The sequence below is a fragment of the Pinus tabuliformis genome, chromosome 1_2, assembly GCF_031772625.1.
Source record: "Pinus tabuliformis cultivar Carrire ecotype Pingquan chromosome 1_2, CPIR1, whole genome shotgun sequence".
Classification (NCBI taxonomy): domain Eukaryota; kingdom Viridiplantae; phylum Streptophyta; class Pinopsida; order Pinales; family Pinaceae; genus Pinus; species Pinus tabuliformis.
The window spans coordinates 112,415,409-112,487,497 of record NC_142298.1 but is presented as its reverse complement, the minus strand read 5'-3'; the positions used below and the strand labels follow the sequence as shown (position 1 = coordinate 112,487,497).

The 72,089-nt window shown below is 36.8% G+C and overlaps 1 pseudogene; it reads left to right on the top strand.

Annotated features, from left to right (window-relative positions):
- The first annotated feature begins 38,346 nt into the window (after positions 1-38,346).
- On the top strand, positions 38,347-39,997 carry LOC149204754 (protein RTF1 homolog pseudogene; annotated as a pseudogene).
- Positions 39,998-72,089: the final 32,092 nt, after the last annotated feature.

Below are 72,089 nucleotides of genomic sequence, written 5' to 3'. Positions count from 1 at the left end.
TTGTGGCTGCTACATATATATATATATATATATATATATATATATATATATATATATATATATATATATATATATATATATATATATATATATATATATATATATATATATATATATATATATATATATATATATATATATATATATATATATCTTCCTCCAAACCCCCATGGAGAAAGGTTGTCTTTACATCTAACTGCTCAAGATACAAATCTTTAGCTGCTACTAGAATTAAAATAGTTCTGATTGAAATCATTTTAACAACACGAGAAAATATCTCATCAAAGTTTATACCCTTTTTCTGTGCAGACCCCTTCACCACAAGTCTAGCTTTATACCTTTTTCTACCTCCATCTTCTTCCTTCAACCTGCAAACCCATTTATTATGCAATGTTGTTTTACCCGTAGGCAACCCTACTAAGTCCCAAATATGGTTATCTGCTAAGGAGTCCATTTCTTCTTTCATCGCTTGCTCCCACTTCTTACTGGTTTCTACCTGCACTACTTATTCATAACATTTTGGTTCACCAGAATTAGTCAGCAATACATAATATAATGAAAGAGAGTATAGTTGAGGGGGTCTACTTATCCTGGTAGATATTCTAACACTACTTTTAGGTTTTTGAGATGCTCGTTGCTATTGTGGTTGTTGTTGTTGTTCTAACTGTTGATCATTATTATTTATAGGCACCTTCACTTTTTCTGTGATGTCATCAAGAACTGTGTATTCTCTGTTTTCTTTTTACTGTTTCTTTTCCTGCATGTGATCCTTATACAAAACCTTTTCATTGAATATGACATCTCTTCTCCTAATGATTTTGTGTTTTTCATAATCATAAAAGTGATAACAAAAATAATTAACACCATATCTAATAAAGGTACATTTCTTTGATTTTGCCTCAAGCTTTGTTCTATTTTCTTTATTAATGTGGACAAAGGCTTCACAACCAAAAGTCTTTAAAAATGAGTAGTTTACCTTTTTACTTGTCCATGCCTTCTCTTGAATACCACCATGCAAGGAACTTGAAGGACCTCTCTTTATTAGATAAATAGCGGTATCTACAACATCTACCCAAAATTGTAAAGGCAATCCTGCATGCAATCTCATGCACCTTGCATGCTCCATGATTGTCCTATTTGTTAGTGCCTAGATTTACCTCAGGCTGAGGAAGGTATGATCCAAGGCCAACATCAAACCATGCTTAACTTGGTAGCTAGTCCTACCAGGTCGGGAGAGGGCTCTCTCCGGGTCAATCTCAGCAAATTATGATTGATGAGGGCTTGAGATGATTGATAGAAATACTAATCTTAGGCTAGGTATATGTGTGAAAAAGTTTGATTGAATAAAATGATGTTTTTGTTGGTTTAGATGGAAAGGTAGATTTTGGGTGCGGGGTTTGAGGCTTAGTCTTGCAGAGATCTCAATGGCGCAAGGTAGGAAATTGTTCTCGCACTTAAATTTGAATGATATGGAAGGATTAAACAGGTGAGGAGTTGAAGAGGGCAACCGAAACCATGGATCCTCTCCAAACAGCTGAAAACATCAAGAAACTAAAGCAAACCTCAAGTAGAGCACTGCAATTTCAATGGATTCTACTTACACTCATGTTTGTTTACTTAAGAAGAAACAAGATAGAGAATGACATACTTAACACATAATCAAATTCACAATTAAAAATAAAAGCATTGTACCAAAACAAAATGCCACAGGGATCCCAAAGAGTGCTGCAAATCCTGGTCTCAATTCCTTAGCCAAAATGTTGATATGAGTGTACAATGAAGCTCAAGGCTTTCTCAAAAGTCCAACCATGCTAATGACTAAAAGACAACATAATATAGACAACCATAGCTCATGCTAGCCTCTAGGGGTCGAGCTCACATGTTTAGGAGCTATTTCAACTAATTCTAAATTGAGAACTAGAAATCAGGCAACAGAACAACATGCCTTTAGAAAAAGGGAACTGATTCATTCAGTTTCAAACAACTTTTAAATTAATGAATCTAGCTCCATAAGTGAAAATCTGACATATTTACATCATGATCCATCCATGTAAATTTAATTACATCACAAATTTGACACTAAGCATGTGAAAAAGTCAAACTGGCAAAAGCTGGGCGAAAAACAAAGCATTCTTGGTCAAACAGGGCCAAATTTCCTCTATGCGCCGCCCCTGATTCTCTGAGCGTAGCGCCTGGTTGGAGCCACTTTTAAAGGCCTTCCTGGTGTCCAAATTCGCTCCAACTGTGCTTTTTGGAAAGGTCTTCCTGTCTGCTTTCCAATCCAACTGGAATTTTCCAATTTGGCCTCCATTTGCCCTTCCAAAATGCAGTTCTCCCAACACTCCTTCCTGTGTGTCAAAATAGGGGCAGTGAGGTCATTTTTTGAGTGTTTTTGACCTTTTTGAGGGCTCAAAACCTATCCAAATTTCTTGGCCATTAGTAGGAAAACATATTTTTCCATGCCAAATCCAAAAATGTTGAGTTTTTGTGATTTAGAGGCTCCTAGCAAAAGCGAGCGCCACGTGGCGCGGCGCATAGAGTAGAAAACCTTGTGTTAAAAATTTCTATGCGTATCACATTTTTGTAGACCATTTTTTAGGGCCTTCTCGATGTCCAAATTGGATTCACAACTTGAATTTTTCAATTTGGAGTTCATTTGCCCTGTCAAAAGTGAAATCTCCCAAGACTGGTCAAAATGTGCAAAATGAGGCTCCCTAAAGGAAGAGTGTTGTTGCAGTCAACTTTTGAAGGTCTTCCTCAACCCAAAATTGAGCATATGATAGGTCATTGGAAATATATTTGTGTCTACTTATCATTTGACTCATCAAGCAATTCATTTGGCCAACCAAGCTAGGCTAAATCTTAATTTTCCCAAGGTCACTTCACAGGTGCATCAATTCTCCTAAGGCAGCTATATTTTTGACATTTCTCTAAAACCATGACACCTGTGTAAAAAGTGAAGGAGGTTTTTCTTCCTTGGCCTATTGTGGATAAAAAAACCTCTCATTTTTTCCAAATTCATCTTTTAATTCTTAGAAACATCATTTGAGTAAAACCTACCTCGATGTGTGGAACAGGGGATTTGTCGAAATGAAGGGAAATGAAGGAGATAAGGGGCTTCTAAATTCTTGAGGAAATTTTGGAAAGTAGGGAGGGATGTTAGGAAATAGGGGAAAGTTGAATTTCAAAAATTGAGTGAAGGGAAGGGGTCCAAAAGGGCAAAACACAGGCCTAGCCTAGAAAATTTCTAAATTGTAGGAAGAAACTAGGGTTTGTGGGAAAATGAGGAGTTTAAGGGATATCAGTGATTGGAAGTGTTTAATAAGGTACATTAAGGATGGGGGAAGGTCTATGAACATCAGGATACAAGTTTTTCTAATGATTTCGCCATCCAAGAGAAATTGGCTTCAAAACCCTAGGAGAAGGAAATGAACCTTACCTAGGCACAACTAAAGCTGAACAAGGTGTAAAATGACCCATTGGAACCTTACATGATGACAAAAAACCTCTGAATGATGGTACACTCAACTGAATGGTGATATGAAGCTCTTGGGACAACAATTACGGTTTGGGAATTTTTAACTAGGGTTTGGGATAGTTAGGACTAGAGATTTGGGATTAATAATTTAAGGATATGGGGGTTGATGAAAATGTAATGAGAAGGAGAAAATGAATGAGGGAATGAAAGAGTGAGGGAGTGAGAGATAGCTGGGAGTGGAATTGGCAGCAAAATGACAAATGCAAACCCTAGGCAATCGTTTCTTGAGAAATGGCAAGGAAGTAGGGTTTGATTTTTCTTTTACATAACCACCATAAATTTTAAGAAAAACCCCTTTACTAGCAAGGAAAAGATCTTGACTTACTTGCACACTAGAAGATTTGAGCAATTTTGGCAATTTGTGGGAGTTTATGATGAAATCGGGCTTGGCAGCTCTATGCACAGCACCACAAACCCAATGCACCGTGCGTCCTATATGCGCCACACCAGTATAAATTTAACACTATGGAGGGTGGCCCAATGCACCGCGCCACTTGTATGCACTGTGCCTCTCATCCAATGTGCTGCACTTCCAAAACTGGAACTCTTTGCTACAATTTTGCCTCCTTTCTCCAACACAACCTTCACTTTGCTCAATGTTTCTTCTTTGAGTGCCAATGAGCTTTTTAATTGTAAAGATGATTTATATACAAGAGCTTTTGATTTTTCCTTCATAAAACCCACTTTCATGATGTTTCCAGTGTGACTTACTTTTTCAACTCTGTTTTTGGGCAGTTTACTTTATTTGTGCCTTTGATGAACTGAATGACTTGATTTTTTGTTTGCCTTGCAAGGGATGGAGCTGGTTAAGCTTTGCAATGTGACTTAGGGTTGCCACTGAAGTAATTTACATACAATAGAACTGAAATTACATGAATTTATACAACAAAAGCCTAAAATACTTTGTTTTACATTTTTGAGTGAAGTTTATTGGTACTGGAACTTTATTCAACCACCTCATGTGCCTGCTGACTATTATTGGACATTTTGGAGACATTTTTTATGAAACCCTAGACTTAATGAAACTGAAACCCTAGAAATGACCCTTGCAAATTTAAAGGCAAAAAGTGCCTGCAAATGGTCTTGATGAATGGAAATGGGCCAATAGGTAAAGTACATGAGGGAAAATATACAACAAGCCACTACCGTTAGATGATCCATGCTCCTGATGGAATGCAGTTGACTGAGCGAAACACCTAATATGTAATGGAACAAGAGGATTTGATCTCTGATGGAGGGATGAAGATACCGACACTAACATTGGCTCCAATGGGGATGGTAGCTCCTTGGAGGTGCCAAGAACTACAGATCTCTGGGAAAGTAGGCAGTGCCTTCATCCATTGGGCTATGGAGTCAATAAATTCAATACACCCAAAAACCAATTACTATGAAACTTTGACTCAAGACTCATAGTTGAACTGACTAATCCAAAACTGAAACAAGACTCTCAAAAGCTGAAACTAGACACTTAGTTGAAGCTATCTTTAAACTGACTGAAACAAAAAATGACTCAAGACTAACTTAACTGAAACAAGTACTTACAAACATTTTAAATGTTAGTAGACCATCGATATTTGAGAACATCAATTCATGATGACAACCACCTGCCTACTGATGAAATATGTACAATCATGTGTAGTGAGCCTTCCAATGTAACCAATCCAGTAGATGGCTACATACTGAAATTCTGCTCTCACTTTTCCCGAGCAGGTAGAACGATGTAAATGTAGGCAACTCACAATAACCACTGAAACCAAGGGTTATGCTAACGAACCAGGCAACATTTATCTTCTCTAATGCTTGAAAAGGAATGTAGAAGGGATCTTGAAAATCCTGAAGCACTAGCTTGTCTTGAGATCCAGTAGCAAAAATACAAGTACTCCCTTCATTCTGATATGAAAGAACAATTAATTTTCGAGTGATAGGAAAGCATAAAGAGGGATAAGCTTCTGCCATCTGAGTGTTAGCTGTAAATTCCTCGAGCATAAAAAATTCTGGCATATTGTCTCTCTTAAGCTCATATCCCTCAACTTCAGGGTCTAGGTCATTCTTAAATAGTAAACAATCTTCAAGATTATCAAACATGACAGTCTTATCATTTTCATGAAGGAAAACATTATCTTTTCGCTGATCAATAAAGCTAATTTCAAGACTATCATTATTTTCAAAAGTGGAAGAAGTTTCACCAACACTTTCTTGACCATCTGCACACTGCAGACCTACATTAGTTTGGGTTGTAACCTAACCTTTTAGGAGTTGATCTATCTCTTCTTCAGACAGAGGAGATACTACTTTTTGTTTTCTTTTTCTCAAGTGATTATTTTCTTCGTGAAATAAAATTTGAAAACATGAAAAACCTAAATGACAATCCTCATTTCCTTGATCTTCTGAAATTTGAAAACATTGTTGATCATCTTCATATGACATGGAAATCAAATTATCATTTACCACTGAGTTATTCAAAGAGGCTTTTTCACTTACTTGAACAAAGATCTCATCTTGTTTTTCATAAAATGACTGGATTACCTCCTCATGAAGGCTTGGTTCTAATGAATTGAGAACACTTGGATCAATAACTTTTTCTTCTTCATTCTAGATGATCTCAACAACATATCTCTCCTTCATGGGATTTAGAACAAGGAACTCTTGATCATCACAATCTGAATCTAGACCTAAACTAGATGACTTGACTTTATCACATTCTGAAAATGAAACTTCACTTTCCTGCATGTTGTCTTCTTCTATGGACAGATCTCAAATAAAACCTTCTCTTTCATCATCTTCCATCGTACTAAGATCTTGATCCTACTGCAAATTTTCCTAATCATCTTGATAAGTATCACTCTCTTTATGCTGCTGAAATGGATTTTCATATAGAGCTTCCATGATCTCATCGTCCATGAAGTTATCATCTTCATAAACTTTCTCAAGACTTTCAATAAAACTATAAGCATGTTTGCAACAGTTCTGAACTAAATTTAATGATGGATAAGATTCTTTATACCTTTCAAAGAACATGGCATGAAAATCCTTTAAACAGTAAATACAAGCAGGCGACAAACTTTCATACCAAGATTGGGCTTCACCTTCCAGAGTGGCCATGAATATCTTCATCAAGCAGTCTTCAAGAAAATCAACCTTCAACTTGCGAATATGTATGTGAAATATAACCAGATGTAAAGCAGCATCCTTCCTATCATCATCTTTAAACGTAGCCAAATTCCTTTGCCAATCTGCCTTAGGAATTTTATTTGGAAAACCTGGAATGTGATCTTAGCTCATGGGAGCATACCTTCGATCCAGCGAGGCCATTTTGATAAAAATGAATTCACCAAGAAATTCTTTAGGTTACTAACTTTTGAAGGATAAAGTCGCCATAAAAATTCTGAACCTTGGGATTCTTTGACACTAGAGTCGCCAGGTGAATGATTTCAGCCTTCATATGTGTCTAACTACTATCCACCATCAACAATCAGATCTAACTTGACACATGTACTGGGGCAACTTTCAAGTTAGATATTCCGTTTATAAGACTAGACCGGAGTTTGACTGAAGTAGCTTTTATATATTTGCGCTAATGCAAAGCAAAAGCATTTCGAAGGCTACCTGGCTAATCTTCAGACTCTGTCTGTAGTTTATAAAATGAAGAACACTAACAAATAAACAATTTCTTCCCCAGTATGGTCGCCACTATGTTAGTGCCTAGATTTACCTCAAGCTGCGGAAGGTAGGATCTAGGGCCAACATCAAACCATGCTTAACCTGGTAGCTAGCCCTACCAGGTCGGGAGAGGGCTCTCTCCAGGTCAATCTCAGTAAATTATGATCGATGAGTGCTTGATATGACTGATAGAAATACTAATCTTAGGCTAGGTATATGTGTGAAAATGTTTGATTGAATAAAATGATGTTTTTGTTGGCACAGATGGAAAGGTAGATTTTGGGTGTGGGGTTTGAGGCTCAGTTTTGCAGAGACCTCAATGGGGCAAGGTAGGAAATTGTTCTGGCACTTGCATTTGAATGGTATGGAAGGATTAGATAGGTGAGGAGTTGAAGAGGGCAAGAGAAACCATGGATCCTCTCCAAACAGCTGAAAACATCAAGAAACTAAAGCAAACCTCAAGTAGAGCACTGCAATTTCAATGGATTCTACTTACACTCTTGTTTGTTTAGTTAAGAAGAAACAAGATAGAGAATGGCATACTTAACACATAATAAAATTCACAATTACAAATAAAATCACTATACCAAAACAAAATGCAACAGGGATCCCAAAGAGTGCTGCAAATCCGGGTCTCAATTCCTTAGCCAAAATGCTGATATGAATGTACAATGAAGCTCAAGGCTTTCTCAAAAGTCCAACCATGCTAATGACTAAAAAACAACATAATATAGACAACCATAGCTCATTCTAGCCTCTACGGTTCAAGCCCACATGTTTAGGAGCTGTTTCAACTAATTCTAAACTGAGAACTAGAAATCAGGCAACAGAACAACATGCCTCTAGAAACAAGGGATCTGATTCATTCAGTTTCAAACAACTTTTAAACTGATGAATCTAGCTCTCTAAATGAAAATATGACATATTTACATCATGATACATCCATGTACATTTAATTACATCACAAATTTGACACCAAGCATGTGAAAAATTCAAACTAGAAAAAGCTGGGCAAAAAAAAGAGCATTCCTGGTCAAACTGGGCCAAATTTCCTCTTTGCGCCGCACCTGATTCTCTATTCATAGCACCTATTTGGAGCCACTTTTTAAGGCCTTCCTGGTGTTTAAATTCACTCCAAGCATGCTTGTTGGAAATATCTACCTATCTACTTTCCAACCCAAGTGGGATTTTCAAATTTGGCCTCCATTTTCCATTCCAAAATTTAGTTCTCCCAACACTGTTTCCTGTGTGTCAAAATAGGGGCAGTTAGGTCTTTTTTTGAGTGTTTTTGACCTTTTCGAGGGCTCAAAACCTGTCCAAATTTCTTGACCATTGGTAGGAAAACATATTTTTCCATGAAAAAGCTAAAAATTCTTAGTTTTTATGATTTAGAGGCTCCTACCAAAAGCGAGTGCCACGTGGCACAGCGCATAGAGCAGAAATCCCTGTGTTAAAAATTTCTATGAGTAGTGCCTTTTTTTAGACCAGTTTTGAGGGCCTTCCCGGTATCCCAATTGGGTACACAATAGCTCGTTGGAAATATTATTTAGTCTACTTTCCAACCCAACTTGAATTTTTCAATTTGGAGTTCATTTTCCCTGTCAAAGGTCAAATATCCCAAGATAGGTCAAAATGTGCAAAATGAGGTTGCCCAAAGGTAGAGTGTTGTTGCAATAAACTTTTAAAGGCCCTCCTCAACCCCAAATTGAGCTCATGATAACTCATTGCAAATCTCTTTGTGTCTAATTATAATTTGACTCATCAAGCAAGTCATTTGGCCAACCAAGCTAGGATAAATCTTGATTTTCCCAAAGTCACTTCACAGGTGCATCAATTATCCCGAGGCAACTTTATTTTTGACATTTATCTAAAACCATGGCACCTGTGTAAAAAGTGAAGACGGTTTTTCTTCCTTGGCCTATTTTGGACAAAACCTCTCTCCATTTTTCCAAATTCATCTTTCCTTGCTCAGAAACAACATTTGAGTAAAACCTACCCCGATGTGTGGAACAGGGGATTTGTCGAAATGAAGGGAAATGAAGGAGATAAGGGGCTTCTAAATTATTGAGGAAATTTTGGGAAGTAGGGAGGGATGTTAGGAAATAGGGGAATGTTGAATTTCAAAAATTGAGTGAAGGGAAGGGGTCCAAAAGGGAAAAACATAGGCCTAGCCTAGAAAATTGCCAAATTGTAGCAAGAAATTAGGGTTTGTGGGAAAATGAGGAATTTAAGGGATATCTATGGTGGGAAGTGTTTAATACGGTACATTAAGGATAGGGGAAGGTGTATGAACATCAGGATACAAGTTTTGTTGATGATTTGGCCATCCAAGAGAAATTAGCTTCAAAACTCTAGGAGAGGGAAATGAACCTTACCTAGGCACAATTGAAGCATGAACAAGGTGTAAAATGACTCATTGGAACCTGACATGATGAAGAAAACCCTTTGAATGATGGTACACTCAGCTAAATAGTGATATGAAGCTCTTGCGACAACAATTAGGGTTTGGGAATTTTTAACTAGGGTTTGGGATAATTAGGACTAGAGATTTGGGATTAATAATTTAAGGATATGGGGGTTGATGAAAATGTAATGAGAAGGAGAAAATGAATGAGGGAATGAAAGAGTGAGGGAGTGAGAGATAGCTAGGAGTCGAATTGGCAGCAAAATGACAAATGCAAACCCTATGCAATCGTTTCTTAAGAAATGGCAAGGAAGTAGGGTTTGATTTTTCTTTTACATAACTACCATAAATTTTAAGAAAAACCCCTTTACTAGCAAGGAAAGGATCTTGAATTACTTGCACACTAGAATATTTGAGCAATTTTGGCAATTTGAGGGAGTTTATGATGAAATCGGGCTTGGTGGCTCTATGTGCTATGCCACAAACCCAACGCACCACGCCGCCTGTATGCACCGCACCAGTATAAATTTAACATTGTGGAGGGAAGCCCAATGCGCCACGCCAATTGTATGCACCGTGCCTCTCACCCAATGTGTCGCGCCTCCAAAACTGGAACTCTTTGCTGCAATTTTGCTTCCTTTCTCCAACACGGCCTTCACTTTGCTCAATCTTTCTTCTTTGAGTGCCAATGAGCTTTTGAATTGTAAAGATGATTTATATACAAGAGCTTTTGATTTTTCCTTCATAAAACCCACTTTCATGATGTTTGCAATTTGACTTACTTTTTCAACTCTATTTTTGGGCAGTTTACTTTATTTGTGTCTTTGATGAACGAAATGACTTGATGTTTTGTTTGCCTTGCAAGGGATGGAGTTGCTGAACCTTGGCAAGGTGACCAGGGTTGCCACTAAAGTAATTTACATACAAGAGAACTGAAATTACATGAATTTATACAACAAAAGCCTAAAATACTCTGTTTTTCCTCAAAACAGAATTTTGAGGAAAAATACATTTCTGGGTGAAGTTTATTGGTATTGGAACTTTATTCAACCACCTCATGTGTCTGCTGACTATTATTGGACATTTTGGAGACCTTTCTGATGAAACCCTAGACGTAATGAAACTGAAACCATAGAAATGACCCTTGCAAATTTAAAGACAAAAAGTGCCTGCAAATGATCTTGATGAATGGAAATGGGCTAGAAGGTAAAGTACATGAGGGTAAATATACAACAAGCCACTACCGTCAGATGATCCATGCTCCTAATGGAATGCAACTGACTGAGCGAGACACCTAATATGAAATGCAACAAGAGGATTTGATCTCTGACGGAGGGATGAAGATACCGACACTAACACTATTCATCCTTTCTCACACACCATTCTCTTGTGGTGTTCCTAGAACTGTCTTCTCTTTGCGAATTCCATTCTCTGAATAGTACCTATCAAACACTTCTCTCTGCGAATTCCATTCTCCGAACAGTACCTATCAAACTCAAAAATTGTGCTATCTCATTTTCAACCAAAGCTTTCCATTTCTTGAAAGTATCAAATACATCAGATTTATTTCGAATACAATAAATCTAGGTTTTTCTGGTTGCATCATTAATAAAAGTAACAAAATAACGACAGCCACCGAGAGATGATACCTAAGCAAGTCCCCATACATTTGTATGCACAAGCTCTAATTTTTTGCTCTTCTTTTCTTTCCCAACTCCAAGGAATCTAACTCTCTTTTGTTTTCGATAAACACAATTCTCATAGAATTCTAAATCAACATGCTTCAAACCTGGCAACAAATTTCTTGAGTGAATAATTTGCATCCCCTTCTCACTCATGTGCCTGAACCTATGATGCCATAATGTCGTATCTTCTCCTATAGAGGTTATAGCATTAACAAAATTAGAAATACCATTTCATAAATACAATGTACCATCCTTTTATGCTTTTGCTATTACTAGGGTTCCTTTAGTGACCTTCCAGGTTTTATCTGTGAAAGTAGTTACACAACCTTCACCTCCCAACTGCCTAGTTGAAATCATATTTTTCTTTAGATCTAGAACATGCCTTACCTCCTTCAATGTTCATTGATTTCCATTCTGCTATTTTATGAAAATTGTACCCAATCCAATGATTTACAAGGTTTATCATCACCCAATCTAACCTGTCCAAAATCTCCTTGAACATAATCATTAAAATGTTTCCTATCAGGTGTGGCATGGAATATGTTATGAAACCAGCTCACAAAAAGATAGAAAAGAGAGATCCACGACTTAGAATTCAGCCTCTTCGAGGGGGCAACCTCCTTTACATTACATAAATGAACAATTCTTGGATGATACAAATGACAAAACCTCCTTTCTATATATAGGAGTCTAAGGAGTCACAATATAATCCAGCCGACCTAACAATAATAATATAAAGCCACAAAAATAACAATAGAGGGATTCTATGGGGCACAGAAATAACAATATTGGGGTAATAGGGGCACAACAATATAAATAAGGGGTATAACTACAATAGTAATGGGGTAATCACTAGTATTATAGGGACCCAACATGCCCCTCTCCTTCAAAAAAGTGTTGTCCTCAACGCTTGAGTAGTTCTGGATACTTCTGCATAAAATTCTCATCCTCCCATGTGGAATCTTCAGCGGATAAGTTCTTCCACTTGATAAGATACTCTGAAATTGATCGATTTCGTAGCTGTCGAGTTCTTGTTTCTGTGACTGCTTCTGGTTCCAATATAATTTTTCCTTCCTCGTCAAGTTCTGGCAATATTGTTTGAATTGGGAGCTTGTCACCTATAACCTTCTTTAAACATGAAACATGGAAAACTGGGTGCAATCGAGAAGCTGCAGGAAGCTCCAATTTGTATGCCATAGTACCAATCTTTTGCAACACCTTGTACGGACCATAATACTTTGGTGATAATTTATTATCCTTCTTAGCTTGCTTTAGGGACATTTGCTTATATGGTTGTAGCCGTAGGAATACCCAATCACCTACATCAAAACTTCTTTCACTGCGATGTTGATCTGCCTGTTGTTTCATTCTATTTTGTGCCAACACGAGGTTATCCTTTAAGAGTTGGAGGACTTGTTGTTGATGTTCGATGTGATGTTCCACTGCCTGAACCTTAGAATTTTCTCTTAAATATGATGTGATGGATGGTGGTTGATACCCATAAAGTGCCATAAATGGGGTCATTTTTGTTGCTGTATGGAAGGAAGTGTTATACCACCATTCAGCCAGAGGCAACCATTTGACCCATTGTGTCTGTTTATCAGATACAAAGCAACGAAGATATCCTTCCAAACATTTGTTTACTATCTCAGTTTGCCCATCAGATTGAGGATGATAAGATGAGCTATGAGCTAACTGAGTACCAAGACAAGAAAATAATTCTGTCCAAAAATTTCCAGTGAAAATGGGATCTCTGTCACTTACAATAATCTTTGGGTTTCCATGTAGCTTTTGAACTGTTTCCATAAATGCAGTAGAAACTGTACTGGCTTTAAATGGATGTGATAATGCACAAAAGTGTGCATACTTGGTAAGTCTGTCAACTACCACCATGATGACACTCTTTCCCTCAGACTTGGGTAAACCTGTGATAAAATCCATTGAAACCTCCTCCCAACGTTGGCTTGGAATGGATAAAGGTTGTAATAGACCCGGTGTCTTAATTGTTTCAACTTTATTTTGCTGGCAAACCAAACATTCTGCCACAAACTTTTGAATATCTGATTTAAGGCCATCCCAAAAAAATTCCTTCTTAACCCTGTGGTAAGTTTTTAAAAATCCTGAGTGCCCTCCTAAGGGAGAAGTGTGCAATTCCATAAGAATCTTTTGTTTTAGCTGGGAATTCTTACAGAGGTATAAGCGATCTTTGTACCATAACGAATCATTTTTCCAGCTAAATGTATCAGAAGTACTGGAATCTTGTTGTAGCTTTCGAATAAGTGCCCACACTTCTTCGTCATTCTTCCATTCCTCCCTTGCTTCGTTTATCCAATCTGGTTGGATAATAGAAATGGCACACAACAATGCTTCCACATCCTCATCCTTTCTTGAGAGTGCATCTGCCACCACATTTTGCTTCCCTTTTTTGTAGATGATTTCAAAGTCATAACCCAACATCTTTGTGACCCACTTTTGTTGCTCTTCAGAGGATAATCTTTGTTCTAAAAAGTATTTAAGGCTATCATGATCCGTTTTTACCTTGAAGTGTCTTCCCATTAGGTAGGGTCGCCATTTCTTAAGTGCATGGAGTATTGCCAACATTTCCTTCTCATAAATAGCTTTGCTTAAAAACTTTCCCTTGATTGGACGACTTTCAAAAGCAATGGGTCTTTCATCTTGCATTAGAACAGCACCAATTCCATTTCCTGAAGCATCACATTCCACAATAAAGGTTTTTGTGAAGTTCGGTGTAGCTAAGACCGGTGCTTGGCACATTGCCTCTTTAAGATGTTCAAAGGCCTTTGTTGCTTCCGGAGTCCATGAAAATGAATCTTTCTTCAATAATGTTGTTAGAGGTGCTGCTATTCTCCCATAATTCTTAACAAACTTGCGATAATACCCTGTCAACCCAAGAAATCCTCGCAGATGCTTTATGGATGTGGGGATTTTCCATTCCTTAATGGCTTTAATTTTGCTAGGGTCTACCTTAACTCCTTCATGAGATACAATATGACCCAAATATTCCACCTCCTGGACTCCAAAGAAACATTTGGATCTTTTTGCATATAATTGTTTCTCCTCCAATAGTTGTAGCACCCTGTCAACATGTTCAACATGATCCTTCCAAGACTTGCTGTAGATTAGTATATCATCAAAAAATACTAACACAAATTTTCTAAGGAATGGTTTGAAAATTGAATTCATCAAACCTTGAAATGTTGAAGGTGCATTGGTAAGGCCAAAAGGCATGACCAAAAATTCATAATGACCCTCATGAGTTCTAAATGCCGTTTTTGGAATGTCTTCAATCTTCATTCTGATTTGATGATATCCCGAACGAAGATCCAACTTGGTGAAGTAAATTGATCCATGCAATTCATCCAGTAATTCATCAATAACAGGAATGGGGAACTTATCTTTAATAGTGAGCTTGTTGAGCTCCCTATAATCTGGACACATGCGCCATGATCCATCCTTCTTGTGCACCAATACTACTGGAGCTGAGAAAGAACTTTGACTCGGTTGAATTATACCAGCCTCTAGCATTTCTGCAACCATACGTTCAATTTCACTTTTTTGGACATAGGGATATCTGTACGGCCTGATGTTTGGAGGAACACTTCCTGGAATCAGATGAATAGCATGATCATGATCACGCATAGGTGGGAGACCCTTGGGAGTCTCAAATACCTTGGAATGATTGTCCAAGACTTTTTGGAGATCTGGAGAAATAGATGATTCCAATGTGGAAACATCTAGCGAACATAATTGTGCAATTACACCTCTTTGCTCCTTTTTTAGAAGCTTTGTCATACCATTAGAGCTGATTATCTTTCCTGGTTTCCCTGCAATACCCCTTAATTCAACTTCCTTTCCTTCCGAAGAAAATTTGATGAAAAGTTCTTGAAAATTAAAAGCTATTGTACCCAAGGATTGTAGCCATTGGACTCCTAGTACAACATCAGCACCTCCCATTGGAATGGAAAGCATTGGGCTAGTCAATACATATTCTCCCATGGATAGCTTGATATTATGGCACTTTCCAGAGCAATTTATTGTTCCTCCATTTGCAATCATCACTTGACACTCTGGTGCTGGATATAGGAAGCAATTCAATTCTTTTGCTACCCTACAATGAATAAAATTGTGGGTGCTTCCTGAATCAATCAACACTATTACCTTTTTTTTCTTGATTTGTCCTTCTATCTTGATGGTTTGAGGAGTGGTAATTCCCGCCAATGCATTACAAGATATGGTCGGATTTATTTGTTCTTCATCTAGGCTTTGTTCCTGGAATATATCCTCTTCTTTTGACCTTTCTTGCTCCTTTTCTTCTTCCTCTTCACAATCTATGTAGAATAATTTCTTCTCAGCACACTTATGACCTTTTGTGTATTTGCTATCACAATTGTAACAAAGCCCTTTTGCTCTTTTTTCTTCCAATTGTTGTGGTGTCAACCTTGTAGGTTGTGGAAGACTATGGGCAACAACACTTCCGTCTTTATAGTTGTGAATGGTATGCTTCCTAGTTGCCATAATTTTGCTTTCCATTTTTCTTGCTAACCTGAATGCCTTCTCTAATGAATCAGGTTCCCAAAGGCGCACATCATGTTGGATATTATCCTTTAAAGACCCTATGAACACATCAATCCTATGCTCCTCTGGAATATCTTTTACCCTTATGTTCAATTTTTGGAACTCCTCAATGTGCTCCATTATTGAACCCTTTTGTTTGAGACTTATCAATTGGCTAAAAAAAGTGTTGCTTTTTGTATCCTCATAATGTGCTATCAATTCTTCCGTAAAAATTGCCCAAGTGATAAATTGTTTACGAGAACAAAGCCATTGATACCATACAAACTGATTTGGTTCCAAATATAAAGTTGCCATACGTACCTTTTGTGTGTTTTGCACATTATTGAGATCGAAGAATTGCTCCATCTGTAATATCCATGTGGCGGGATCCTTGCCATCAAACTTCCTCATATCGATTTTTGGAACATGGTGAGTCTTCGATCCAACATTAGAGTCTATGGAATCATGATTAACATTTCTTTTGTTCTCATCATGAGTTTCCTTTACTACCTTTTCACCATTAGTGACCCTTTCTTGTAGCAACTTCTTGAATTCATCCATCTTATCATCCATGCCATCAATTTTAGCGTCCATGCCATTCACCTTAGCTTCCATGCCATCCATCTTAACTTCCATGCCATCCATCTTAGCTTCCATGCCCTTTATCTTAGATTCCACGCCATTTACCTTAGATTCCACGCCATTTATCTTAGATTCCACGCCACTTATCTTAGCTTCTGTTAGCTTTTGTGAGCGTGACATTTGTTGCACTTGTTCTTGTAATTTTGATATATCATGTAGCATTTCTTCCTCTTCTTCATGAGTCATGCTAGAGCTTTCAGGTTCCTTACTAGGTGTTTGCATTTTCTTTCTTCGGGGCATCAGTTACTGATAATAATGCTTTACTATGCCCTTTGAATTCCGTTAAACCAAGCTTACACAAAAAATTAAAAAAAAAAACTACACACCTTTTTTCACTTTATAGAAGCCTGATATTGAATCTGATGTATCTCTGTAATTTCGGATCATCCAGTTCTGAAATTGCTATCTGTAGTAGCCTTCTGTGTCCTCTTTCCAATGCCACAAGTCTGAGCCAAATTGGATTCTCCAAGGAAGAGTTATGTGAAATCTCCCACAGTGACTTGCTTTTAGACTGGTTCAGTAGAGCGAACTTGTACGATGTACCACGAGTCACTGTTTCAACCTTTGAATCTGAAACTCACCCACAAGAAACTACATTCCGTTCTCTTTCTGTACCTTTTTACGAAATTTCAATCCGATCCTCAGAGAGAGAGTTATGACGATTTTCCCCAGGTCACCTGTTTTGAATGTAATTCAGGAGTCTGCAAAAAGGCCAAATTCCTCAGATCATATCTCCGAAAATATCGTGCTAAAAGCTCTGCAATTTGAACCCCAAGTTCAGCGCCAATTCTTCTCAAATGGGTTTTTTTTCCGACTTCTGAAACGTTACAGAAAAAACGTTATAGCGAAAATTCCACGATGACCTATTTGGAGCAGCGAAACCCTAGAATCCAAAGCTCTGATACCAAATGTTATGAAACCAGCTCACAAAAAGATAGAAAAGAGAGATCCACGACTTAGAATTCAGCCTCTTCGAGGGGGCACCCTCCTTTACATTACATAAATGAACAATTCTTGGATGATACAAATGACAAAACCTCCTTTCTATATATAGGAGTCTAAGGAGTCACCATGTAATCCAGCCGACCTAACAATAATAATATAAAGCCACAAAAATAACAATAGAGGGATTCTATGGGGCACAGAAATAACAATATGGGGGTAATAGGGGCACAACAATATAAATAAGGGGTATAACTACAATAGTAATGGGGTAATCACTAGTATTATAGGGACCCAACAGAATAAGGCCCCTTAATCTACCACCCAGGCATCAATAATATTTTCTAATGCAAGAATCAAATCATCTTGCAACACATCACCTATCAGATTCGCTTCATGACTATTTTTTTTGTTGTGCATCTCCTTCTTTTCCCTTCCGAGACTTGCAATCTTTCTTTAGGTGTAATTTCTTCCTGCATTTCTAGCACACTATCCCTGATCTGGACTTGGATCTACCTTTCCTTGACTTACTGTGATATCCTGGGCTCTTCCCTCTTTCCATTTTTCTTCCCCTAATTTCTGCAGTCAAGGCATTACTTGATGTCTCACTGGAGCTTTTTCATCGCATTTCCTGGCTAAGGATTGCACCGAAAACTTAATCAAACTTTAAAGTACTAGATCCGGAGACAAAGTTACTAATGGCCATAACTAAAGCATTCCAACTTTCTGGCAATGAGCACAGAAATAATAGAGCCCTAACTTCATCATCAAAAGTTACCCCTACAGAACTTAACTGACTAGTAACTGTATTAAATTCATTTAAATGATCAACAACAAATCCACCTTCTAATATTTTCATATTAAATAAACGCTTCATAAGAAATACCTTATTTGAGGCCGAGGGTTTTTCATATAGTTTGGCCAATGCTGACATTAAACCCTCTTTTTTCATTTCCTTTGAAATATTAAATGCTACCAATGCTGCTACGCATAACTGTATTGTTCCAAGTGCCTTTCTGTCGAGAATATCCCATTATGTGTCTGTCATACTGGTTGGCTTCTTTTCCTTCCCGCTCAATGGTTGGTAAAGATATTTCTAGTAAAAATAATATTCCATTTCCATCTTCCATAACTAGTAGTTTTGGTCGTTAAATTTTTTGACCCTAAACCTACCATCTTCCACCATTTCTCCCACTCGAACCAAGAACCCTTCTCTCCTACGATTTTATCGGCAAAATAGATCTTTGAATCTGATACCAGTTGTTAGAAAATTATATATTACACAGCAATGGAACACATAAAATATATTGCATAAATATCAACACATAAAACACATAAAACAAGAGAGAGAGACATATATACATGGTTCACCCAATTTGCGCTACTTCCATGGAGAAACAGCCATTCCTTCCTTTTATATTATCTAGCAAATTGAAGAGATACAACCTACAACAGATCCAGTGTAATTCCCTCTTCTCTCTCGCTCAATCTCCTCTCTCTTTCTAGCTTAGAATACTAATATATATAGACACAATACAATTCCCTCATATATAGTGACGGGTTGCCTTCTAGGGAAAAAACCCTAAATTAAACATAACTTCTACCATCAGATCTCCACCTAATGAGTGGCCCAGATTCACTATGAAATTACACCATTTTAGAAAGAAATTTTACATCTATTTGTAACTTTGGGGGCGCTACCCCTGATCCCCCATCGCGGGGGGGGGGCCTCCTAAAGATCGTTGCTGCCCACCCTGGACCCCCCTAGCAGCGCAAATATTATGATAGGTGTTGCCACAACATTACAAATTGGGGTCCAAAGTTCTGATAGCTTTGGATAAAGAAGATAATGAGGCTCCACACCCAACAAATAGAGCGATGCCATTGCAAGTCGAGTATAATACAACATGCAACCATTTTGGTTTTTAGTCTCATAAGAGCTAGGACAATCAAATTAGGGTTTAAGAGCTACTTCTTTCAGGTGAATCTCAAGGCATTTTCCAATCAGTGCCTTAGGGAGGATATGAGTTGCATATATGAATGAGTACATGACATGATGGTCATGTTTCGGGCACTTCAAGGTATGCCATAGGGAATTGCAAGAGGTGTGACAAAATACTGTGTAATAGATCCCCCCTAAAGCATGAAGCCAGAATGGGGAGTGATGGCTTAGATGATTTATGAGATTTTGGAATCTAGGTAAATCCTCTTAAATAGAGACAATCCCTCTAGCCTAATGAGTGGGACTAGCAGCCTATGTGAAAATTTACTAGACACTTCCCTAAGTTACAATTGAAATGAGAGATGAAGAAGATGGCCTACCTTGTTATGATGTTATCTTGATATCCTTTGTTGAAGACATTGAATCACTTGCATCACGGGCTCATTCCTACTACTCATAGTTCTTATACACCTGCACAAGTGATCAAGACACATCAAGGAATGGAAATAAAATAGCATATTCAAAAGAAACCTACTTAATTGATAAAGGAATGTTAAGAGAGATGATACATGAGCATACACATCAATGGAAAATGAACCAACAATTGTGTATTAATATAATAAAGAAGGAAGCATATAACCAAGACTTGATGTTGATAGGCTCTCCTTGAATGAATATCCAAGTCCAAGCTAAGCTCTCCAGGCACTCCTTCTCCAAGCCAAATGAGTAGCATATAAGCACAATCTTATCATATGGGTGCAAATAGACATAGACCAAACATTTGGGAATGGGAGAGGATGAATATATAGGCTAGGAAAGGGAGTTAGGATCTGTTCAAATATAGGAGTAGGCACTCATCTCAAGGAGGTAGCTCATAGGGAGAAGACCAAGAGGCTAAGTCAGGAGAACTTGACCTCATGTATGCCGAACAACCTCCAGCTCGTCGCTCTGAAAGATTCTAGATCATGAAGCTTCTCATCCTCTTTTGAAAAATTCCTTTTTGGGATCATCGCAGGTATACAAGTAAACAAAGTGATGCCATCATGGGTTTAGTATAATGCAACAGGTAGCCATCATGGTTTTTAGTCTCATAAGAGCGGTGATTCTTAAATTAGGGTTTAAGAGTTATTTCCTTCAGGGGAAGCTCAAGGCATTTTCCAATCAATGTCTTAGGGAGGATATGAGTTGCATAACTAAATGAGTACACTACATGTTGATCATGTTTCGGGTGCTTCGGGTAATGTCAGATGGAAGTGCAAGAGGTGTGAGAAAATAGTGTGTAATAGATGCCCCCTAAAGCATGAAGGCATAATAGGGAGTGATGGTTGAGATGCTTTACGAGATCTTGCAAGGACGAGAAAAAACACTATGAGGATAATTGCAAATCAAGGAAGCATATACATATACATATATGATATCAAAACATGAATCCACGGTATGGACATTTCCATCCAGATGATAAGGAGTATATGAAAGGATCCATGCAATGGGCGCAGCCATCGAAATGAGAAGGATCATCCCCAAATATAAGATCCAAGGTATGTGATTGTTGTCAGTTCCACCAGGATTTGGTCGTCAACATGTGTTTTTCATTCGTGTCGTGGGATATGGGTTGTGTTTTCCATTGTAGGGGTTTGATATGGTCTATCATCAGGGTTGTCGTTGCAAGTGTCACTTGTGTCGATGATGTGTATTTTGGTTTTATGTCATTTTATGACAATATGTTGGACATGGGTTTTTTAAAAACAAAATGTAAACCCTAATCTAATACACATAATCCTAACCTACCAAATTCATTAAAAACCTATCAAACATATCACCAAAGTCCTAAACCTTAATGCATTGAAAAATGTATTAAAAAAAACTAAGATCTAAACTATTAAAACCGATCGCATATTGCTATGTGATTAAAGTCATAAACCTAAGTCATAAAACCTAACATGTTTAACTCTCAACCTTCTTTTAACATTGTAAAATAATGCAAATAACATAAACAGGACCTAACCGTCACCCTAACCACATCGAAACCGTGAAGGGGACAAGGCGAATGTGAACATGTTGTATTCTAAACAGTCGGGTTAGCATTAGGTTGCCAGCACCCAACTACGTGAGGTCCTAACCACAAAGTTTGCATGTGAACAGAGACAGGGTAAGTGGAGTTAGCAGTCAGGAGTTTAGCCACAATGGGAATCGTCACTGGAAATTGTAACATGTGAATGTTTCATTGATAAGCTGTCAGGGTTAAAGCTCTGCGGGTTTGGGGGCAATTATGGTTAGGCGGGTGGCAACGCTATGTTAGCGTCAGTATAACCGCCACTGCCAACCGTCATGGTGAACAATCAATGGAGCTGCTGGACCCCAAAATGTAGGTTATGGCCAGTCACATGAAATGGTTACATACCTCCGCTCGGTTAGCTGACCACAAATAGTTATGTGCTTATCCAATGTATTTATGGGTTTTTTGAATCAAGTTTTAGTTACAATTAATCTGATGACCATGTAACCTAGCCTAGGCGTCAACTTACAAAAAGACCGAGCTCTAAAACTCATGTAGAAGATAACCTATTCACCTCAAACCTAGACAAAAGAGGTTTTGATGTACCTACAGGCCTATAAGAGGTGGTTTTTCTTCATTGATTATGATGGGAGTGGTTTTGGTTTTTGTATGCAGATTCTAGAGGTCATAGGCAGATTTGTTTTCAGTGTAATAGGAGCATACAGAGTCGAAATTAGGAACTGTGATAGGTGTTGGAAATATGGTTCAGAAAGCTTCCTTTTGACGGTGATAAAAAGTGTCTGTGTGCACATTCAGTCTAATTAAATCTCTATGTAATCAACCTCTACTGTTTCAATCCGAATAAAGTAGTCGCCCATCTTGAAAGTGGACACAGAGACGTAGTCCATCGGGGACAGACTCCATAATCAACTTTTTTTCTAGTATCGCTGTGTTTTTACCATTTTCCCTTCTGTTATGCATCTTTCTTATGTTTAATCAGCTGCCATAAAGTCTTCTTCTCAAGTAGTTTTCCTCGATTTCTGCACTTCAAGCTAACATTCAAATCATTAATGGTTAATCACTTCTACATCAGTTTCAATCTATGATCATTTTAGACCATATAATTTGGTATCAGAGTAGGTTGCATTTGTAGAATTTTCCATTGAATGTTAACCAGGTGAAAGTTGCAACGAGGAGAAGGAATCCTTGAGTAGATTGATCCAGAGATTTGAAAGTGATGAGTCGTTCATAAATCGACCATGACAAGATTTGATACAGGTGAAAACATTGAGACTAAGATGAGTGATGAACAGTTTCAGCAAGCATTCTTGACTATGTAGCAGATGTTGGGAGAAATTTACGAAGACAAGAAGGCGAGAGATGCAACTTCTTCTTCAAAGAAATCAGAGAAGGACAAAGGTAAAGGAAAGGTTGATAAACAACCTCACCTCCATCATCTCCATCATCATCATCTTCTTCTTCTTCCAATGCAGAATCTGAAAAAGAAAAGAAACTGAAGAAAACATCTCTTTTGAAACTTGATGTAGAATTTGAGTTACTTGTTTATGATGGTGAAATGAATCCTGAAAAGCTAGATAACTGGATTAAGCAGTTAGAAGTGTATTGTTGTATTCAGAAAATTTCTAATGATAAAAGTAAAATTTAGCTAGCTACACTTAGAATGTGGGGAACAACTTTAAGCTGGTGGGAAAGTAAAACTCAGATAGATGTAAAGTGTAAAGGAAAATTCATCTCTTCATGGTCTAAGATTTTAAAAGCTCTTAGGAAACAATTCTATCCTTTAGGATACATGCAATAAGTTGTTATTGATTGGTAGCATTTGAGGCAAGGTAAAGGGCAGAGTGTTCAAGATTTTACTCAGGAGTTCAGAAAGAAAGCATTGGCACTTGGTATTTCATTGGATACATGTGAAACTTTGTTAAAGTACATCGGCATTTTACATTCATATTTGCAGCATACATCATTGATGTTTGATCCTAATGATTTGATGAAGTGCATGTTCAGGCCATACATATTGAATCAAGTGGCAGACCATTCAAGTTTCATCGCAATCATCCAAGGAGTTGGAAATCAAAGATTCCTGTGGTAGTAAGGGGAAGAACATTTCGAAGAGAAAGAAATCAAAAATCGTTCAGAAGGAAAGACCTACTTGTTCTCATTGCCAGAGAATTGGTCATCATGAATCTAAGTCTTGGAAACTTCATCCAGAACTTAAGCCCAAAAAGTTCCTTAAGGGGAAGGATGAAAACAAGGTAATTGCAGCAGTCCAACAAGATCAAGGTTCAGATTCAGGTCTGGTTCAAGTTAGAAAACTATTGCATCTTCATCAAACATAAATCCTTCAAATGAGGATAAAAGAGTTTAATTGTTTAACACAAGCATAACTTCTAAGCATACAAAAATGGATACAATGTTTGACAGTGGATCAGAGGCGAATTTAATCTCTAAATATTTAGTTAAGAGTTTGGGTTTGGAAACAAGGAATTATCCAAGACCTTACCCATTAGGATGCCTAAATAAATCAACTAAGATAAAAGTCACGAAATAGTGTCGATTAAGATTTTCTATTACAGCTAATTACATTGATGAAGTGGAATTAGATGTGGTTCCAATAGACATATGTGGAGTTGTATTAGGAAGTCCTTATCTTTATGATCGTGATGTAGTATTTTATAGGAGAGAACATAAATATCACCTTAAGAAATATGGGGTTGAATTTATTATCAGGGCACATCAAAACAAAAATCATTTTAATTTTAATGCTAATCAGATGAAGTGATTAATAAGTTCAAATAAGATATTTGTAATCATGTGTGTAAAGGAATAACATAAGAATTGAATTGATGTTTGTTCAAGTTATGAGTTCCAGTTTAAATAGAGTTTGTTTAAAGAGATAGAAACTATTCCAGTTCTATGTAAAACCAAACATCTTACTCATAAGCAGGGAATACAACATGAATTACAGTTTGTACCTAAAGCTCCTCTTCCTAATGTAAGAATGAATCAATTCAGTCCAAGTTCGAAAATTAACAGTTACAGGGATACAAGCCAGTATTGAGGAAAATTAGTGTTCAATTTCTCTTGTATTGTGTCACCCATGGAAAATTTTAGGGGCTAATGTTCGCCCAGTGGGCTAATTTTCCATGATTTTTCCAAAAAAAAGATTCGCCAATTTCCAATTTTATAAAAGACGATTCGCCCAAATTTTAGAATATAAAATTATTTTACCTTAAAAATCGCCAACATTATAGAGAGACTATATATAAAATAATTATAAATTTGATTAATTTTACAAATATATCAATAAACATTTATAATTTGCATATTAGGGATTAGTGAGATTCGCCTATGTTTTAAACTTCAAGAAAATTTTCCATCCTTAAAATTTTCCTTGGTGTCACCATTTCATGTTTCAAATAGTTTGGAAACCTCTTTTCACGTGGAGAGGAAATCTGTTTGCTTTCATGTCAAAGGCTTTTCTAAAGCAGTGTCAAAGTGTCTAAGGGAAACTTATGCATCAGGGGAATGTTCTAATCAATGGAAACATCATTTAATAAATGAATAAAAAGTAATTCAAAAAAATCAACAACTAATTCAATATTTTCAAAGACAAACTAAGTTGCAACAAACTTCACCTTACAGTTTGATGGGTTCATTGTAGCAAATTCACTTAGTAATCAGGAAGTAGGAAAGTATGCAAGTCAAGTAGCTGGTTTGATGTCAAGAATGTCTTTGATTGTCTGTCATTCTGCAAAATAGATTGTTAATACATGTTGATGGTATTGAACAATATCCTGTAGAGACTGTTTTCAAAGATGATTATGAATCACTAACTCGTGGTTGTTCATGGAAAGAAATCAATTGTCATGTTCATGACAGGTTGTTTTCCCATCGTCGTAAGTTTTTTATACTACAGATGGATAAAATGGGTCACCGACTCAAAATATGCCATGGTCAGAATCATCAAGGTCATCACTTGCAGGTGGTTGATCGAATGTATTGGTACATCATCAAGTGAAGGTGGAAAGAGAGCGAGTTCTACCCTCATCGACTATTTGTTTAGTCAAACTTTTGTGGTCCAAAAGCTTTCAAGTGGAGAGGATTGATCCAGGAGGATCTCATCGGATCAGCTGCAAAGGTGTTTAGTATCGTCAGATCAGTGTTTAGTGTCATCACCAACATTCAGTTCAGTTTTGAAAGTTTCAACAGTGTTGTTTATGGATCAAGTTGTTTAGGTAATTTTTATGGTTTTTCATGGTGTTTAGTTGACATGGGTTTATACCTAGTTGTCGACATGAGTTTGTCATCAGTTCTGCCAGGATTTGGTCATCGACATGTGTTTGTCATTTGCCTCGTAGGATTAGGGTTGTGTCATCCGTTGTAGGCGTTCGATATGGTTTGTCATCAGGGTTGTCGACGCAAATGTCACTTGTGTCGACGATGTGTATTTGGGTTTTATGTCACATTTTGACAATATGTTTTACATGGGTTTTATAAAAACAAAATGTAAACCCTAATCTAATACACATAATCCTAACCTACCAAATGCATTAAAAACCTATCAAACCTATCACCTAAGTCGTAAACCTTAATGCATTGAAAAATGTATTAAAAAAAACTAAGATCTAAACTATTAAAACCTATCACATATTGCTATGTGATTAAAGCCCTAAACCTAAGTCATAAAACCTAACATGTTTAACTCTCGGCCTTGTTTTAACATTGAAAAATAATGCAAATAACATAAATAGGCCCTAACCGTCACCGTAACCGCAGCGAAACTGTGAAGGGGACAGGGCACATGTGAACATGTTGTATTGTAAACTATCGGGTTAGAATTAAGCTACCAACACCCAACTGCGTGGGGTCCTAACCACAAAGTTTGCAAGTGAACAGAGATAGCGTTAGTGGAGTCAGCAGTCAGGAGTTTAGCCGTAGCGGGAACCATCACCGGAAACTGTAACATGTGAATTCTGCATTGATAAGCAGTCAGAGTTAAAGCTCCATAGGTTTGGTGGGTAGTTACAGTTAGGTGGGTGGCAGTGCTATGTAAGCGTCAGGATAACCACCACCACCAACCGTCACAGTGAACGGTCAGTGGAACTGCCGGAGCCCAAACTGCATGTTATGGCCAGTCACATGAAACGGTTACATACCTCAGCCCAGTTAGCTGACCACAAATGGTTATGTGCTTATCCAATGTATTTTTGGGTTTTTTGAGTTAAGTTTTGGTTACAATTAATCTGATGGCCATGTAGCCTAGCCTATGTGTCAATTTACAACAAGACCGAGCTCTAAAACTCATCTAGAAGATAACCTATTCACCTCGAACCTAGCCAAAAGAGGTTTCGATGTACCTACAGGCCTATAAGAGGTGGTTTTTCTTCATTGATCAGGAGGGGAGTGGTTTTGGTTTTTGTATGCAGATTCTGGAGGTCGTAGGCAATTTTGTTTTCAGTGTAACAGGAGAATCCGAAGTCAGAATTGGGAACCGTGATAGGCGTTGGAAAGCTAGTTCAAAGAGATTCCCTTTGACAGTGATTAGAAGTGCCTTCATGCACATTCAGTCTGATCAAATCTCTTTGTAATCGACCTCTACTATTTCAATCCTAATAAAGTGGTCACCCATCTTGAAAGCGGACCCAAATACGTAGTCCATCAGGGACGAACTCCATAATCAACTTTATTGTTTGGTATCACTGTGTTTTTACTATTTTCAATTCTGTTATGCATCTTTCTTGTGTTTAATCAGCTATCGTAAAGTCTTATTCTCAAGAAATTTTCCTCGATTTCCACACTTTCAGCTAACATTCAAATCATTAATGGTTAATAAATTCTACATTAGTTTTAGTCTATGATCATTTCAAACTAGTATGAACACATCCACCCAATATAGAAAGATAATCATAAATTAAAGTCCCACGGTATGGTCACAACCATTTGTATAGGAGAAACATGTGTACAATCATGAATAACACATAACTCCACACAGCCTAAGTCATATCAGACAAGACTCAGGGTTTGGTGCTCCATCCCAACCCGATCAAAGTACGAATTCTAACATGTGAATGAATGTGTTGAAGACGAATATGCTAGAAAACCACCTGACTACCACCCAATGACGTGGACCATTAACAATCACGAGACAAACCACCAATAGTGACAATGGCTCTCGAGGTACGACAGTACAATCCATGAATGTGATAACGAAGCTGAAGTCGAACACTCATGGAATCACCTGATCGGAGGCAATAATGAAAACATGTCATCGGATGCGAATAACTTGCCATTAAGGCATGCAAGCTCTAAGGTACTGAAAGGGAGTTTCTAAGTCATCTTCCTGGATAATGAGTTGAAGTCGATAGGAAGTGGCCCTTTGAATGAGGGCCATGGTGAGTCCCCCATCATCGACACGAAACAAGGAATAAAGTGGAATAAACTGAATAAGATCTAACACTCTAACAATGGGTCAGACAATTTATACGCAAATAACTGCAGATAAGATTTCTCTTGAACATTGGCGACACGACTCCAGAGTGTGGTAGCATTTGACTCAACATAGGATTGAAATTCATGCTGACAAAATGGAATAATCAAATGAGAGGCAAAAAATGGATCATGCAAACTCGGAAGCACAAGTGACTAAGTGAGAATATCCCAAACCCAGAAGGACAAGTGACTGAGTGAGAATATCCCAAACCTAACACGAAAGTAGAAGAGTGTCATGTTTAAGAGCGACATGCTGCCTATACAAAAGAAGTTTCATTTTTGTTTTTTCCCCTCTATTTCTAGTGAGTACCTCTTTATTTTTACACAAGCTTGAAGAGGATACCATATTCTTTTGTATAATTTCACCCTTCGGGTGAACCCATCCTAGTAGTTTTTACGAGTCCTAGGAAGGAGAAACTTGGTCTCTTCATGGTGACAAGTCTTTCGCCGTTTCATTTTTATGAGTCCGATGGAAGAGTAAGCTAGTGTCTTTTTCATATTTAGAGTGTTTGAAGAAGAGATGAAAAAAGAAAACTCCATCAGGCCCCTTTTCGTAATTTGTCTCTCGAACCTGAAAAGGTAGAGAACAATATTCGAGAGAACCTCTTCACCATGTTGACCAAGGTGTACCTTTTTTGTAAATAGTCAATCTCAACCCAAAAAAGGGGTGAACATATACTAATATGACATCAATTCATTTACTTTTACGAGCTCGAAACGACAAGTACTCGAAAATCTTTTCTTTTTGTGAGAGTTAGAAAAGGGTCGAAAGATGAATCTACCTGGAAGAACGAGTAGTATAAATGGATAACAATTGGTTCTAGTGATGATGGAACTACTCAAAACATGTAATGGTAAAGAGGTTGGCTAATAAGACCACTCATTGCAGTTTTTCCTCAAGCACAATTAAAACAACCAAGTGAAAGCATATGATCAACCAAAGAGATGGTGACGATGGAATGAAAGAACCAAGGCTCATCTGGCAAAAATCAATTGATAAAAACAAAAATCACGAGATGTAAAATGGGAATGGTTTCATTTTTACACAAGCTTGAAACATGAGAAACTATGCTTGAGTATATTTGAAGATGGTTTCATTTTTTCACAAGCTTGAAACATGGGAAAAACTATACTTGGATTTGGTTTCAGTTTTACACAAGCTTGAAACAAAGATAAACTATGCTTGAGATAAGTTTGCATGCCCCCAGCATAATGGCTCAATTTGAGGTACATGCCCCCTAAGCTTCATTTCATTCACCTAAGTAGACTACTAGTTACTAACAGGTGGATGGAATGAAGGCTCAGTTACGAGATCAAATGAAAGCCTCGACTGAGATTTTATGAGATCTAATCAAAGACTTGAATTGGAAGGGGATATGTTTCATTTTTTAACGAGCTTGACATAGGAAAATAACCATGCTCATGACACCTATTTTATTTTTTAACGAGGTTGGCATAGTAAAATAACTATCCTCATGGTCCTTGTTTCATTTTTTAACGAGTTTGACACAAGACAAAGAACTCTACTCCATACCCTTTATCACCACCCAAAAGAGGCCATGGCTTCCAAGAGGTCCTCATTAGATGGGATAACAATACTTTGGAAGGGATACATGTCCAAGGATCCAATGGAAAAAACTAGCTCCAATGCCCCCAGTAAATGGCATACTACATCACCTACTAGATCATCAATAGATGTGGGTATGGAATAGGTGGCCACGTAATTAACATGTGGCAGGGGTGAGACCGCTTGCATATGATAACCATGTATGGATGATGGTTGAGTTGATTTAGGACGAATGAATGTAAGTTGATCAACGATCACAATTCTTCCTTCATGTGAGAAACACTTCAGTCAAAAGAGGGAAGGAACAGGGGCTCCCATGACATAAACATAGTCATGACCAATAAGTAGATTAAAATCTAAAGGACCATGGAAAACCATCGCATCTATATAGACAATCTTTCCTCCCAAAGTAACAGGTAACTTAGGAAGGATCCCTAATGGTTGGCTAGTATCTCTGTTAAAAGCTAATAGGTTCTAGGTGACGGGGACAATCTGAGGAGAACATAAACCTTGCAAAGCAGTTGAGGGTAGGATGTTAACATATGCACCCTCGTCTATGACTATGCTAGGTATGGCCATATGGTAAGATTTCACTGTAAACTAGAAAGGCACATAAGGCAAAAGATGATATCCTATCAATCAACTCCAATCAAAAGAAGTGACTAAACTACTCGGAGGGGGTGTCGTAGGAATGTGAGATCTACCCACTTGCTCTACTGGAACATGACGACTACTCTCATGCACCTTGGGAATGGGAGGATTTCCCTCTAGTTCATATGAAACTGAAGAAACTAGAAGAACCTGAGTAGTATGAGGTTCACTCTCTACCGAAAAGGTATGGCTAACTAAAGGTGGAAACAAGTCTACCATTTTCTTGACCAATTGTTGGACGAGAATGAACCCACGAGACTCACTTTTAGAGAGAGCGGGGTTGACCAAAGATGGCTTTCAATCAATCACTTGATCAACTAGTGAAGGATTGAGGGAAATCTGCCAATAACCAACCACAAGACAAGGTTGAGAAGCTTTAAGGTTTTCCAACTCTTTGGAAGCTTCATCCATAAAAGGACAAAGGTGAATGGGATGATTACCTTCACACAACTTACAAGGAAATTTGACTTTTTCCTTTTTCCCATGAGCTTTAGTATTACTAGTTGAAGGTTTATCACCAGCATGATCACTAGAGGCTGATGAAAAAGGTTGATTTGAACTTGCAGACCAAACTTCTAAGACCTTGGGAATACCAAGATAATTCCGAACAAGGTGGCCACCCTTACATAACATGCAAGGTAATTTTACTTTCTGGGGCGGGTTGGAAGATGTTTATACATCAATTGCATCAGGAGAAATGGCTACTTGGTTTCCCCCTTGCTTATCTGGCTTCTTCTTCTTCGCCCTCTTCTTCTTCTTCTTAGATTCATGGTTACTAGAATCCAAACTTTCACTAGGAAAAGAGGAAGAATAGGGTGAAGAAATAGGCAAAGAAGGAGAGGGGTCAACTTTAGGATCAACATGAGGTTGATATTATTTAGGTGGAGGAGAACTCGGTTGAAAATCAGTTTGGACACTCGAAATCACCAAGGTCGAAAATAACCAAACTGATAGACCAATGGTCAATACAAGAAGGGACAACATTTCCATATAGGGAGCACCAATATTTCCACAAGAAGGAAAAGGAATAGGATTCCCATCAAAGGGTTTCCTTGGTTGGTAGACTTGGGAAATGTTGCCATTGGTATCAACCTAAGATCTACTAAGGAGTATTTCCATAGGAAGGATGTTTTTCCGCAGTCAATTAATCGACTTTAGAACTTTAAAATAAAAAATAAAAAAGGGGTAATCTAGGCAAAAGGGTTTACCAAGTATCCATGAACCGCAATATACACCTTAACCGAAACAAAGGACTTAACATATGGTGGTAAATCTCCCTGAATTTTGTGTTCAGTGTATCACATTTATAAGGTAGTTGGCTTGGTTAGCTGTGGTTAAAATATAGCAACCTAGTGGGGTCTTCCAATATATACTCAATGGTACGGGGAGCACAAGTCCATGTTGGCAATGTCTAATGCAGAACCGTTTGATGAGATCATCCCTATATACTTATCACACTGAAGTGCCTTTGATATACCTGAAAGTACTGGAGAACCTTCTATATACTTCCATACTGGGACAGATTTCAGCCCCAAGACACACTACAGGCAGTTAACGACAGCTGCTATGTTTAAAGACATCGGAACACATCACTCGCCTAGACCTCTATATATTTGTGTTAAGTTCCAAATGCTCCTTTGGTTAATTGAGGTAAGTTTTAATGTTTATATTCAATTATGTTTTAGTTTTAAGCCTCAAAACGATGTCACCTGAACACCTATGATGCAACTATATGAGAACAGGAAAACTTTTTATTTCAATGGAAGCTAGACTAACCAAGGGAAGAAATTTCAATCAATAATGCATCAAACAAAATGCATCATGCGAAAATTCCTTCCACTAACTTTCATTTTCATCTTCCAAATGCAATGCCAAAAGTAAAAATGATTTTGAATGTTCACTATCCTAAATGAAACTTTTTGAAAGAAAAACGATTTTAACTTTATTAAGATGCATTTATATTAATTATGTTTTTCTTTTCATTTTGAATCATTTGATGCACCTAATACAGTTTTTAGCTCTCAATCACTGAAAAACGTGATCTATTTTCAATGATGAGTCTCAAAAAATAACTTTTTAATGCAACTAATCTAATGCATTTTTGTGAAAAGTAAAATTTGAAATACAATTTAAAACAATTGAAAAACAATGTTTCCAATGAATTCTACATAAAAAAACACTCAATCAATGAGCAAAAGGTATAGCTAAATGATGCTGACAAGCAGCGAGTGATGACCAATTGACTAGAAAACCTAGAACTCAATCAGATTTCACTTCAAAACCAATGAGACAAATTTTGAAAATTAATCAAGACAATTAATGAAAAACTAAAAAATCCAAGTATACAGGATAGGAAAAGATCTTAGGGGCCAAGACACATTGGATTCTAAGAGAGAAACCTTAAATATTCTCACATTCAAGGATAATCGCTACTTTATATACCCAAACCCATGATCATTGGGTTGTCATCACTACTTTACATACCCAAACCCATGATGGTTGGGGTCATCATCACTACTTTGTATAGAAAAAGTAGTGATGATTTCAGCGTGACCAAACAATGAAGAAAAAAAATTTCATCACGGTTGTAAAGGTAAAAACTGTGATGCCATCATGACTATTAGATCTAAACCTGCGATGGGTGAGGAATATGGGAAATAACAACAAAGATTCCAAGAAACAATCCAGATTTAGCACTCTAAGGTAGTAATGAGTGAAGGTATAAAACCAGATTGATTCAGACACGCTGAGAAATTGACCATTGGTCTAACTCATCATAAATTCAAGGTGAAGGATTGAATGGAAAGGGTTATAGCTTCCCCAGTGGAGTCACCATTTTGTTGTCTAGGTAAATCCTCTCTACAGATAGAGATCATTCCTCTAGCACAATGAGTGGGACTAGCAAACTAAGTGACAATCTACTAGACACTTCCCTAAGTTACAATTGAAATGAGAGATGAAGAAGATGGCCTGCCACGTGCTGATGCTATCTCAATCTCCTTTGTTGAAGACCTTGAATCACTTGTGTCACAAGCTCGTTCCAACTGCTCATAGCATTTATACACCTGCACAAGAGATCAAGACACAACAAGGCATGCAAATACAAATAGCATATTTAAAAGAAACCTACTTAACTGATCAAGGAATGTTAAGATAGATGATACATGAGCATACACATCAATGGAAAATGGACCAAAAATTGTGTATTAATAGAATAAAGAAGGAAGCATACAACCAGGCCTTGATGTTAATAGGCTCTCCTTGAATGAATATCCAAGTCTAAGCTAAGCTCTCCAAGCACTCCTTCTCCAAGCCAAATGAGTAGCATATAGGCACAATCCTAGCATAAGGGTGAAAATAGACATAGACTCTCCATTTGGGAATGGGAGAGGATGAATATATAAGTACGGAAAGGGAGTTATGATCTCTCCAAAGATAGGAGTAGACCCTCATCTCAAGGAGGTAGCTCACTAAGATAATACCAAGAGGCCAAGTTGGGAGAACTCGACCTCATCTACATCGAACAACCTCCAGCTCGCTGCTATAGAAGCTTCTAGACCACGAAGCTTCTCATCCTTTTTGGGATCATCGTGGGTATACAAGTAAACATAGTGATGCCATCGTAGGTCGAGTATAATACAATAGGCGACCATCGTGGTTTTTAGTCTCATAAGAGCAATGACTCTCAAATTAGGGTTTAAGAGATACTTCTTTCAAGGGAAGCTCAAGGCATTTTCCAATCAATGACTTAGGAAGGATCTGAGTTTCGTATATGAATGAGTACACGACATGATGGTCATTTTTAGGCACTTTAGGATATGTCACAAGGAAGTGCAGGAGGTATGACAAAATACTGTGTAACACTCCCACAATCCACCTTGTCACTATTAACCTGTTCCTCTTTTATGTATTGTTGTAGTGATTTCGATGCTTGCATGAAAACAGATGATATTTTCAAATTATTTAGAGTTCCATAACATTTCTTGGTAACATATTACACACAAACTAGTACACAAAATCATTCTCATTTCATTTTGAAGTTGAAGAACAATGCAACTGCTAGCCTCAAATTGTCATTTTCTTTAGGATATGGTGATTTTTGAATCAATTCCAAGAAGGAAATTAAATATATAAATGCATCATATCATGGTTTCAAAGAAAAATGGAAGTCAATTATGCATTAAAAGTTGACAGTCATGCCTAGAATATTTTTCACATCGATACAATGTTTTTATTTTACTTTACGATATCTGTAACTAGATTCATTCAATTCAATATTTGAGTATCGATGTGTAAAAGTAAATTGATGAAAAAAACCATCCTAAAAGCCCAACTTGAACTAGACTATGATCCCTTTCTCCATGTAATCTAATCTTTTTAATTAGTAGGAAGAATGTAATCCTTAAAGAAAATTGAATCTTGGAATGGGTTCCTCAAGCTCCCACTCTTGTAGCAAAGGGCATTGTATAATGTCATCATTAGCAAAGTTTCCACATGACAGGCAGTGGCATTAAACCATATTTTGTGGTTTCCAGTGTGTTGGAGGTGTTTCGTACTCCATGAACGATTGATATATATATATATATAGAAAATGATACGAAATTACATAATCAATTTTTTAGACAAATGTTGCACCATTATATCATACAATTTGTCTTTTTCTAAATAATACAACACTATCTCATATAATTTAATATAACATAGTTCTCAGTCTAACATAAAACATTCATAATAATTTTATGACTATTTATTAAAGTTATAACATTAATGGAAACCTAATATCATTTCTTTAACATAAATAAAGCTCACTTTCAACACCTATACTAGCAAAAAAATTTAGGAACATGTAATAGGCCATAGTACATGTGATATTTTATTAACTTTATTTAAATAATTATTTAAATTTAAATATATTGTAATATTAATTAAATTTTAAAACAAAACATATATTATATTGAAAAATATATAGTAATAAAATGTCCTATAATTTAATGATCAAAATTATCAATGAGAGGTTTATAGGTATTTCTTCATTGTAGCCATTTCCATAATTAAAGTTATAAGCTCCTTGATTCATGGTGTAAATAATGACTCTTTCCTTCTCATGGTATACTAATTCTATATTTAACCCGTGGATTGACAAATTTTGGAAAGATGAGTTCATTTGATAATGACTCCTTTAGAGACATTCAAAGGCCTTTCAAGCATCTCCCAATTTATGTATTTTTATTTTCTTAGAATAATATTTCTTGGATTTTATTTGTGTTCTCTATCCACATTATGTTCTCCATCTCTGGGATCGCTTGAAGTTAGAGTATACGATTTTCCGAGCATGCAATTTTATTTGCTAAGATATTTGTAAACAAGGTGAAACCTCCATGGGTAAACTATTATAGGACCTCCATGAAAATAAGGCTATTGATCAGTCTCATAAGAAAACCATTACCTTGTAGTTTGTCATTGCTTTGTTTTAGATAAAGAATGAGGAGTTGAAGAATCAATTGAATATTGATGTTATGGCTAAGAAACTTGGGTAGATTGTTGTCCTCAAGGGCTTCATAGAAACCTTATTTCCATAATCTTGCAAATGAATTTAAGAAGAAGGTTGACCTTGTTGTTGAATTGGGTGAGGAATTTAAGACTCCCTTGCTCAAAAAATGTTTCCTTGAAGGAGAAAATTTATAGGCTAGAGGAGGCTAGTTGCCAACTAACTAATGACATTTTCTACTTACAAGACTATTAATGAGACTATTTAAGAAGCTAACCTTCCTCAAATAGATAACAATATATTGTTTGATAAATATCAATCCTTGAAAAAATATTACAATACAATGTTACTAGAACTGATTAAGAAGAATGAGATTGTTTAGGACTTGTAAGACTAAAAGAATTATCTTGAGCTAGGATTCATTTGACCACAGAATGCTAAGAAGAAAAGTATTTTTGTTGAGCCACCAAGCTCATCTATTACAACCATTCTTTTATGAACAATTTGTGAGAAAATAACTAACCAAAATTGGTTATATATGACTTATATTATAGTAGAAACATTCAAAACAACAATACTCAAAAGTCAAAAACCCAAAAATTCCACTTCTTTAATATGGAAAAAGTGGTTTTCAGAAGAAAGAAAAAAACAAGAAAAAAAAATTCTAATTGATTAGTAAGTTTTTAAAATATTTTTGAGTTATTTAACATAAAAAAGCTCTAAAGATTTTCAATTCTATTTTTTCATTTCTCTAATCTCAAAGAAAAAAACATCTAATTTTTTTTTTCTAAATTAATCATTTTTAAAAACTTTCATTAAACCTGATGATATATATATATATATATATATATATATATATATATATATAGATATATATATATATATATATATATATATATATAATTTATAGAAACATGTCTCTAGAATCTCTAAACTGGAGAAAACAAAAGAAAAAATATGTTTTGTTGCATGTTCACACTTAGTCTCCAAGCAGGGCAATATTAGAGGGATTGCTCAACATAAACCGTTATTTACAAGAATTAATGGCATTGCATAATTACGTGGTAAGGCGTTTCCCTTTGAAATGAATTGCCCCAGCTGATGCCGTGTCCTATTGTTGACCGTGGATTTGTGGTGTTAGACGATTGAACGAAGTTTGATCGTTAATCTTCACACTGTCCTTTTGTCTCCCAACCCAATGGCCTCTCTGTCTTCAGAGTTATTGTTAGGGGATGTTCCCTCTGGAGGTATGTGAGCTAGGGCTTCATGAGACAGAGTCGGTCTGTTTACAAATTTAGGTGTCCGGTCTTCGACCTTGTTTCATCTCAAGTCGGCTAGGTATGTGTTAATATCTTATTTTATGTGTATTTTCGTGCCACTCGTTTAGAAGTTCTTTGCCACTTTCCAGTTATTTTAGCTGAAATCCAGAGAGTCCCAGTTTTTGTTGCGAGATCTGTTTTTTTCTTTCTTTGAAAACAGTGTCTGTGTATTCAGTGATGTTTTGGATTTAGGTAATTATCGTTTCAGACAATCAGATAAAATTCCATTTATTTACTCAAACTCGGTTTTTATGACAATGTTCGTTAACTCTTTCCCTCTAGAAAGTTCAGTTTTTTAAATCATTAATTGTTCTTTATCTGTTTCTCATCTTTGTTAGAAATCTGGTGTCTTTTCATTCTTACAGTAGCTTACATCTGCACAGTTTCGTCAGTTTCTGTACTTACATTAATATAAATTTGAGTTGGCCATTTAGGGTTTCGTTGCCTATTCTGTAACGCCCTTTTTTCATTGTGAATATAAAATTTTCTTTACGGAAATATTCAGATTTCTGGTAGGACTTTGATTTTAATTGGTTTGAATTTCATGTGCTATTTATTATTCTATGACTTTTGGTCAGTATTAATTATATAGTTATGGTTTGTTATATTCTCATGCTTTTGCGCATACTTGGTTTGTGATATGTGTACTTCTCAAACGTTTCAGTTCTATGAAGAATTTGGCTCAGAAATATTTTTGAAATTTGCCATATCTATGTTCAATGTGCTTTCTTTACAGGTCTAAGGGTTCTTTTGAACTAATTGAGATAGTAATGTTCATTTCATTGTAAGGACCATGTATTACAAAACGTAATGTCGGTGATGTACATTTCTTAAGCTCCATGGTGTGGTTTTCCTTTCACAATTTTAATCTGTTTGACGGACAGTAGGCTTTAGGTTTTGAAGATCTATTGAGGAGTGGTATTTAAAGTCTCTGCTCTAGCGAGGGAATGAAGGACTATTCAATCAGCGTGGGTGTTTAGAAGGGAAAAAAAAAATATGGCTGAACTGGAGAATTTTCTGCTAGAAGCAGCTGGTCGAACATATACCAATGATGGAAAGCAAAACCGAAATCCTGCGAAAGGGAGACTGAAAGATTTTGATTCAGATGATGGCAGTGACTCAAAATACATTGATGACGATTATTCAGATGATGCTGCAACAGTAAAAAGGAAGGCTTCTGGGTCAAGAATGCCCCTGAAAAAGAGATTTGATTCTGGTCACAAGGATGATGATGACAGGGGTTGCTGTGATGATTCCGATAGCAAATTATACATATGAAGTGATTTATACAAAGATGATGAAGATAGGGAGCAGCGTGGGAAAATGTCTGAACTAGACCGGGAGTTGATTTTGGTAGAACAAGCAAAAGCAAGAGATAATTATTTAATGCGTAAAAGGGCTCACCAAAACGAGATTAGAAATCAACAATGGAAACAAACAGAGCCTCCATCTTCATGGATGTGCTCTTCTATGAAATCGACAAGGTCTGTAAAAGAAAATTCTTTGAGTGAATTGGTATCAAGGTGACAGAAAGCACAGGATTCTGACATTCAGCGTAAGCAGAGAGATAATACTGGTTCATCTAAGGGGCGAGATTCATCACCTAGTAGAAGAAAATCTCATGTGAGTCCAAGCCTTAGTTTGTCATCCTCTAGTGAAGGAGAAGGAAGTGGAAGCAGTGGCGAAGAATCATATAGTGGTGATGATGGTCCCGGCTCTGCTGACACTCCCAGCTTTGAAGATATTAGAAGCATAACAATAACAAGATCAAAACTTTCCAAGTGGTTTATGGAACCATTCTTTGAGAATATCATTGTGGGCTGCTTTGTAAGAATTGGGATAGGAATGTCCAAGTCAGGATAGAGTACTTACCATCTTTGCATGGTAAAAAATATTTATGCGAAAGACCCTGATAAACAATACAAGTTTGAGAACCGCACCACATACAAGTATTTGAATTGTTTCTGAGGTAGCAAGAGCAGTGCAGCAAGATGACAGATGGCTACGGTGTCTGATTCATCTCCACTTGAGAAAGAGTTTTTAGATTGGGAACAAGAAGTAGAACGCAGTGGTGGTCGGATGATTAGTCGAGCAGAAGTTGAGGAAAAAATAAATGCTCTAAAAAAGATAAATAAATTTGTGTATTTTGCAGAAACTGTAAAAAAAATGTTGCAGGAAAAGAAGTTGGCTTCCAACAGGCCATCGAATGTGGCTGCTGAAAAGGATAGGGTTAGAAGAGAGATGGAGCTGGCGAAGAGTAGGCATGATTATTCAGAAGTTGAGAGAATTAAAGTGAGAGTGAAGGAACTAGAAGTCCTTTCTCTTCAAAGCAAAAGCAAAGATGCAAAAGCCTTGATGCTAGCAGAAATGAATAAGAAAAACAAGGCTGAAAATTTCAAGAACGCTTCTAAGATCAAGCCTCTAAACCTTAATCTTAAAGCAGGTGAAGCAGGGTATGATCCTTTCACTCGACATTGGACTCAATCTCAAAATTATTATGATACAAAGGCGAAGGTTGCTGAAGACAACACTGATGCGAACAAAGAGGCAGATATAGCCAAAGTAGAGGAAGCCATAGCAATAGAAACTACTGAGGATGATGGAAAGCTTGTCGACACTGATGCTCCTATATCAGAAGATGCAAAGGTGTATTCTTTGCATGATTTTGAACTTCCAATTTCACTTGCTGGACTGCAGAAGTATGGGGGTGCTCAAGGGGCCCCTTTAGCTTTTATGGCTAGAAAGCAGAAGATTGAGTCAACTTGTGGAGTGCAAGTTCCTAGCAATGATGGAAGGAGGCATAGTCTGACATTAACTGTGAATGATTACAAGCGTAGAAGAGGCCTGCTGTGAAAATAAATAATGATATTTTCTCTGCTTGTTGGTTTCCCCATTTAATTTTTATATGAAAGATTCGGAAATTTCCTTTTGGGATTGCCAGAAACATATGCAGAAAAGCCTTAAAGTGAACATTTTTGTAAATTGTTTCAAATTCTATATGTAGTGTGCCATTATAGGCACTTTAAAACACAACTGCAATAACCTAGTCAACCAAGGATTGTCTTTTAACAGTAGCAACATCATGGATTGTTGGCAGGCATGAAATCAACAATGTGTTAGAAATATAGGTTGTATTTTCTTGACATCTAAAGTTCAAGGGTGTTTTTTTGTCTCAACCATTCTGCTAAAAAATGGTATATAATGTTCCAAAAGGATTCATTTCCTCTAAGTAATGCTATTCCACTGCAATTTATCATGCAGTTGGTGAAACATGGCATTTTATGTTGTTTGAGATTGATGTTGAGTGATGCCTTTTTCTAAATTATTTTTGAAATATGTAGTGTTTTTCAGATTCATGTAATAAATGTTATGTTTTATTAATTTATGTTGTTGTAGTATAGTTTGCTTAAATTCTTTTAGAGTTGTGGTTGTTTTGTTGTGCTTAGTTGTTTATTCTTGCTTTCAATTGATTGCAATTCTATCTAATAAGCAACTATCTTTTACATGGTAAAAAAGTTTGGCTGAATCGAGGAAAACATTCGAAAATCTGGAAGAACTTTGGTACAGCCAAATAATTTGGTTCAGTTGGGATTCGTATAGTCAATTTGATGTTTGTCCAAAACTGAACCAAACTAAATCCAATTTTAACCCAAGAAAATCATCTTCCCAAGAAACCCTAAAGAATTCTTAAGAAAATGCATTTTAACTGCCACCAATGAATATGTTATTTGCCCATTTCTTCTCCTTGTCCCACCAATGCCTATCACTAATCCCTCATTTAGGAGCTAGGCATGGGAGATTTCAGGAGACTATGCTGATGTTGATGCCTAGAGAGGTTTGTCTATTCTGTTCATGTGTGAAGTCTCAAGGAGACTGCATTTGTAGTTGGGAAACTGTTGCCTGCACCTTAAAGGCCTGCTTAGACCTTCATAAACAAAGTTACACTCAAATGAAGCATGCCAACCGAGCCAACATACTAAATAAGTAGCTTTCATGAGGTATTTAGTCTTATATTCTCTATTTGCTATGTGCTTATTTAATTTTTAATTTTCAACTTGAAAGGCTGTATCTAATATCTGTGCATATCCTTCTTACTTCTAGAACACCTAGAATAGGTTACATGACCTGCATTATCAAAAGTAGAATCACAACACACGCAAACAAATACATACGCCCACCAAGCACAAGAAAATAGTGTGATGGCTATCAACTTTTTTAAATCAAACTTGTAATAATCTCAATAATAAATCTAATGTTCTTTAGAGAAGACCTGCTACTCTAGTTTTTGTTGGGTTTCGTACATTTTATAGTGTATGATAAGGAAATACATTTCTTGAACGGATTACATCAGAAGGCTCAATGGACCTTTCAGTATTTTTGTAGGGGTTTATGTTATTCAATCATTAAAATTTTTGATAAAATTAGTCTCGACTATCCACATACCTATTTTTTTCAATAAATTTGAAGAAGTGAATGTTTTTGCTTTAATAATATGTATACTCCTGAATTTTCTAAATGGTAGTTTTGTGGGCCAATTGTTTTCTGTATTATATGGTATCCAAATTTGAATTCAGATTCTATCTTGATAACTATCATTTCTTAGTATGTTTTTATGAATATATTGCATTGTAAGTGTTCTTTCTCTTCTTACATTGGACAAGAGAATACGGCTGCCTTTGACAATGTGAAGTTCTTGAAGATGCAAAAATTCCCTTGCTTTACATGAGCCAACTTGACCTTCAATAGAAATGTTGCTAAACACAATGAGAAGTTTCATGTTTCTTTAGAGAGCATCCGAAAAGGCTTGTGTAATTCCTGCATTGTTTTGGTTGATGCCTTGCTGAGGAATCATTGAGACTCGTCATGGTTTTGTGGTCCAATCAGAACCTATTCAATACTCGCCTTCATTGACTATATTAGTTAGACACAAACCCTGTCAAAACTCTCAAGCTAGTAGGGCTCGGGCACAATGTTAGTTCCTCAATACAATGATCAAAGTCTGTCATCAACATTACAATTGTCTTCACGCATCCTTTTTCTAAATGAATCTATATTACATGCGCTTGAAGAACTAGCTTTGAAGTCTCTATTCTCTGGAAATGTTCATGTCTAAGTTCATGTAGGCAATTCTATGTTGAAATTATACTTGTATACTGGAATCTTATATTGGCAGAAGACTGTTACTCAAATGTCTGCCAAAAAGAGCACCCATTCTAACACAACACCTATGTAGAGGAAGAAGCCTAACAAGTGTTTGGGCTCCTTTTCTCTATCATGGCTGGGGAAGCAGCCAAGAGTAAATATCTTTGCAGGCATGAAGTCCAATAAAAATAATGTATAAGACATATTTGACAACCAACAATTGCATATAAAATGCAAAATATGTTCCCGGCCTTTCAGAAAATGTGGAGTCCAGCAGAATGTGAGGCCAGCACCCTCATCAAAATTCAAACCAGACATGAATCTTTCAGTGTTACGATATTATGCAACAATAACATCACTGATATATGAACTATATATCAATCTTTCAATCATAAAATATATAAGTGTTGGATGCTTCACTGCAAAGTCTAGAAGCCTTCTTTCAAATGTAACAATTGGACGATGCACAGAAGTTGATGCTAATAGAAGTCCGTATGGAGCGACCAACCCGTAACATGGTGGTGGGCTCTTGTACGAGAATCCTTCTTTCAAATATAACAACTGAATGATGCACAAAAGTTGATGCTAAAAGAAGTCGGTATGGAGCGACCAACCCTTAACATGGCGGTGTGCTCTTGTACGAGACTTAGTCAACTCAAATTCACCTCCTACACAAACTTTGATATGCTATGTTTTATTAATTCTTGTTGTTGTAGTATAGTTTTCTTAAATTCTTTTAGAGTTGTGGTTGTTTTTTTGTGCTTAGTTGTTTATTCTTTCTTTCATTTGATTGCAATTCTAGCTAATAAGCAACTATCTTTTACATGGTAAAAAAGTTTGGCTGAATCGAGGAAAACATTCGAAAATCTGGAAGAAATTTGATACAGCCAAATAATTCGATTCTGTTGAGATTCGTATAGTCAATCTATTGTTTGTCCAAAACTGAACCAAACCAAATCCAATTTTAACCCAAAAAAATCATCTTCCCAAGAAACCCTAAATAATTCTTAAGAAAATGCATTTTAACTTTCAAGCCACCAATGAATATGTTATTTGCCCATTTCTTCTCCGTGTCCCACCAATGCTTGTCACTACTCCCTCATTTAGGAGCTACCCATGGGAGATTTCAGGAGACTATGTTGCTGTTGATGCCTAGAGAGGTTTTTCTATTCTGTTCATGTGTGAAGTCTCGAGGAGACTACATTTGTAGTTGGGACACTGTTGCCTGCACCTTAAAGGCCTTCTTAGACCTTCATAAACAAAGTTACACTCAAACGAAGCATGCCAACTGAGCCAACATTCTAAATAAGTAGCTTCCACTAGGTATTTAGTCATATATTCTCTATTTGCTATGTGCTTATTTAATTTTTATTTTTCAACTTGAAAGGTTGTATCTAATATCTGTGCATATCCTTCTTACTTCTAGAACACCTAGAATAGGTTACATGACCTGCATTATCAAAAGTAGAATCACAACACACGCAAACAAATACATACGCCCACCAAGCACAAGAAAATAGTGTGATGGCTATCAACTTTTTTAAATCAAACTTGTAATAATCTCAATAATAAATCTAATGTTCTTTAGAGAAGACCTGCTACTCTAGTTTTTGCTGGGTTTCGTACAGTTTATAGTGTATGATAAGGAAATACATTTCTTGAAGGGATTGCATCAGAAGCCTCAATGGACCTTTGAGCATTTTTGTAGGGGTTTATGTTATCCAATCATTAAAATTTTTGGTAAAATTATTCTCGACTATCCACATACCTATTTTTTTCAACAAATTTGAAGAAGTGCATGTTTTTTCTCTAATAATATGTATACTCCTGAATTTTCTAAATGGTAGTTTTGTGGGCCAATTATTTTCTGTATTGTATGGTATCCACATTTGAATTCAGATTCTATCTTGATAACTATCATTTCTTAGTATGTTTTTATGAATATATTGCATTGTAAGTGTTCTTTCTCTTCTTACATTGGACAAGAGAATATGACTGTCTTTGACAATGTGAAGTTCTTGAAGATGCAAAAATTCCCTTACTTTACATGAGCCAACTTGACCTTCAATAGAAACATTGTTGAACACAATGAGAAATTTTATGTTTCTTTAGAGAGCATCCGAAAAGGCTTGTGTAATTCCTGCATTGTTTTGGTTGATGCCTTGCTGAGGAATCATTGAGACTCGTCATGGTTTTGTGGTCCAATCAGAACCTATAACAATGTAAACTTTGAAACGGGAACTGATACTGTTACCCGTTTTGTAGAGGTGGCAAAAAAATGACCCGATTTTCAAAAGTGTTGATGCAGAATACACATGTTTTTTTAAGAACATGCTTTTTGGAACTTTAATTTTTTTCATGTGCATTAAGTGGGTGAGGCTCGGTGAATGGTAGTGATTTTCATCCTGATTTTAAAAAGTGTGTATTCTGCATCACACCCTTTTTTTAAAAGACCTATTTTTTGACTTTAAATTTTCTAGTGTGTGAAATGTAAAAAATTATTTTCTAAATTTGATAGTTTTTGAAGTCGTCATTGTATTCATATTTTCTTGTTCTCTATCTTATTTTTTTTTTTTTTTTTAGTGGGGTTTTTATTGTTTTGCATTTTTAAATTAGAAAGTCGATAGTTTGAATTTTAGATAATCTACATATTTAGACATCCTTAATTAATTTTTCAATCCACATGAAGTAATTGTTTCTAAAAAACAACATTTTTTAACAATGGACATAAAAAATAACCATTTTTAACATAAATATAAGCAAAAAACTAAACGTTTTGATAATTTTTTGCTAGAATTAACATGTCAAAATCACAATTTTTATACAAAAATATTAACTAAAAATGGTCAAATAATAGTTTTTTTTATGAATTTCATGTCAAAAAGATAATAATAACTACTTTTTTTTTCAAAAATTAATGATTAACTTAAATCTAACCTCATTTAGTAACCTAAACAATGTGATACACAAAACTTTAATATTCATCAACCATGTGTAAGACCAACATTATTGTTTTGCCAAAACTAACCATAAAAAATAATTTATCTAATGAATTCGCATCGTGTGACTGCACATATATTGTCGTGGCTATTTAGCACAAAGTTTTGTACCCCACGATTATGATGTCACTCAATCCTAATGAGCCTTCCCTGGCTTATCAGATGATCTACTTGCTCGTACAATTAAAATCAATTTTTTTCATGAGCTACTAACTGGATTCCTTGGTCAATACATCACCGTGTATCAGCTCGGGGATGATAAATTATCAAGGTGCTTGTTGTTGGGCTGATAAACCACTATTAGAGTGCTTTCCACGACTAATAAACCACATGTAACTAAAATATTGTATGAAATGACCATGATTTCCAAGAGTGTTGGCATGTAACAATAAGTTTTTATAAAGACTTTGTAGACGTGCTCCCAATTGGTTGATGTCAAGAAACAATTAGGAACTTTGTAAACACTGTTTCTTTTTTTGAATGGTTTTGGCAAATACCATTAGTTTATGGACACCAATATTTCTAAAGGGGGGATTGATTATGGGGAATTAACCCAAAATATATGTGCAAGGACATTTATTCTTAGGGAATTGATTATTTTGTGCCTACAAGTTTATGCATTTTAGCATGTGAGCTTGACTCTACCTTATACTGGAAGGATAATTTATTTTTATTTTTTATTTCTATGGTAGTAAATTATATGAGCAAGTAAAAATTGTGCTCCATCATGCTAAGGATGGTCACTTTATGTTTTTCTTAACTAGGAAACAAAGAATATTGTTTTCTTTAACTTTACTAGATTTTCATTCTAAAGTTAAATACCCATTATAACAAAAATTAAAAAATAATGGTTCAAAGCTAAAAAATTGGTATCTAGTTGGTTTGAAAAAACAAAGCCCAATGATTCAAAGAATAATAAAAAACCAAGGACAAGTACGACTGCAACAATGGGAGTTTATCTTCATCCAATTTTTTTCATCTTACGCAATTATAAGGGCTATTTAAACAAGTTATGGTTATGAACTTAGTGTGCTGATATAGAAAGATGTAACACAACCAAGATAAACTTGACAAGTGGAAGGTACTAGGAATCCTAGGGTGGTTGATTTCTATCTATAATATTCCCTAAGAATACATTATAGTACAACAACAACAACCTATAATTCTAAAAGGATCCTATAGGAACACTACTTGGACTAAGACGAAAACAAAGCTGTAAAAGGATCCTATGCGAACACTACTTGGAATAAGAAAAAAACAAAGCTGTAAAATATTTTGGATTTTTAGAATAGTACCAACAATCACCCCAAAATTTACATTGAAAGTGCAAAAATAGGTCCTTAAATATGTGTTCAATGAGTGCTCAAAACCCCCTCGAAAGGTGTGCTAGACTAGTATAGAAATAGGTGTCAAAATCTATGTTGGATGCGTGTAAAAATTGGGTTCAACTACTACATTGATACTGAAAATGATAATGCAAGGTCTATTCCATCTTTGAGGGAAAGATGAAGGATTCTAGCTTAGTGACCCATATAAAAAACAGAACACACAAAAGTATAAAGAAAATCCAAAATCGAAATTATGAGTAAAAGTAGTGAGATGGATGAAAAACACACTCACAACCAGGGAAAAGTATATGGATATTATCCCATTTCTTAACTTTGCAAGAAACGTCGAGCGTGCAACTTGTTCCGACTTGGAAGGATAAGAGATCAAGGGCTCATAAAACATAATGATAGTTTCAACTTGCAATAGGTAGGTAGGAAGTAAACAAACCATTATGACCCTGACGGTATAGCATCTAATGCACTCTCTATCTTCTGCGTATATATAGCTGGAAATATTACATGTTTTCACATCTTGTCACTATACTATTAAATGATTATATAATTTTCATATTTGTTTTTAATTTTTGTCCTGAGGAATTTTAATCCTTTTTGCGCACTGTTGTAGGTATATGCCCAGTTTGTCGTGGTGTTCTTTTCAATTTAAAGAGGATCTTCAATAGACCAATTCAACTGCAAACTCTCGAGAATCATTTAAGTACTCCAGATTGGTCACAAACAATCATGATCAAAGAATTCAAAATACAGAAGCACCGAAATATGCCAAATACAGTTTCAATGGAATTTTATATACGTTTAAAAATGGTTTTTATTCTATTATGAGAGAATCAGACAGAGGGAAACGATTTCTCAAAGGGTTGTAATATATTTAAACGCGTCAGTCTCTTTGTATAAAGAAAGTGGGGAGGATAGAGCTGAAGGAGGAGAAGCTAGCGTGCCACTCTTATCACATTATTTTTGGAACTCAGAAAAGATTTCGAATAAAATGGCACAAGGAATCCATTAACTAATTTCATAATAACAGTGTTAATCGCTACGTTGTGCAGGTTTTTTATGGGTTTCATGTGCAGTACGCAGAATGTTGCAGGTATGATGGTTGCGTTTCTTTCTTTAACCATGAAATTTATCCATATATCAAACATGTTTGTTAACCGTCAGGAATATGTTTGTTTCTCTGTGCTGCAATATTAGGATTGCCGCTGTTATATGTGATTGACTATGAACCTCCCAGAGCGGGTACCCGCATGTTAGTTTTCACAATGTTCAACATTCATGAATCTGATCTCCTGGCTCCACCAAGCTCCCGGGAAAACTTCAGTACCACAATTTTTGCTCAGAATAATGCACTTGGTTACCCGCTGGGTGCTTTTTTTTTCTACGTCAGGTGAAAACGAGGACAAGAAACAGGAGAATGGGGTTAGTGAATCGTGTTTCGTATCAACTAGTAATCTGAGGAGTATGAACAAATAAGAGGACGAGGTTTTTGTTTCTTTGTGGGTTGCCTTCTCGAGCGTCATGTATGAAAACGAGGACGAATATCCGAACCGTGAGGATAATGAATCGTCCATTTGCACGAGTTCTTGGTGGTATAGGTAGAAAAAAGAGAACGAATTAAGAGGAAAGCACGTGAGAAAGATTATGTAGTGATACCATTTTCTCATCTTAATTCACACTCTTAGATTGCCGTTGTTTATTGTTACGGTAGTTAATTATATCAAGCACGCTAGCTTCCACTCTTATAATTAGCGTGCCACTCTTATCACATTATGGCTTACGATCATGACGGGTCGATTCCCGGAATCGACCCGCCGCCGGTCGGGCGGCGCGGGGGTGGCGCTGCGCACCGCAGCGCCACCCCCGCGCCGCCCGACCGGCGGCGGGTCGATTCCGGGAATCGACCCGTCATGATCGTAAGCCATAATGGTTTGTTTGTTTACAATAGTGCAAAAAAAAAGAAAACTCATTAGATTACAATAGTGCAAAAAAAAAGAAAACTCATTATTATTAAATTCAAACACTCATGTATATAGTCTGTCTGATTATTAAATTGGTTCCCAGAAATTGACCTACGCTACTCCTTAATTATTTTTCTCGGAACGTGGATCAGCTAGATCGTTGTCACGTGATGGAGATAAATTCCACCATTACTTGATTCGGCTCCTCCATTTTTTTTTTCATCCTCAATTCCTCTGCTCCGCTTCCTGGCGTATCTACAACAAATTCGTGGCTTGACTTTGTCTTGCACCCGTGGCTTCTAAAAATCATTGTTGGCAAATGAAAACTTGGTATTACAGTACGCCTTTAGCATCTCCCTTCTCTCATGCGTCTCATCCCTTTGCCAATTGATGTGTTTGGTCTCAATCTAGCATGGAGAAGACACTTTGGTTCAAAAGAAAACTAGCCCTCCACACGGCCTAACAATTGGAAATGAATTCGACTTCTGAGAAAGGGAACTTTATGTTCAAGGGTTTTGATCAATCTTTTGCAAAATTATATTTTTCTTCAACAAAATTATGGCTTGGGCAAATAGAATAATTGGGCCTTACGTTCCTTCGACAAATAAGTTTCTTTAGGCACTCGAATGCCCAGGTTCACCTGCTGGTCAGTTTGTATGGTTTTTTATTTTTATGATTAGGCTGCATAAATAATTTAGAGCTTGCGTTTGACTTCATCCCATGATTTCTTTTCGTATCTACTCTCTAGATCTGAATGAATAGCTTGTTTTGCTTTAAGGTTTTAATCTCAAGAGTATTTAGGAAAATTGATCTCCTGATTTTTCAATAAGGAAATGCTTTGATCTTCTGATTGGCTGGAAGAAATTAAAAAATGTATTAGATATACATATGAGTACTTTGACTTTGCTGATTCAGTTTGGTGGGAGTCGTTTTTCAATAATCAAAGTGATCTCATTTCGAAAACAATAAATGAAGATATACCTTTGAAAAATCCATTTATTTGGCCACAAAATGTGTCGAATGAACATGAGGAAGTAAACATTGTTGAACAACAACAATCTCAGGGTATTATTAATTCTTCACAGGCAGAGGAAAGAGAGATGTATATAGGTTCCAGAAGATCTCGTGCACAATGTGAAGCCATGGAAGACCTTTATAGGGGTTCAGTACAGGATATTAAGGAGGGTTGCATGATTGCAGTGCTAGCAGATGGAGATCCCAATGGCTATCCATTTTGGGTTGCTAAAGTTTTAAAGGTCTTTACAGAAAATGAGGATGTTACAGGTGTTGAAGTACATTGGTATGCCACAAATACACACCCATTCAATGGTGTGTATAAGCCAGAGATGGTAGTTGACAAAAAAAATGGTGGAAAAAGAAAAAGAAAGGGTACAAATATAAATCGCCGCCGCACAGACATATTACAATTGAAGGATGTTGACATACTTGTTTATGACTTCAATTTAACAAAGAGAGGAACTCTTCGCTTCAAGACGACAGAGATTCTGAAAAGGTTGTTACCAGAAGGAACAGTGTTGACATGGGACTCTGCTGAAACCAGTCGTAGATCTAGAAGACTTTTGAAACCTGGAATCTTGGGCATGCATGTGGACTCAGATGGGGCACTAGTTGATGACAGAGAAGAATATGGAACATCTTCGTCAGCATCCAGTCACTCATCTGAAGATGTGAATTCTGATGGTGTGCAAGAAAATATGAGTGATTTTGAATAATTGTTTAAGACAGTTTATATAACTGATGTATGCATCGTATCTTCAAATAAAATGGATGTTTTCCATATTTTGTTAAATGAGAAGTTATGAAGCATTTTTATGTTGTTGGATTATGTCTTAAGTATGATAAATCTTATTGTTTAAATATCTACAATGCAATATCAAATTAGAGATATAATGTCTCTTTTATTCAGTGTACAAATAAAGACTTTTGAATTCATTCAGTGAAATAATTTGTTCATAATGTCATGTTTTTTTAGTTTTGTGGTTGAAAACATGTTAAATTTATACTTAAGAAAGAAAAATGATATTCTACCAGAAACATTAATGTGTTTTTCCTTAAAAGTTAACTTTGTTTGAGACATAAAATATTGGTTTTATTAGCATTGTTTAAAAAGTATGAAAATTGACCCTAAAAAAAAAAATCATTATTCCAGTATCAACACTTTTTTTCTGAAGCTATATTTTGCAGGAAAATTTCGTGGAAAATTTCGTAGTCGCTGCCATTTTTAAAACAACCGCAAAATTGACACCTAAAAAAAAAAACATCGTTCCAGTATACACACTTTTCGTTTTGAGCACTGTTTTTGTGGTTTTTTTGGGGTTTTGGGGCCAGAGTTCTCGTTTTGAGTTTATAGTTCCCGTTTCAAAGTTTACATTGTTCTATTCAATACTCACCTTCATTGACTATATTAGTCAGACAAAAACCCTGTCAAAACTCTCAAGCTAGTAGGGCTCGGGCACCATGTTAGTTCCTCAATATGATGATCAAAGTCTGTCATCAACATTACAATTGTCTTCACGCATCCTTTTTCTAAATGAATCTATATTACATGCGCTTGAAGAACTAGCTTTGAAGTCTCTATTCTCCAGGAATGTTCAGGTCTAAGTTCATGTAGGCAATTCTATGTTGAAATTATACTTGCATACCGGAATCTTATATTGGTGGAAGACCATTACTCAAATGTCTGCCAAAAAGAGCACCCATTTTGACACACCACCTATGTAGAGGAAGAAGCCTCACAAGTGTTTGGGTTCCTTTTCCCTATCATGGCTGGGGAAGTAGCCAAGAGTAAATATCTCTGCAGGCATGAAGTCTAATAAAAATAATGTATAAGACATATTTGACAACCAACAATTGCATCTAAAATGTAAAATATGTTCTCGGCCTTTCAGAAAATGTGGAGTCCAGCAGAATGTGAGGCCAACACTATCATTGAAATTCAAACCAGATATGAATCTTTTAGTCTTAAGATATTATGGGACAATAACATCACTGATATATGAACTATATATCAAGCTTTCAATCCTAAAATATAAGTGTTGGATGCTTCACTACAAAGCCTAGAAGCCTTCTTTCAAATGTAACAACTGGATGATGCACAGAAGTTGATGCTAATAGAAGTCCGTATGGAGTGACCAACCCTTAACATGGTGGTGGGCTCTTGTACGGGAAACCTTCTTTCCAATATAACAACTGAATGATGCACAGAAGTTGATGCTAAAAGAAGTCAGTATGGAGCGACTACCCTTAACATGGCGGTGGGCTCTTGTACGAGACTTAGTCAACTCAAATTCACCTCCTACACAAACTTTGATATGCTTCAAGTAAGAAATGCAAGATAGGTTATACCTGAAGGGGAAAGGAGAGGAAATCATGAAGCAATAGATTCACGTAAGGCAAGTACCTGGTCAAAGGCATCAAACAATATTTTTGATGGCTTCAAGTCCATGGTGATGAACTTGGAAGTTCCTCGACTCACTCCTCAGAGGACTCTCAACCAAAATATCAAAAGAAAAATGGACCTGCTTAGTATAAATGCTTTGGAGAATGCTTTACAAGTAGCTCTCGAGTTTGAGGCCAAAGCTTTAGAAGAAAATGTACTAAGCCTCCACCAACTAAAGCAACGTTCTCAAACCCTTATCTCTTAGAACTGTCTCTATTAGTAACTCAGAGCAGCCTTTAAATCAGGGAAATGAAAAAGGTAAGAAAAATTATAGTAGTTATCATAAATATGCATGCATGATAACTACAAGGTATTTCTCAAAAATCTTGAATAACATAGAACCAATGTTATTGGAACCAGACCGGAACTGGTGAAATCAACCGGTTCGATCTTTTTGACACCCAAACGGGTCTGGTTCGAGGTCTGGAACCGGAAATGGCCAGTTTGGTATTTCACTAGCTGGTTAGGTATGAAACTAGCCAATTCTGCACAATTTTATTAAAGATGTTCCAAACGTAACTATTTTTTAGAAAAAAACAAGAATTTTTGAGTGGGGTAGCCTAATATTCAAGCCTATGGCTTTAATATTTCTTATGCAATTCATAGCATTACCATGAAATGACTTTGGATGTTTGAGAGTAGTTCTGACCTCATTGAATTTCATATGGAGAAAGTAAAATTTTAGATCTCACTCAAAATTTAGTAGACTTGACAACCTTTTTCAGGATTTCAAGATTGTGGGGATTGCCACATTTCCGTTGGATTTTGTTATGTATGAGGGTATGAACTAGTAATTAATCAAGAACACTAAGCTCTCTATGTACCTTAATGTTAGTGACATTGGTTGATGAACTCTTCTCTCAGAACCCTACTAAAAATGTACCCATCACTGAAACAAAATCTTGACTTGAGATGCTACTTTTTTTTCTATCTTATTTTAATGCTTAGAGGGTGATATTGATGATGGAGATCCTAATATAGACAATGATTTTGATTATATGTAGGTATTTGTTGTAACATGATTTTTTATTTTTTTTTGATGCTAACGGTCATCTGGACCCTGTTTGTTGATGTTTTTTCGGTTTAGAGATGGATTGTACTTGATGTTATTTTTGTTATTTGCTTCTATAGGACCTAGATAATGCAAGGGCCACACAATTTCCACTGAGGCATCCACTTGGGTTAGCCTCTATGTTTTGGATGATTACACAATAGATAAAATTGGCCAGCACTTATCAAAAATTCCATCCAGCTAGATAGTCGATGCTCAATCCTACTTTATATTTTCCAAGCACAACCAATAACTCCACGAGGATAACATGATCCCTATTTAGAAAATACACCAGTTGCCTGCTCAAATGGCTGGTACTTATAATCATAGCCCTGTATGGATAAAAACTGTGACTACGAGTTACGTTGGCTCTGTACATTGATGTCAGTTTCTTTAGCTTTGCCAACAATCATTGTACTCTAGTATAGACTAAATGGACACTGGAATTTTCATTATCCAGAATATGGAATCTTACCCAAGGCATTCACAAAAGTTGTCGCCAACCCAAAACTAGTTGAAAATAATCTCCATCATCATAACAAACTTTATGCCCATAATATGCACAAATGGTAACACATGATACATCTCTCAAACCAATGGAGTCCAACTAAAGTCTAATCTGAGATCCTCCATTCTCAACACTTTATAGATAAAAAAACTTGTCTGTAATCGGCCTCTCTTTGCAGTTTTTGGGGCAATTGCTAGTTATATTAAGTTACTTGAAAAATCAGTCTCCCACAATGTATTTTAGGTATCAGGGGAGGGAAACGGTTATTTCCATTGATTGAGGAATCATTTAGGCAATTTCAGTCTTGCAGAAAAGATTTGTGTTGGTTGAGCCTGGGCTCGAAACTTTTCATTGCCATCTAATTAATGCATGCATTAGGTTGACCATAACAAAATATCCGTTTTCAGAATACACATTATCGTCCACCCTTTCTTTCAAAAATTCCCATTCACATGTCGTTATTCTTCCCCACTCTATGGCGTTTCCTTTGCAACATAAGGTGCAAATGCTAGTTCTATCTTTACTAGGGTAGTAACAACTTGATCGAGCATCCATGGGATTCCACATCTACTTGTGAAAAAGAGCACCTGGCAATCGAGATTTTTAAAATCATTATTTTTGTAAACATCATTTTGAATCACTTGTTCAATGTTAAAAAAACTTTTCATTTAGTTAGTTTTTGTATTAGGGGTAGGTAAAATTAAAAAATATACTATTTTAGTTGAGGAGGTAATTAAATAACCAATCACTTAGATGTTTAAAAAATGCTTATATATACTCAGTGACACTATTATTTAAATTATTGTTTTTTATATCTCTCCTATTATGGCCGTCTCTAAAACCACAACAAACTAACGCACCAGTTTTTTTTCTAGAACATGAAAATCATTAGAGAATCTTGAGATCACACATGCCATCAACCATTTAATGAGATAAACATGAAATAATTGTCTATAAAAAATTTTCCTTTATATAAAAGGGAACAACTGCATATTAAGTGACGCTTCTTTTTCTGACTAGGGACACAACTGTATGGTGTACCTAAGAAAATTTTCCTCATAACCAATAAAAAACCTCCATGTTGGAAGAATTCACAAGGCCACTTCAATTGCACACTGTAGGTGAAAATATTTTCCCCACTTTAATTTTGTTCTTATCCACTAATTGCTAAGTTCAAACTCCTTGGTTCTCTCTGGTAACTGCACCTCCAAGAATTTGATGACCACCTCGGCATTGGATCACTCTATGATAATGAGAGGGTATTTAGTCCTACCACCGGCCAGTCCAGTTGGTGTCCATGGCACCAAAAGGTCACGAATTACCATGAACTAGGTTTGACGATGATGCAATTGATGTAAATTGTTGAGGTCAAACAATCAGCTGGATTTCTTTGCCCAAACACTAGAAGTTTGAAATAAATCACACGTCTTCATGAAAAGTTTGATTTTAAGTGCAGCCTTACCTTGATTCTAATTAGCTAACCTAAAATACCATTATTCGAGACATTTGGACCAAACTTTTCATTTCTTCTAATGTCTTCTACCACATATAAGTTTCAACTTCTAAATAGGATGATGAGACAAATGATGAAAATATATGAAATCTAAAAATCAACTGGATTGCTTTTTCCAAGTAATAGTAGTTTAAAATAAATCATGTGAATACATGACAAGTTTGGTTTTAACGAGAGCCATAGTGTGGCTCCTACTTTTAGAACTCACCTTCATATAGAAAACCACCCTTTCATATTTTCTACCACGTCCATGACATTTTTCTACATGTATTGATAAGAGAATTAATTGGTGTCTCATAGTTGGCTTGTTGGCTTTGCCCAAATAATAAAAATTTCAAATAAATCATGTTCCTACCATAAAAGTTTGGTTTTAACTATAGCCTTTGCCTTGATTGTTATTTTTAGAACTAACCTTGATGTTGACTACCAATATTTGAATGTCCTATTAAATTCTTTTTATGTTTTTACTTCAATTTCAGATCCTTTTACTATATGCAAATTTCCTCGGGCTATACACTTCTTTTAAAAGATTGTATAGTTTTCTCATTCTGAAGCAACTGCTCAAACTACACAAAACTGGGCAACACTCTCAATGTAGGTTTTCAGCACTGACTTCTCCATTATTTAGAAATACATAGTTTCTTTCCCTAATAATAGTACTCTTTAATGGTCCATGCAAGATTCATTGTTTTCTGTTAAGGTTGTTTTACTGAGATATGCTTACAATATTATGGGTGAATTTCAGATTGACCTCGACAAAGGCATCCTTAATTTTTCCTTATCAATGCAAGTAGTATATGATTTCTTATATTTACCTCTTATGGTGCACTACTCTCTAACATGCATAACGAGTCTTCATCAAAGATTGTGAGAGATAATTTGACTACTCGTCAAACAATCTCCCCCACATGAAATAGCTCAACAAATATTGCAAGTGGAAGATACTCAATACATTCAGGCCTTGCATCATCAAGGCCATCTACACCTACAACAAGGTCTATAGGGCCTGCAACATTAAATTATTCTGCCCCACTACAAGGTCGACAGGTCCAGCCTCATCTAGGCCTTCAACACCTACAGGCAGGTCTATAGTTCCTGCATCAAGGTCTACATTTCCATCATCAAAATCATTATCCAGACCATCCACACCTACAAGACGACCATCTACTCCAAGCCTGAGCCAGAGCAGTTATTGTCCTCCTGTCCACTCTTCTGCTGCCAACAAAATATCCTCTATGCCCTCTAGAAACCCACCAGCCTCCCGAGGAAACTCACCCTCACTAAAGCCACGACCATCTCAGCCTCCATTGTTGCCTGGATTTTCTCTTGACACACTTCCAAATTTAAGAATGAAAATTCCTTAGAGACCACCTTCTACCACGCGGGGAAGAATTGGAGCTCCCAGATCTATAACACCTACTACTGAAATAACCATGCAAGTAGCAGGCTGAGAAGACAGTCATGTTCTCATAGTATCACAAGAGTTAGAATCTCAAATGAGAACCGTCATAATGAATGATCTACGTTGAGATCTGGAAAAACACATACTAATGGCCCAGATGTGATGATACATGTTGTACTTGGCGGCAAAATGGTAGACAAGGTAATGAGTGCAAAGTCTATCACATGAAGGCATGAAGATCAAGCAATATCTAGATGTAATGCCTCCACCATGCAGAACAAACGTCAGGTGAAGTCTACACCATCTCCTGATTGTTTTGGTTTTGGTAGAGCAATTTCAAAGAGCTCATCGGAGATGGCTTTGAGACAAATTGTATGTTCCATCTCTTCTGTTGAACCAATCTTTTGTTTTATGGCATGGAACAAAATGACATTTATTTCAAGAAAACCAAAATGACTAACTTAAGTGTTCTGTTGTCTAACTTGCTAATTTGTAACTTAGATTGTCAGTGGAAATATGTTTACAAGGAAAGAGAAATGGAGGCATTTAATTTCCTAAAATATAGCTATAACATTCATTTTTTTCCAATACATGGGGCAAAACACACCCATTAATATTTGTCTCCTGACCAACATTCCCACGTCATATTTATACATTTTCTGATCAGCATCTGTTAAAAGTAAGCTTCCGAATATTTTTGACTCTCCAGTTGCTACTAGTGGTAACGCCAGTTCAAAGCATAGTGCATTAGTCGCCCCTTACGCTAAAGTAAATGCAATGGATGGTTATGATAATAAAGTAAAATGCACCAATAAATATTATTGGCCCACCACTAGACTAAGAGTGGAAGAAAATTACATTTCGATTTTTCTTTCCTATTAATGGCAGTACCCACCAATACCTTAGATGTTAAATAAGGCCTAAAAACCCATTTGATCCATTCAGGCTTTTTGGATTTCAAGACATGTTTAGAAAGCCCTCTGAACCATTTGGGCATTTCGGCTTCCTAGGTACCATACTTTACATTTTGGGGAGTTTGATAGTGGAATATTGTTAACTCTAACTGTCTATCTATGTAGTGGATTTAAAATACAAGAATAAAAGATGAACATATGGTTGTGCATTCGTCTACTCCTCAATAGTGGTGGCCAAAAAAAAAAAACACATTTCCAAAAAATCACAACTTATATTTTTGCACTACCGCGAAGGCTTCTGAACTACTAATTTGAACTAAAATTATGATAAATGTTGGAAATATTAATTCCAACCAACGCCTTAAATACACTAGAAAAACACCATGATTTCCCAGTCAACTATTGTACGGTTTCGATTTTGTTTGCAGACGAAAGAACTGAAGTTGGAGCAGAAGTACAATGCTGACCATTCCACAACACAGCAGAGAGTTTAAGGCATTGAATAAATTTGCAGTTGTCTTTAGTGTGACATTTTGGAAGCTTTTACGGTGGGTTTTTCTAGTCAATTTTTTCTAAAATCCGGCAGACATTGATTGAAATCACAAGCTTGATGGGTAATCATGTGCAATCGAAGTGCCCTAGGGGTTTTCCAAGGTGTTGAATCTATATATACAATCAAAAAACTAGTTTAAATAACACAAAGTCCAAAAAGTCCAAAAAGTCGCACTAAAGACAACCCTAACAAATTTTGGTAAATAGATATGGGCAAGCATTCACTCTATGACTATTGCCCACACTCCATCTCAATTTCACTCCATTCCGCAACACAACAGAGAGTTTAAGGCATTGAATAAATTTTGGTAAATAGATATGAGCAAGCATTCACTTCGTGACTGTTGCCCACACTCAATAAAGCCTGCAAGTTCTGAAAACCATTTACTATGTAAATTCGTCCATGCTGCGTATTAATTATTTTCCTTGTCATGTATTAATGTCAACTTTGTATGTTGACATAAATATGAATGTAAACGTCATTTGGAATGCTAGGGAAGTTAGAGAGATAGAGAGTATGTGAGGTAGTGAGGAGAAAATTGTGGAGGAAATATTGGTGGGCACATGAAAACCAGTTTTACGTAGTTTTACAAAAGTTTACTCCATAACCCCGTGATGCATAAATAGCAGTAAGTTTGTTGTGTTTTCCACTTGGAGTTGCAGCCTCCATTTATCATGCTAATGTAATTCCTTATGCTTTGACATATAATATAAATTGCGGCATGTTGCATTATGGCTTTAATCCTTCACAAGTAGATTTACGGCAACCTCATTTGTTTTACTTTGTTTTGTTGTGAGTAAAATTTATGTTTTAATTAAGTCCCTGTGTGGTTGTGATATCCACTCCGGAAAATATTTCTGAGCTAGTTTACTTTTCCGCAACTGATTTCAGAGTGTAGACTCCTCTCCTCTGCCTCCCCGTAAATTCATTTTTTCTTAACATGGTATCGGAGCACGTTAAACTATGTTAGTGTAAAAACAAGTGTTTTCACTAGCAGTTAAATATGTTTTGAGGGCAAATTGTTTTTCAGCATATTTACCAGAAGGTAGAAAGTTTTTTTTACACTCAGAAATGGCAACATCAAGCACAAGTTTGACTAATCCTCATATACCTCAGTTTAATGGCAAAAATTATGATTATTGGGCTATAACAATGAAGGCCATGTTTTCATCTCAAGATATTTGGAATTTGGTGGGGAATGGTTTCCAAGAACCAGCAAATGCGGCAACATACAATGCCTTATCTCAAGAAGAAAGGGATTTGTTAAGGGACAATAGGAAGAAGGATTCAAAACCCATGTTTTATATTTTGCAAGTAGTTCATGAAAGTATTTTCCCAAGTGTTGCAGCAGCAATGAAGTCCAAGCAAGCATGGGACACCCTCTAGACAACCTACCAAGGCATGGCAAAAGTGAAGACAACAAAACTGCAAATGTTGAGAAGAGATTTTGAAATGCTTTGTATGAAAGAGTCTGAGAATGTAGACTCATTTTTTACACATGTAATTGGGTTGGTTACTCAAATCAGGTCTCATGGTGAGACACTTGAAGAAAGGATAATAGTTGAGAAAGTTTTGAGAAGTTTGCCAAGCATTGTTGTGGCCATAAAAGAGATAAAATATCTCTCAGTTCTCAGTGGATGAGCTTCACGCATCATTGATTTATCATGAACATAGACTGAATAGAGCAACAAGCTCCTCATTGGAGCATTCCTTCAAGACACAAGTTTTCTTTGGTCAACGTTGAGGCAGAAGAAGATCATATGCTAGAGGAAGAGGAAGAATCTCACACAAAGGTGGAAGAAGCAGCCCTTCAAGCTCAAGTGCAAGGGGCAACAATCAAAATCCAAGTCAAGGCCCAATCCAAAATCAAGCACAAGGTCAGAGGTATGGTAAATCTCAAGTCAATTGTCATTACTGTAAGAAGTGTGGTCATTATGCAAATGAATGTAGGAAGAAGCAATATGACATAGGTAACAAACCAAGTGTAAATTTCACAAAAGAAAATCAAAACCATGATAGCATGTTTTTAGATTCTAATGTAGCACAAGGAAAAGAAAGATGTATGGTATCTAGATTCAGGGTGTAGCAACCACATGTTAGGAAACATAGAAATTTTTTCCATTCTAGATGAAAGTGTGAAATCTAAAGTGACATTAGGGACTCATAGCAAAGTCTCTGTCATGGGAAAAGGAAGAGTTAATATCTTAACAAAGAAGGGGCAGAAGAAGTACATCTCAAATGTTTACTTTGTCCCTAGTCTGAAGAATAACCTCATAAGCATTGGACAACTCATGCAAAAGGGCTACAATGTCTTCTTGAAAAATGATGTGTGCACAAATTTGGACAGGCCTCCAAGTAGACCATTGATTGCAAAGGTTTGGATGAAAAATAATAGAATGTTTCCCCTAAAGATAATATTATATTTGAAGGAAGAAGGTGCACAAGCACAACTATCAATGAACTCACAAGAGGATAGAAGAAAAGAGGCACTGGTCACACAAGTGAACTATCAATCTGAGGTCAAAGATGAAAATTGGTTATGGCATTTGAGATTTGGACATCTCAACTTTGGAGGTTTGAATTTGCTACATAAGAAAGGCATGGTGAAGGGTTTTCCACTCATAGAAAATCGAACAACCTATGTGAGGGATGTATCTTGGGCAAGCAACATAGAGAGACATTTCCGGCAGGAAAGTCAGTAAGGGCAAAGGCACCGTTGGAGATTGTCTACTCAGACACCATCAATTGGTGGCAGCCACTATTTATTGACCTTCATATATGACTACACAAGGAAGACACAGGTCTATCTCCTAAAATAGAAAAGTGAAGTGTTTGAGCACTTTCGCCAGTGCAAGGCTCTTGTTGAGAAGCAAAGTGGACACTACATCAAAGTCCTCAGGACTGACAGAGGTGGCAAATACATCTCAATTGATTTCTTTCGATTTTGCAGGGAGCATGGAATTCACAAGAAATTTACAACAAGATATACACCTCAACAAAATGGTGTAGCGAAAAGGAAGAATAGGACCATTATGGAGATGGCAAGGAATATGTTGAAGGCAAAGCATTTGCCAAATGACTATTGGGATGAAGTTGTCACATGTGCAGCATATATCTTGAATAGATGTCCAACCAAAAGCATCCAGAACGTAGTTCTTGAAGAGGCATAGAGTGAAAGAAAGCATAGTGTCACTGACATGAGAGTGTTTGGATGTGTGGCATATGCACATGTCCCAAATGAGTTGATGAAGAAGTTGGATAGCAAGGGGGAGAACTGTATATTTTTTGGATACTGTGATGAATCCAAAGCATAAAAGCTCTACAATCCATCAACCAAGAAGGTCATAATCAACAGAGATGTGCAGCTCATAGAAGAGGAAGCATGGCATGGAAGTTTAGAGAATACAGTCAATGTCAAAGCATGTATACCACATGAGGACAAAGAGGAATTGACATCAGCAAGTAATTCCTCAACAATGACTCCCTCTACACGTCTTCAAACGCAAGAAAGCAGGCAACAAGTAACACCATTGACAAATAATAGGATAGTGTCACGCAGTCAAGAAAGCACTTGTCTAAGCACGCTGCAAAGCGCCACACCAAGTGACATGTCAAGCCCATCTTCAACAAGCACAAGAAGACCAAAATTCAAAAATCTAAATAAAATTTATGAGCAAGATAAGGTTGATAGTGGCACTAGTCTGAATTCCTTATTTGCATTATTTTGTCATGTAGATGACCCAATCCACTTTGAAGATGTAGTGAAAGAAGAAAAATGAGTTGTAGCAATGGAGGAAGAAATAGAAGCAATAGAAAGGAATGACACATGGGAGTTAGTGGACCTTCCGCAAGGAAAACATGTCATTGGAATGAAGTGGGTCTATAAGACCAAGAGTAATGTCGATGGTAAGATTGAAAGGCATAAAGCAAGGCTAGTTGTCAAAGGATACAAGTAGCAGCATGGAAGAGATTATTCAGAGACATTTGCGCCAGTCGCAAGGATGGAGACAATGTGTACAGTTATGGTGACTGCAGTGCAACATAAATGGAAAGTATATCAAATGGATGTAAAATCAACATTCTTGAATGGAGTGCTGAAAGAGGAAGTGTATGTTATGCAATCGTCTAGTTATGAGGTAGAAGGCCAAGAAGAAAAAGTGTATTGGTTGAGGAAAGCTCTTATGGGCTGAAGCAAGCACCACAAGCATGGTACAGTAGGATAGATGTCTACTTGTTGGACAATGGTTTTGACAAATGTGATGGTGAGCCTACTCTTTACATCAAAGAGAGAGATGGTAAGATTCTTATTGTCATATTATATGTAGATGATTTTATTTTTATAGGCAGTGATGATTTCCTCATCGCTAATTTCAAAAAATTCATGAAGAATGAATTTGAAATGACTGACTTGGGGTTGTTAAGGTATTTTTTGGGCATAGAAGTGAAGCAAACAGAAAATGGCATTTTTATCTCTGAAGCAAAGTATGTAGCAGACATTTTGGAGAGGTTTAAAATGTAGAACAACAAGCCTACATCAACTGCCACTATCATGGGGTTGAAGTTGAGGAAAGAATATTACAATAGCAATGTCAATCCAATATTGTACAAAAGCATGATAGGCAGCTTGATGTATTTGACAGCCGCTAGGTCGGATATAATGTATGCGGTGAGTTTGGTGTCGAGGTTCATGGAGAAACCCAATGAAATGCATTGGCAAGCAATGAAAAGGATTCTAAGGTATGTCAATGGGACAAAACAATATGGTGTTTTGTACATTGCAACATATGATTTCAAGCTAGTTGGTTACACTAATAATGATTGGGTAGGAAGTGTCGATGACAGAAAGAGCACGTGAGGATATGTTTTTCATTTGGGTTCTAGAGCCATTTCATGGGCTTCCAAGAAGCAACCGATAGTTTCATTGTTAACAGGAGAAGTTGAATATGTCATCGCAACAACAACAGTGTGCTTGGATGAGAAGGATGTTGAGGGATATTCACCATGACCAAGAGGGAGCGACAACTATTTTCTACGACAACACCTCAGCAATTGCATTGTTAAAGAATTATGTGTTTCACGAGAGGACCAAGCATAATGATTCTAAATATCATTTTCTCAGAGAGTTGATTAACAATTATGAAATTGTGTTGCAGCACTGCAGGTCAGAGGAACAATATGTTGATATTTTCACAAAGTCATTAGCACATGAAATTTTTGTTTATCTCAGAGATTGTTTGGGAATTTTCAATGGTGGCACTTGTTATTAAGGGGGAGTGTTGGAAATATTAATTCTAAACACCACCTTAAATACACTCACAAACACCATGCTTGCCCAGTCAACTATTGTACGGTTGCGATTTTGTTTGCAGGCGAAAGGACTGAAGTCAGAGCAGAAGTAAAACGTTGACCATTCCGCAACACAGTAGAGAGTTTAAGGCATTGAATAAATTTTGGTAAATAGTTATGGGCAAGCATTCACTCTGCGACTCTTACCCACACTCCAGAATGCCTGCAAGTTCAGAAAACCATTTACTATGTAAAGTCACCCATGCTACGTATTAATTATTTTCTCTATATGTATTAATGTCAAATTTTTATGTTGGGATAAATATGAATGTAAAAGTCATTTCCAGTATTGGGGGCCAAGTTAGAGAGCGATAGTATGTGAGGTAGTGAGGAGAAAATTGTGGAGGAAATATTAGTGGGGGAGTGAAAATCAGTTTTACGGAGTTTTACAAAAGTTTACTCCACAACCCAAGTGATGTGTAAATGCACTAAGTTTTTTTTTTTTTTTTTCACTTGGATCTGCAACCTCCATTTATCACACCAGTGTATTTCCTTATCCTTTGACATATAATATAAAGTGTGGAATAAGTTTACTTCGCAACCCTAGTGATGCGTAAATTGCACTAAGTTTGTTGTGTTTTTCACTTGGAGCTGCAACCTCCATTTATCACGCAAATGTATTTCCTTATGCTTTGACATATAATATAAAGTGTGGCGTGTTGCATTATGACATTAATCTTTCACAAGTATATTTGCAGCAACCTCTTTTGTTTTACGTTGTTTGGCTGTGCGTAAAATTTATGTTTTAATTAAGCCCCTGTGTGGTTGCGATATCCACTCCGCAACATATTTCTGAGCTAGTTGACTTTGCCGCAACCAATTTCAGAGTGTAGACTCCTCTCCTCTACCTGCCAGTAAATTCATTTTTTTCTAACAATAAAGAAGCAGAATCAGATAGTTTACTAAGCTTTTCAATCCAAATGCCACTACCACACAGCTAGTGCCAAAAAAATGTGCACCAGATGTTGTTACCACCACTAGGGACCTGCAACAGAATCCAATTAAAAACTATGGAACAAAGATTTCAAGATGACAACCCAACAAACTCAAAAAATGAAAAAAAGAAAATAGTTGAAATACCTTGCAAGCAACTATGGCTTTGCAAAATTACAAATATGAACTTCTTTTTTAATGGAACCTCCTAGAGAAACTTTTATTTCTAACTTCCTAGATAGTCACCAAACAATTCCCAACCATACCTTAGCATTCTCCAAAACATTTCCCACCTAAATTCATGTTCAGCACTGACAGAAAAATAAGCGGAATATTGAGGTTCACCAAACAACTCCTGACCATACCCTAGCTTTCTCCAAAGTGCTACCCACCTGAATTCCTCTTCCTCTCACACAAGAACAAGCAGATGCCAATCAACCTAATAACACTCTATCTATAAGGCCAAGTGTCTAAGCCATCAATGACACTGTGGAACAGAGCGAGAACCAAATCAGTAACGAGGGATAGACTATAAACTAAAGGGAGAAATCACCACCTTGATACCAATCCAAACAAAATTACTGGTAGCAAAAAACAACGATGTCGTATAAATCATTCAATGCATAAATGACCTACATATCTCAAATATTTAAAAAAAATAACTCACACTTAAGGTGTCTGATACCAACAAGCTCGTTCATTGAAACAACATTTAAATATGGCTCATTTTCCTACTAAAAAAAAATTGTATGCATATCTCCACTAGATTTCAAATCTGATAATTATATAATTCTCAGAGTTTCGTAGTTGCGAGTTGTGTGGTTTAATGTTACATGATGAGCCTTAGTTTTCAAGCAGCTAGAACTTCATCGGCTCCAGAACATTAAATACACTGATGTTGTATTAAATATTATGCATACTCATTGTGCATTGTTGGATGTAAATGTGTTAGAAAACCTGCACAGATGAATCTAGCTAGTAAAGGTTGAACACACAACTTTGCAGAGCAAAAACACTAAAAAAAAATCAAAAGAACAAAAAGAATGATTGATTCAGAAAATAGGTTACAATGCTCATGATATAGCATTACTGGGTGAAGATCCCAAGGTAATGCACCATAGTGGTGATCAATGAGAGGAATTGACATCTACAACAAGTTCTGGAGAGAACTAGCCAGTTGCGGAGTGAAAGGAGGAGCAAATCAGGGAGTAAATCATGCAGAAAGGATCTTACATGTAGTCCCACAGCAAGTTCCAGAGAGAATTAGCCAGTTGCGGAGTGAAAGGAGGAGAAAATTAGGGATTAAATCATGCAGAAAGGATATTGCATGTAGTCCCATGCATGCATGGACAGTCAAAGGTGCCAATCTAGTGAAGATTCCAATGTTGAAGCCTTGCATGTCAGTGAATGCTCTAACTAAGTGTCTGCATGTGCCAGTAATGAAGGTCCTAGGTGTGTAGTACCTCCAACACCCCCCCTGAACACCACTATGGGGAAAAATAGAAAATGGGCCCTGGCAACTAAGGCCAAAGGTCACCCAAAATATAATGCAACTTGTACTAAAATTGAGGAAAGAGGGAAAACATCGTGGGAAAAACCCCCCTTCAAAATACAATGTAATAAAAAGAAAAGAGGAAGAAAATACAGTTGCTAAGCAACTATGTCCTTCACTCCAAGACGATCACGTAGAGAGTGAAACTTCTGCTCAGTGAATGTCTTGGTGAAGATGTATGTAGTCTGTTCTGCTGAAGGACAAAACTGCAAATCAATGACCTGATCATGTACTAAGTCTCTGATGTAGTGCATATGGATCTCTATGTGCTTCGTCTACTACCGCTGTATTGGATCTCTGCAAAATTTGAGAGTGCTTTGGCTGTCACACCAGATGACAGTGGGTTGGTGGAACTGGACGCCCAACTCAGTGAGGAAGTGTTGTAGCCATAGAGCCTGAATGGTGATGTTGACTACTCCTCTGTACTCAGCCTCAGCTGAAGAGAGAGCAATAACAACCTGCTTCTTGCTCGACCCACAGATAGGGCCAGACCCTAGAATGAGTGAATATCGAGAGGTGAACTTGCGATCAATGTTGTCGCCCACGCAATCAAAATCTATGAAGCCAAGGAGATTGAATGCGGTGCCTACTAGATAGTAAATCCCGAAGGTGATGGTGTCCTGCACATATCGGAGGATGCGCTTGGTAGCTTTCCAGTGTAGCTCATGCGACTCCTGCATGTATCTGGAAGCTTCCCCTACTGCATATGAGAGATCTAGTATGGAGTGGGTGAGGTACAATAAGCTCCCCACTAGCTATCGGTAGAGAGTATTGTCAAGTAATCGAGTGTCACCTCCATCCTCAAGGCAGACCCTAGACAAAAAAGGATTCAATGTTGGTTTACAGTCAGTCATGTGAAATCTCTCGATGATATCCCGTGCATACTTAGCTTGAGAGAGTTTGATGCCTGTGGCATCCTAGCTGATCTCAAGACTAAGAAAGAAGTGTAATGAACCCATGTCTGTCATTAAGAACCTATCATGCAAGGTCCTCTTGACTGTAGCAATGGCTGAAGCTAAGCTGTCGGTGATCAGGAGATCATCCACATAAAAAACTAACATAAGAATAGAATCATGTGTCCCGAGCATGTAAACATTTGGATCAAACTTACATCTTTCAAACTTTTGTGATAAGAGAAAAGAATCCATCTTCACATACCAAGCTCTTGGGGCCTGCTTAAGGCCGTAGAGAGACTTCTTCAATCTGCAAACCACAAATGAATCCTGAATGAAACCATGTGGTTGCTCCATGTAGATCTCCTCAGATAGGTCTTCGTGAAGAAAGGAAATCTTCACATCCATCTGATGTACTTCCCACCCTTGGGCAACCGTGATGGCAAGTGCAAGCTGTGTGGAATCCATCTTTGCTACTGGAGCAAAGGTCTCGTCATAATCAATGCAATGCACTTGCTAGAAGCCTTTGGCTACTAGCCTAGTTTTCTGTCTGGTGATTTGCCCATCTGCAGCACTCTTGGTCCTATAGACCCATTTGCATTGAACAAGTTTCCTTCCTAAAGGAAAGGGGACCAGATCACAAGTCTGGTCCTCGAGGAGGGAGTTTTACTCCTCCTCCATGGCAGACTCCCAAAAGGGATGCCCAACAGCCTCAACATAAGACTGTGGATCAGAATATTGAACCAAATGACAATGTTGGGATGGCATTGGTTTAGTTGTAGTGAGGGCAAGAGGAGGCTCAATAAACTCTGAGCTATTCCTCCACGGATCGTAACTATCCCCCACAAGACCATTTCTAGTAGCTAGTTATTCTTGTTCATATATCTCAATTAAGCTCCTTGTTCTCTGATTTATGACAGGGGAAGTTGATTCACTGCTGGAAGCCTGATTTGGGCTTGGATGTGGATCATCATATGCATGCACTGGATTTGTATCTGAAGACTCTGTCTCTGCATCTTCATGCTCTACCTTGGCATTTGCATGCTATGTATCTGCATCTGAGTGTACTGAGTCATCATCTTGGTCATGAGGTAGATAAAATGTGTCTACATGCGGCAATTGAGGTGCATGCGAGAGACTTTCCTCAAATTGGACACTTCGCTCAATGATGAGCTTGTCCGTAGAGGAAATCAAGAGTCGATATCCCTTCACACCGTCAGGGTATCCAACAAAGATGCACTCAATGCTCTGTAGATCAAGAGCTTTCCTCTTTTCAGAGGGGATCCTGGCCCATGCTTGGGAGCCGAAAACACGGAAGTGGGTGACCTCCAATTTAGTGCCGCTCCAAGCCTCAAAGGAGTTCCGATCCTTGACAGATCTATGAGGAGATCTATTGTGGATGTAGTTAGCACAATTAAGTGCTTTAGCCCATAGCTTATGAGGTAGTGACTTAGCATGCAACATGCAGGAAGCCATGTCTTTGAGAGATTGGTTCTTTCTCTCAGTAACTCCATTATGCTATAGAGTGTATGGAACTATGTGCCGCAACTGTATGCCGGACTCAAGGCAAAGGTTCTGAAGTGTTGCATTAACATATTCCCCCCCATTGTCTGTACGGAGGGCTTTGATCTTTCTCTCTCACTGTGTCTCAACTAGCGCTTTGAAATCTTCAAAGTGCGCAAAAACTTCAGATTTTTCCCTGAGAAGATACACCCAAGTATACTATGAGAAATCATCAATAAATGTAAGCACATACCTTGCTTTGTTGATGGAATGATGAGGAAAGGGCCCCATGAGATCACTATGGATCAGATCTAGAGGAGAGGATGCTCTGTGAGTCTTGTCGGTGTCAAACTTTTCTTCAGGATGTTTTCCAAGGGCACAACCTTCACAAACTCCTTTAGAGAAACTGATATTTGGCAAGCCTTCCACTGTGTCATGCTTGCTTAGCTGTTGCATATACTTGTAATTTACGTGACCAAACCTCTCGTGCCAAAGCCTACTACTATCATCAACATGTGTAAGAAATAAGGAGGATTCAGATTCAATAAATTCAGAAAATGTATATAGTCTAGCGCCATTGTTCACCTCACCGGTTGCGATTTTGGAGCTGCTATGTAAGTCATATGTGTTCACTACATCAGGAGTGAATTCCACTCTCTTTCCGGTGCCGGAATGAGTGATCTGATAAACTGTAAGCAGGTTTACTGAAAGTTTTGGAACATGAAGCACATCTTCAAAGTTTCCGTGTAAAAATTCCACTCTACATTTTCCAATGACCTCAATAGGTGAGTCGTCTCCCATTAGGATGGGAGGTCCTTTGCATACATCCAAAGAGGAATAGACTTCCTTTGTAGCAACCATATGATGTGATGCACCAGAATCTATAATCCATGCATCACGGGAAGAGTTAATTGCAACTAAAGCATGAAAATTGTTACCTTTCCCGTGTGGCAGATCCTTAGTTTCCCTCTTGGTGCCCTAAGCGATGTTGTCCCCAAGGTTGTGCTTATGAAGGATTTCTGCCATTTGGTCAATTTGTTTCTTCATGTAAGAGGATTCCGAATGGAATCCTCGGTGACAATAGGTGCATTTGTTTCCTTTCTTCCCTTTCTCATTTATGGAGCTAGAGGAGTCATTGAAGGGATTGGTGTACCCTTCCTTCTTTGGATGGGAATGTGCTTTTCCCTTGTCTTTTTGCTGCTGATTTTTCTGATTTGAAATAGATCTGTGATTTTTATTGTGGCTGCCATCATGCATAGAAAGTGCATGCGATTTTGGAGGTTTGATTTTCCCCATGTCAATGAGTTTATCGTGCTCAAAAGTGAGGAACTCCATGAACTCTGAGAGAAAGCATAGTGTAGGATTTACCTGTTGCGAGCCTTACTGAATGAAATGTAGACACAAAGGCAGAGTATTCTGGTCTAAGCTTTGACATAATAGAGAGAACTTGGTGACTCTCCTCCTTGGATTTGTCAATTCCACAACCCTTTAGATGCAACAATAGATCATTATATTTGGTGAAGAAGTCTTGAATTCTGTCATAGTTCTGTGGATCCAATGAGAGCAGCTCCACTTCAAGCAGATGTCCTTTCATCTCATCCCGTTTCCCGTAAATGCCTTCAACCTTTTTCCAAATCTCATTGGGAGTACTGCAGGCAGATAGATGAAACTGCAATTCTGGGAGATGCACATGCATATGGATCCGTGGGCCTCATCCATGCGGTTGAGGTACTTGGATTTCTCTATGGCTGAAGTAGGTTCCACTTCTGCAGCCATGGTAATCCTGTACAACCCTTTCTAACAAAGGTATTGAGCCATTTTGTCCTTCCATTCGTGATAGTTCTACGGTGTTAGGATTGATGCTTTGGGAAACTCCATTTTTCTGTCGATCTTCGATCTCCAAGCTGTAATACCTGCAAAATAAAGTATTGGTGCACCTTTTATCTAGCAACCTATGGGCTTTGACACCATGTAAATGTGTTAGAAAACCTGCACAGATGAATCTAGCTAGTAAAGGTTGAACACACAGCTTTGCAGAGAAAAAACACTAAAAGAAAATCGAAAGAACAAAAAGAATGATTGATTCAAAAAATAGGTTACAGTGCTCATGATATAGCATCACAGGGTGAAGATCCCAAGGTAATGTGCCATAGTGGTGATCAATGAGAGGACTTGACACCTATAGCAAGTTCTAGAGAGAACTAGTCAGTTGCGGAGTGAAAGGAGGAGCAAATCAGGGAGTAAATCATGCAGAAAGGACCTTGCATGTAGTCCCATAGCAAGTTCTGGAGAGAACTAGCCAGGTGCAGAGTGAAAGGAGGAGCAAATCAGGGAGTAAATCATGCAGAAAGGATCTTGCATGTAGTCCCATGCATGCATGGATAGTCAAAGGCAAAAATCTGGTGAAGATTCCAATGTTGAAGCCTTGCATGTCAATGAATGGTCTAATTAAGTGTCCGCATGTGCTACTAATGAAGGCCCTAGGTGTGTAGTACCTCCAACATCGGATGCTATGCATATTGGGCTTTGTATCATTCAATCAATGTTAGATGGCTAACATGTGACATTAAATGCGTAAACATCATGGCAAAATTTAGGTATAGAAAACTCTTCATTCCTCGGCCATTAGAATTGGGTATGCGGCGACGAACTGAGGTAATCTATAAAATCTATACAAAAAACTAAAATTATACATTGTAAAAATAAAATAAAAATTAAATACAAACTTAAATTAATAAAAAAAACCGATCCTATATGTCACTATAAAACGGTGACATAATACTTGCATCCAACATTAAAAAATAATAATAGCAAATGGAAACGAGATTAGAATTAATAGAAAGACACTGATCCTATATGTCATTGTAAAACAGTGACATAATACTTGCATCCAACATTAAAAAAATAATAACAGCAAATGGAAACGAGATTACGGTCCAACTTCTTAATCATTGATTCCAGCATTAAATAATAATAAATGGAAACGAGATTATGGAATCACTTTCGAATAGACAAGAAAATGACATAAATAATGACCAGAAGGCATATTTTATCTGCGACCATTTTATATTAATTTCTGAAAGCGGCTTACTCTCTACGGTTTAGATCATTTAAAATATAAAAGTTTGTACTTTGCTTTTGCTCCATTGTTATCTTCGATAATTTAAAACATAAAATCCTATACTTGGCCTTTGCGTCGTTTGTCATCTTTGCTTTATCCGCGTTTGGGAATTTCTGCCTAATCGTTTTGATGTTTTAGTGATAAGCATTACTCGTATTCAGGTGTTTGTTTGTGATCCATATTCATTTCATTAATAAAATTCTTATTAAAATAAAAACAATATTTTCGTAATATCGTTGCAATTCAAAGTTCAATCTTCTTCCTTCCTTATAATTTAAATAAGGAATATTTCTTTTGTTGTTTAAATATTTTTGTATTTTATATGTTTTGGTGGTTAGGGTATTATTTATTTTTAATAATAATGATGTTTATTATGTTACTTGTAAAAATTGATTCGATTGGAAAAATAACAATTATTTTTCCCAATCACTCAAGATAAATCTAATTAATGACTAGCAATTGCCCCAAAAGGTGCAAAGAGAGGCCGATAGGATTATTAAATTGTGATAATTTCAACGACACGTGTACATTTGATCCAACAAACCCTTTTTGTAAATAATATGGCCCAATAATATGCCAAAAGGTGTACAAAAAATTGCACTTTTTAATATTCAATTAAATCTAGAATTCTTTGCATCTATTGAACATTAATCATAGGAGTTGTATGTGATCTTTTAATAAGATGAATTTACTCTACTCATCCAATTATACCTTAAAGAACATATGGATAAATTGTTTGAATGTTATGCCAATGATTTAAGAGAATATGGTTGGTGTGTTCTTAAGGGAAAATGGCATGACTATGTACATGAAAAAGGCCCATTTTGTTGGAAACATGGGCTTGATCATGTCCTCCTCCACAATCTTCACCTTATGGTATCTAGAAAACCCATCACTGGATGAGTAGGCTTCTCTACCACACACATTATCCAAAATTCCATCAATGAACAATGCCAAGAATGGATCATGCACATAGGAT